The 72,089-nt window shown below is 42.6% G+C and overlaps 2 protein-coding genes across 3 annotated transcripts; both read right to left on the bottom strand.

The window, feature by feature from the left end:
• Nucleotides 1-24,817: 24,817 nt before the first annotated feature.
• On the bottom strand, nucleotides 24,818-38,778 carry ZNF354C (zinc finger protein 354C). Its single transcript, XM_054583345.1, has 5 exons — nucleotides 38,636-38,778; nucleotides 36,783-36,865; nucleotides 29,811-29,937; nucleotides 29,261-29,356; nucleotides 24,818-26,198 (listed from the first exon to the last, which is right to left on the bottom strand). Exons 2-5 carry the CDS (start codon nucleotides 36,813-36,815, stop codon nucleotides 24,877-24,879), a joined length of 1,578 nt encoding a protein of 525 aa, XP_054439320.1. The 5' UTR covers nucleotides 36,816-36,865; nucleotides 38,636-38,778; the 3' UTR covers nucleotides 24,818-24,876.
• A 13,721-nt stretch (nucleotides 38,779-52,499) lies between these two features.
• Nucleotides 52,500-60,900, bottom strand: ZNF879 (zinc finger protein 879). Of its 2 annotated transcripts, none has more exons than XM_054583370.1 (4): nucleotides 60,852-60,900; nucleotides 58,668-58,794; nucleotides 58,121-58,181; nucleotides 52,500-54,078 (listed from the first exon to the last, which is right to left on the bottom strand). In XM_054583370.1, exons 3-4 carry the CDS (start codon nucleotides 58,155-58,157, stop codon nucleotides 52,631-52,633), a joined length of 1,485 nt encoding a protein of 494 aa, XP_054439345.1. In that variant the 5' UTR covers nucleotides 58,158-58,181; nucleotides 58,668-58,794; nucleotides 60,852-60,900; the 3' UTR covers nucleotides 52,500-52,630. The 2 variants fall into 2 exon arrangements, with proteins under 2 accessions (XP_054439345.1, XP_054439347.1); XM_054583372.1 differs by having other exon boundaries at nucleotides 58,121-58,216; nucleotides 60,852-60,894.
• Between the last annotated feature and the right edge of the window lie 11,189 nt (nucleotides 60,901-72,089).

The following is a 72,089-nucleotide window of genomic DNA, read 5'->3' as shown; positions in this document are numbered from 1 at the left end:
GAAGGAGAAAAAAGAGAGCAAGGGACTGAAGACCTATAGAAGAAATAAAGACTGAAAACTTCCCTAACCTGGCAAAGGAAATAAAACATATAAGCCCCAAAAGTGCAGTCCCAAACAAGATGAACCCAAAGAGGCCCATACCAAGACACACCACAGTTAAAATGCCAAAGGTTAAAGACAAAGATACAATCTAAAAAGCAGCAAGACAAAAAGCAGTTCCCTACCTACAAGGCAGCTCCCATAAAACTGCCAGCTGATTTCTCAATAGAAACTTTGTAGACCAGAAGAGTTTTGCACAAAACATTTAAAGCAATGAAAAGCAAGAATTTATAACCAAGACTACTCTAGCCAGCAAGGCTATCATTTAGAATTGAAGGATAGATCAATAGTTTCTCAAGCAAGACAAAAGTAAAGGAGTTCATCATCACCAAATGGTATTACAAATGTTAAAGAGAAGAAGAAAGAGGAGGAAGAGGGGGAGAGGAAGGGGGTGGAGAGGGAACACGATTATTTATAATGACAAAGAAATCAATTCAACAGAGGATATAACCTTTGTAAACATTTACACACCCAACATAGGAGAACCTAAATATATAAAGTAAATATTGATGAACAAAAAAGAAGTGATTGACAGTAATAGTCATAGTAGGGGATTTTGACAACACATTGACCCCCTAAAATAGAATATTCAGACAGAAAACCAACAAGGAAACAGCAGCCTTAAATGAAACATTAGACCAAATGGATTTAATTGATATTTTTAGAATATTTCACCCCAAAGTGGTAGAATATACATTCTCTTCAAGTGCACGTGGAACGTTTTCCAGACCAGACCATATGTTAGGCCACAAAACAAGTTTCAATAAGTTTAAGAAGACTGAAATTGTACCAAGCATCTTCTCTGATCTCAATGGTAGAAACAAGAAATTAGCTACAAGAAAAAAATTGGAAAGTACACAAAACTGGAAGGCTAAATAACATGCTACTAAATAGTTAATGGGTTAACAATGAGATCACGAAAGAAATCAAACAGTACCATAAGACAAATGATAATTAAAACACAGTCACCCAATATCTATGGGACACAGTAAAGGCAATTCAAGGAGGTAAATTTATAGCAACACAGGCCTACCTCAAGAAGCAAGAAAAATCTCAATCTACCCTTATACCTAAAGGAACTAGAAAAAGAAGTATGAAGATTAAAGTGAGTAGAAGGAAGATAACAATAAAGATCAAAGAAGAAATAAATAAAATACAGTCTAAAAAACAATACCAAAGATCAATGAAAGCAAGGGCTGGGACTTTGAAAGGATGAACAAAATTGATAAACCTTTAACCAGCCTTTCCAAGAAAAAAAGAGAGATGATCCAAATAAATAAAATCAGAAATAAAAGTGGAGAAGTGACAGCTGACACCACAAAAATACAAAGGATTATTTTTTTAAAAAACCTACAAACAATTATATTCAAACAAATTGAACAACCTGGAAGAAATGGAAAAATTCCTAGAAACATAAAATCTTCTAAGACTAAATAGAGAAAAAACAGATAATTTGAACAGACCAATAATTACTAATAAAATTGAATGTGTAATTTTAAAAAAAAACTCCCAATAAACAAAAGTCCTGGACCAGTTGGCTTCAGAGATGAATTTTACCAAACATTCAAAGAACTAACACTTACCCTTCTCAAACTATTCCAGAAGTTCAAGAAGAGAGAAGATTCCAAAATTTATTTTATAAGGCCAGCATTACCCTGATTCCAAAACCAGGCAAAAACAGTACCAAAAAAATTATAGGTCAATATTGCTGATGAACATAGATGCAAAAATTCTCAAAAAAAAAAAACCATGAGCAAACAAAATACAGCAATACATTAAAACAATCATACACTATGATCAAGTGGGATTTATTCATAGGATGCAAGATTGGTTCAATAGCTGCAAATCAATTATATGATATACCACATAAACAAAATGAATGATAAAAATCATATGATCATATTTATAAATTCAGAAAAAGCATTTGACAACATCCAGTATCCATTTATGCTAAAAACTCAGCAAAATAGGGATAGAGGGAACATACCTCAACATAGTAAAGGCCTTATATGACAAACCCACAGCTAACACTAACATTTTCAATAATGAAAAGCTAAAAGCTCTCTCCTTAACATCAGGTACAAGACAAGGATGTCCATTTTCACCACTTTTATGCAACATTGTATTAGAAGTCCTAGCTACATCAATCAGACAAGAAATAGAAATAAAAGGTGTCCAGACTGGAAAGGGAAAAGTAAAACCGTCATCATTTGCAGATAACATGCTACTATATAGAGAAAACCCTAACGAGTTCACCAAAAACTATTAGAACTGATAAATAAATTTATCAAGTCAAGTAGCAGGATACAAAATAAATAGAAATGTTTCATTTTTTATACACCAATAACAAACTATCAGAAAAATTAAGAAAACAATCCCATTTACAATTTCATTTAAAAAATAATAAAATATCTAGGAATAAATTTAACAAAGGAGGTAAAAGATCTGTACTTAAGAAGTGATAGACATTGAAGAAAAAAATTGAAGAAGATATAAATAAATGGAAGCATATACCATGTTCATGAATAAGAAAAATTTACATCATTAAAATGTCCCTACTATCCAAAGAAATCTATAGATTCAATTCAATCCATATTAAAATGCCAATGGCATTTTCACAGCGTAGAACAAATAATTTTAAAATTTATATGGAACTCCAAAAAAGACACAAAGTAACCAAAGCAATATTGAGAAAGAATAATGTTGAAGGTATCGAGCTATCCTATATCAAACTATAGTACAAAGCTACAGTAACAAAAACAGCATGGTCCTTGCATAAAAACAGACACATAGTTCAATGGTACATAATAGAAAACCCAAAAATAAGTCCATGCTTATATGGTCAATTAATCTATGACAAAGGAGGCAAGAAAAGGGTAAAGACAATCTGTTTAATAAATGATGTTAAGACAACTGGGAAGATACAAGGAAAAAAGAAAAGAAAGGAAATTAGACCACTTTCTATACAAGAATACAAGAATAAACCCCCAAGTGGATTAAAGACTTAAATGTACGACCTGAAATCATAAAACTCTTAGAAGAAAACAGACAGTAAATTCTCTGACATTGCTCTTAGAAATTGTTTTGGGGTTTTTTTGTTTGTTTGTTTTTGTTTTTTGATATGTCTCCTCGGGAAAGGGAAACCAAAGAAAAAATAATTTATTTTCGGGGGTCTATTTTAACTAAAAACTTTTTGCATTAACCAAGGAAACTATAAACAAAAGGAAAGACAAGCTTGAATGAGTGAAAATATTCCCAATGGTACACTCAATAAGAGGTTAATCTCCAAAATATATAAGGAACTCATACAACTTCACATAAAAAGACAAAGAATCAAATTAAAAAATGCTCTGGCTGGTGTGGCTCAGTGGATTGAGTGCCCGCATGCAAACCAGAGGGTTGCGGTTTCTATTCCCAGTCAGGGCACATGCCTGGATTGTGGACCAGGTCCCCAGTTGGGGACACTCAAGAGGCAACCACACATTGATGTTTCTCTCTCTCTCTTTCTCCACTCCTTCCCCTCTCTAAAATTGAATAAATAAATATTTTTTTAAATAAAATAAAAAATGGGCAGAGGACCTGAAAAGAAATTTCTCCAAAGAGGACATGCAGATGACCAATAGACAGATAGATAGATAGATAGATAGATAGATAGATAGATAGATAGATAGATAGATAGATAGATGATAGATAGATGAAAAAATGCTCAAGTCACTAATCATTAGGGAAATGCAAATTAAAACCATGGCTATCATCAATAAATCCATGTTGGTGAGGATGTGGAGAAAAGTTAACCCCTGTGCACTGTTAGTGGGAGTGCAAATCAGTGTAGCTGCTATGGAAAACAGTGTGGAGATTCCTCAAAAGAATTAAAAATAGAACTACCTAATGACCCGGGAATTCTATTTTTGAATATTTATCCAAAGCTATCCAAAGCACTAATTTGAAAAGACATATGCACCCTACGTTCATTGCAGCATTATTTATAATAGCCAAAATATGGAAGCAACCCCAGTGCCCAACAACGGATTATTGGATAAAGAAGAATGGAATATTACATGCATATTACATATGATGGAATATTACTAGGCCACAAAGAATAATGAAATCTTACCACTTGTGACAACATGGATGGACCTAGAGGGTATTAGGCTAAGTGAAATAAGTCAGGCAGAGAAAGACAAATACCATATTTCACTTATACATGGAATCTAAAAAACAAAATAAAAGAACAAACAAAATAGGAAAAGACCCATAGATACAGAGAACAAAGTGAATGTTGCCAGGTGGGAGGGGGGTTGGGAGGCTGACTGAAAAAGGGGAAAGGATTTAGAAGTACAAGTTGCCAATTATAAAAGTAGTCACTGGGAGGTAAGGTACAGCACAGGAAATGCAGTCAATAACATTGCAATAACTGTGCATGGTGTCACACGGGCACCGGACTCGATGGATATCACTTCGTAAGTTACATAAAATGTCTAACCGCGATGTTGTACACTTGAAACTAATATAATACTGAATATCAACTGTAACTGAAAAACAAAAATTAACTTTATTTTCATAGAAAACATTTTCATATTCGAGATCCCACAGTGGGAAAATAATAATTTATTACTTAGTGTTTATATGTGTGGACAAATCATTTTAGGGCAAGTAAAAAAAACACATTTGAGGATTAAGTCTTAGTTCGGAATCTGCGACGTGACGTTTTGATACATCTGCAAGGGGGCCGTCCCCCCTCAAATGGGGCTTCTCGGTATTCAGCGATTCCTGCTCTTCCTCCTCGGACCTAGAAATGAACGTGAGACACCAGTACTTACTAATTTAGAGGCTCCCTAGCACACAGGACCGTCACTTGCTGGTATTAACTGAACAGAGGAGGGGGTTTCTTAAAAATTAAACATTTATTTTCTGAAGTCTCTACTTACAAACGAATAGTTTTTCCCTTTGTTCATCATTTCCAAGACACATACAGAACTTCCATCATGTGCCTATAGTAATAACGCTGAATGCTCTTTAAGAGACTGAGAAATTAAAAGGCAGTGCTGGCCCTGGCTGGTGGCTCAGCTCGTTGGAGCCTAGTCCGTGCACTCGAGGGTCGCGGTCGGTCCCCAGTGAGACGCATGCCCGCCTGGGGTGCCCTTCGATCCGATTGGTGCCGGTGCGTGGAGGCAACCGACGGGCGTTTCCCTCACACCCCCCTCCTCTCTCTCTGAAATCAATAAAAACATATCCTTGGGTGAGGATTTTTAAAAAGCAGCAGGTCCTACGTATGTTCAGTTATGGTGGCAGCAGGAAGACAGACGCAATAACGCGCCAGAGTCCGGACCTCGGTCTCACAACCCGCTGTGCACAGCTCCACTCAGGCCTCCTCCTCGGAGACCAAGCTCTGCAAACCACCTAGGGGCCGAGAGAAGTTTGCCTCACCAGCGCGCTCCTCTGCGCTTTCGTCCTCAGGGCCCGCTGGGTGGCGAGGCAGAGCAGAGGCAAGGACGCGTGCGATCAGCTCGGAAGGCGTGGAGTACAAAGCCGGCGCTCGGCCCGCATGCACAGTGACAGCCTCAAGCGTCTACATCCAAAGACCTGATGTCACCGCCTGGCGAAACCAGCGCTGAGAGGGCAGGCCCGCCTCGGCAGCCCCCGAGGTGCGGCCCCACGACGCGGTCAGCATCACCTCGTCCGAGGCCGAGAGGGACCACGAGCCCACTGAGAGCGGGGGCCAGGCCGCAGCGCACCTGTCGCGGAGCCAGGATTCTAACGAGCCGCGCGGCTTCTGAGCAACAAATGTCGTCCAGTAACTTCCAGGCAGTTACCTTCTTAACATGAGCACGTGGGCTGATTTGAGGTCCTTCTTCTTTGCCTTTACAGCTTAAATGCTCTATAATGTGCTGTTTTATCTTTCTTCCGTAAATACTGACACACTGAGTTTTCATTGCATTCACCTCAAGTATTTTCTCGTTCACTCATGATTTCTCCTTTGGCACATGCATTATTTGATAGTGATTTTTTAACTTTTCCAAATGCTTGGGTATCTCTCAATTTTTTTTTCTGTTGTTGATTTCTAATTTAATTTTATTGTGGTCAAAAACGTACTTTGTATTTGAAGTCTTTTAAGTGTATTGAGACTTCTTGTGGCCTTCTATATTCATAGTTCATGTGCTTGAAAATAATGTGCGTTGTACTGTTGTTCAGTAGAGTGTTCTATAGAAGTCAGTAAAGTTACACTTTTTGACAGTGTTTTTTTAAGTCTTCTAGTGTCTTTGGTTTGCCTCTCTAAATTCTAATCCTTTCCTCTATGTGACTGAGATTTTATAATATTCTTTTAGCTGTTTGATGCTTTTCCATTGTTTTCAGCAAGATGTTTGGCCTTAAAGACCTAATTTGGCAAATCTCATTTATCAATTTTCAATACAGGGCTGCCTATTTCTAACTGTAGGAATTTGGCTGGGTATCAGTTCTAGTAACATGTGGCAACAGTAGAGTGGATGAAGCCAAGAATAAAATCAGTGATTTGGATTATAAGGAAGCAAAAAACAACCAATAAGAACAACAGAAGAAAAAATAATCCAAACAATGGGGATAGTGTAGAGCCTTTGGGACAACTTGAAGCATACCAGCATTCACATCATGGTGGTGCTGGAAGGAGAAGACAGAGTGCAAGAAATTGAAAACGTATTTGAAAAAATAATGACAGAAAACTTCCCTAACTTTGTAAAGAAAATAGACATACAAGTCCAGGAAGTGCAGAGAGTCCCAAACAAGATGAATCCAAAGACACCCACACAAGACACATTGTGATTAAAATGCCAAAGGTTAAAGTCAAAGAGTGAACCTTAGAAGCAGCAAGAGAAGCAGTTAGTTACCTACAAAGGAATTCCCATAAGACTGTCAGCTGATTTCTCAAAAGAAATTTTGCAGGCTAGAAGGGATTGACAAGAAATATTCAATGTAATGAAAAGCTAGGACCTACAACCAAGGTTACTTCACCCAGCAAAGCTATCATATAGAATTGAAGGACAGATAAAGAGCTTACCAGATAAGAGAAAGTGAAAGGAGTTCATCACCACCAAACCAGTATTATATGAACTTTTAAAAGGTCTTTGTTAAGCCCTGGCTGGTGTGCCTCAGTGGATTGAGCACTGGCCTGTGAACCATAGGGTCATTGGTTGGATTCCCAGTCAGGGCACATGCCTGGGTTGCAGGCCAGGTCCCCAGTAAGGGGCATGTGAGATGCAACCACATATTGATGTTTCTCTCCCTCTCTTTCTCTCACCCTTGTCCTCTCTCTAAAAATAAATAAACACAAGTCTTTTTGTTTAAAGTTCTTCTTTAACAAGAAGAATATATAAAATGTGGCCAGTAATATGTCAATAAATACAAGGTTTGTAAAAAAAAAAAAAAAAAGTACAACCGGTGTTAATATAAGAGAACAGTTTGTGCAACATCAGTGTAACCTGACAGCCAAGGAGAGTGGACTAGAACGTGCATGCGTGAACAGTGAAGACTTCGCTGTACTAGTCAGTGGGGGCAATAGACGCCATTCAGTGAGCATGTGTATTGTGTGGCTATCACATTCAAATTGATTGAGTGAGTAGAGCAATAAATCTGCATGAAATTTTGCATTAAGCTTGGACATTCCTCCGCAGAAAACATTCGATGGTTCAGAAGGTTGCAGCTACAGGCAACTGGTTATTGGCAGCTTCATAGCAACAACACATCTGCTCATGCATCACGTCTCATGCAGAGTTTTTTGGCAAAACATCAAATCACCCAGGCAACTCAGCCCCCATACAGCCCAGATTTGGTGCTCTGCAACTTCTGGCTTTCCCCAAAACTAAAATCACCTTTGACAGGGAATTGATTTCTGACCATCAATGAAATTCAGGAAAATACAACAGAGCAGCTGATGGTGACTGGGAGAACTGTGTGAGGTTCCAAGGTGCCTACTTTGAAAGGGACTGAGGCATCCTTGTCTTATGTGCAATGTTTCTTGTATCTTGTATCTTCTTCAATAAATGTCTCTCTTTCTCACAGTGCATGGGTGGATACTTTCTGGACAGACCTTATACATACCTATCAACAATTGAACCAAAAAAACAAAATAAATAAACAAACAGAACAGAAATAGAATAATAGATACAGAGAACATTTTGATAGTTGCCACTGAAAGGCAGTCGGAGGAATAGGTGAAAAAAGTGAACGGATTAAAAAGTACAAGTTGGTAGTTACAGAATAGTCATAGGAGTGTAAAATACAGAATATGAGCAGAGTGGGTTAGAGATGCCTGGAGACTGGGAAAAGAGGTTTTGGGGAGAGAACTGAGAGAGTAGCCGGTGGGAATCCGGTGCTGACTCATCCCCCATATGGCAGCAGCCATCTTGTTCAGGTAGACCACTCCCCTGAGTGGCAACAGCATGAGAGGACACAATAGCCTGTCCTCTCAGGAGGGACTTGGCCCTGGCCTGGTGATGCTAAAGCCTGACTGCTGAGTACAGAGTGGCAGCCACAGATAGTAGATCCCTGGCTAAAGGGGGCACAGAGTGGTCTAGAGGCACTTGAAGAGAGACTGGAGATGGACGCTTTGGGGAGAGAATGGAGAGAGTAGCTGGTGCGATCCCGGTGCTGACTCCTCACCCATATGGCAGCAGCCATCTGGTTCAGTCAGACAACTCCCCTGAGCGGTAGCAGCGTGAGAGGACCCAATAACCATGCCCTCAGGAAGGACTCTGCCCCACCCTGTGATACCTAAGCCTGACTGCTGAGTTCAGAGTGACTAGATTAACAACTGAATGAGACAGCCACAGACAGTAGATTCCTGGAAGTCTTCAAGAACCTAAGGTCAAACGGGGTCAACATCTGACGTCATCAGAGGCAGATCCAGAAAGAAAAAACAGCGGTCTCCTGCTATAGAAGTTTACACCACAAAGTCAGGAAGTCAAGACAGATGGATTGAAGAAACAGGAGCAAAAAAAAAAAGAGTCTCACAAATAACGGGAAGACAAAGAAACACCCCCTAATCAAAGGGAAAGGAGGAATCCCCAGAAAGAGAACTAAATGAAATAGAGGCAAGTAAACTCAGATATCAAGTTCAAACAATGGCTATAAGGAAGCTCAATGAGCTCAGTGAGCTCTGAGAGAATTACCAAAAACTGCAGGGAAACTATAAGGAACTTACTGTAAACTATATCAGCATGAAAAAGGACATAGACACTATCAACAAGAAGCAAGAGGAAATGAAAAATACAATTTCTGAACTGAAGAACACAGTAGAAGGAATCAAAAACAGGCTAGATGAAGCAGAGGATTGAATCAGCGAGATGGAGGACAAAGTAGAAAAAAAAAAAAAGCTCCCAGAAAGAGAAATAAAATGAAAAAAGACTCAAAAAGAATGAAGAGGCATTTAGGGAAATGCAGGACAACCTGAAGTGTAATAATATCCATATAATAGGGATACCAGAAGGAGAAGAAGAGGAAAAAGGGATAGAGAACCTGTTTGAAAGAGTAACCATGGAAAACTTCCCTCATGTGAGGAGAGAAAAAGTCACACAAGTCCAGGAAGCACAGAGGGTCCCATTCAAGAGGAACTCAATGAGGCCCACTCCAAGACACATCATAATTAAAGTGGTAAATATCAAAGACAGAGAATCTTAAAGGCAGCAAAGGAGAAACAGGTAGTAACATATAGGGAGCCCTGATATGGCTAGCAGCGGACTTCTCAACAGAAACACTACAAGCCAGAAGGGAATGACAAGAAATATTCCAAGTAATGGAAAGCAAAGGCCTGCAATCAAGACTGTTCTACCCAACAAGGCTCTCAATTAAAAGGGAATGAAAAGTAAGGAGTTTCCCAGACAAAAGAAGGCTAAAAGAATACACTTCCACCAAACCAGCATTGTGAAATATACTAAAGGGACTGCTTTAAGAAGATAAGAAAAAGAGTGAGAAAGAGAGGAGCACGGGTACAAAGGAAAAAAATGAATAAGTACCTATCAATAATAACTTTAAATGTAAGTGAATTAAATGCCCTAATCAAAAGAGATAGGGAAGCTGAATGGATTAGAAAACATGACCTGCACATATGCTGCCTACAAGAGACCCACCTCAGAACAAAGAACCTATACAGACTGAAAGTAAAGGGATGGAAAAAAATATTCCAAGCAAATGGACAGGAAAAAAAGCTGGGGTAGGAATACTTATATCAGACAGAATAGAATTCAAAACAAAGGCCATAAAAAGAGACACAGAAGGACACTTCATAATATTCAAAGGAAGAATCCCATCAAGAAGGCATAAACATTGTAAACCTAGCTGCACCCAATATAGGAGCACCCAAATATATAAGGAAAATCTTGGAGGACTTCAAGAAAGATATAGACAGCAACACACTGATAATAGGGGATTTTAACAACCCACTGTCAACAATGGATAGATGTTCCAAACAAAACATCAACAAGGATATTGTGGGACTGAATGACACATTAGATCAAATGCACTTAACTGACATATATAGAACCTTTCATCCCAAAGAAGCAAACTTTTTTTCAAATTCAAATTTTTGCATTCTTTTCAAATGCACATGGAACATTTTCAAAGATAGATCACATGATAGGACACAAAACAAGCCTCAACAAATTCAAGAAAATTGAAATCGTAACAAGCATTTTCTCAGACCCCAAAGGCTTGAAACTAGAAACCAACCTCAAGGGAAAAACTCAAAAACATTCAAACTCATGGAGACTGAATATCATGCTATTAAACAATGAAAGGGTCAATAATGAGATCAAAGAAGAAATCAAAAAGCTTCTGGAAACAAATCAAAATGAACACACAACAGTCCAAAACCTATGGGACACAGAGAAGGCAGCCCTGAGTGGGAAGTTCATAGCAATACAGGCCTACGTAAAAAAGATGGAAACATTTCAAATAAACAACCTAACCCTGCATCTACAAGAACTGGAGAAACAACAACAAACAAAGCTCAGAGCGAGTAGAAGGAAAGAAATAATCAAGATCAGAGCAGAATTGAATGACTTAGAGAATAAAAGAACAATTCAAAGGACCAATAAATCCAGGAGCTGGTTCTTTGAAAAGATAAACAAAATTGACAAGCCTTTAAGTAGAATCATCAAGAAAAAAAGGGAGAGGACCCAAATTAATAATATCAGAAAGAGGAGAAATTACAACTGATACCACAGAAATACAAAGGATTGTAAGAAACTACTATGAACAATTACATGCTAAGAAATTTTAAAGCCTGGGTGAAATGGACAAATTTCTAAAAAAAATATAACCTTCCAACACTGAATAAGAAGAAGCAAAAAGCCTGAACAGACCAATAACAGCAGGTGAAATTGAAGCAGTAATCAAAAAAACTCCTGGCACACAAAAGCCCTGGATCAGATAGTTCACAGGAGAATTTTACAAAGCATTAAAGGAAGAGCTAACTCCTGTCCTTCTCCAGCTATTCCAAAAGCTCCAAGAGGAGGGAAGGCTCCCAAACTCTTTTTAAGAGGCCAGCATCATCCTAATCCCAAAACCAGATAAAGACACAACAAAGAAAGAAAACTATAGGCCATTATCGCTGATGAACCTAAATGGTAAAATCCTCAATAAAATATTGGCAAACCACATCCAGCAATACATTAAAAAGATCATTCACCATGATCAAGTGGGATTCATCCCAGGGATGCAAGGATAGTTCAATATTTGCAAATCAATAAATGTAATACATTGCATAAACAAAAGAAAGACAAAAATAATGTGATCATATCAATAGATACTGAAAAAGCATTTGATAAGGTCCATTTTATCATCCATTTATGAAAAAGAAAAACACTCAGCAAAGTGGGAGTACAGGGGGCATACCTCAACATAATAAAGGCCATATATGAAAAACCTACAGCCAACATCATACTCAACAGTCAAAAACTAAAAGCTTTCCCACTAAGATCGGGAACAAGACAAGGTTGTCCACTTTCACCACTTCTATTCAACATAATATTCGAAGTCTTAGCCACGACAATCAGACAAGAAAAAGAAATGAAAGGCATCCAATTTGGAAAGGAGGAAGTAAAACTCTCATTGTCTGCAGATGACATGATAGTGTACATAGAAAACCCTACAGATGCCACCAAAAAACTACTCGACCTAATAAGTGAATTCAGAAAAACAGTGGGATACAAAGTCAATATTCAGAAATTGAAGGCATTTTTGTACACTAACAATGAAATATCAGAATCAGAAATCCAGGAAAAAATCCCATTTGCTGTAGCAACAAGAAAAATAAGGTACATAGGAATAAACTTAACCAAGGAGGTAAAAAACCTGTACTCAGAAAACTACACTATACTGAGGAAAGAAATTAAGGAAGACACAAATAAATGGAAGCATGTACCATGTTCATGGATTGGAAGAATTAACATCATCAAAATGTCCATAATACCCAAGGCATTTTATAGCTTCAATGCAATCCCTATTAAGATACCAATGACATATTTCACAAGTATAGAACAAACATTTCAAAAATTTATATGGAACCACTAATGACCCTGAATAGCTGCAGATTTTTAAGAAAGAAGAACCAAGTAGGAGAGATCACAATACCTGACATCAAACTATATTACAAGGCCACTGTAATCAAACAATCTGGTACTGGCATAAGAACAGACACATAGAACAGAATAGAAAGTCCAGAAATAAACCCATGTTTCTATGGCCAATTAATATTCAACAAAGGGGGCAGAAACATAAAATGGGGTAAAAATAGAGTCTTCAACAGATGGTGTTGGTAGATCTGGACAGCGACATGCAAAAAAATGAAATTCAACCACCCAATTACACCATATACCATAATAAACTCAAGATGGATAAAAGACTTAAATATAAGTCATAACACCATAAAAATCCTGGAGGAGAACAAAGGCAGGAAACTCTCAGATATTCCATGCAGCAATATTTTCACTGATATGTCCCCTAAGAGCAAGGGGCTGGAATTAAGGTATTCAACCTGACTGGCTTGTACACCCCCCCGCCACCCACCCTGTGCTGCACCTACCAGGCTCAGCCTATGGCAAAGGAAGGACAGAGATTATTTTTTGTGTTTCTGTTAGGAGGTCTCATCCCTAACTTTACTGTCATTAGGCAGTTCCTCCAATAACTTGAGAAGGCAGACAGGAAAACCAAAGAACATTGGCAATGGCCCCACAAGGGGTTCCAGAGGCTAGGACACAGAGGAAACTGCCCTCCTGGGCTCTGACAGAAAAAGGACTACCTCGCCTGTTCAGGCACTTCCTGACTCGGAAGAATGAGAAATATATCTGCATTCAACAGATCATTTACATTGGATCAGAAATTATAGGCATTATTTAGGCCTACTTTCAGGACCCAGTAGGGTGCCCTTCTTACAGAAGTCAACTGAAGACAAATTTTAGAATTCCGAAGCTCACACAGGGCATGGCAATGGCAAAGACAGAATAATTGGTGGGGCGCTCATCTAAAGAAAATTGGCGCTCTGGCCAGTGTGGCTCAGTGGATTAAATGGCAGCTTGCAAAGTAAAAGGTCACCGGTTCGATTCCCAGTCAGGGCACAGGCCTGATTGCTAGCCAGGTCCCCAGTTGGGGGCTTGCAAGAGGCAACTGATCATTGTATCTCTCACACATCAATGTTTCTCTCCCTCTCTTTCTCCCTCCCTTCCCCTCTCTCTAAAAATAAATAGATAAAATCTCTTTAAAAAAGAAAGGAAAATCAGAGTGCATTCTTCCGGGAAGAATAGAGACGGCTCCTGGGCCAGAGGCAGGGCCCAGAGGCGGGCTGCGTGGTAAGGTCAGCTAATCCAAAGCCCAGGAAGCTAAGAAGGTGGGGACTCCCCACCCCTCAGCAGGAACAGGATGGAGAAGCACCAGGGATGCCCAGGGCCTTCTTCCACACTCTCCTCTATTTTTTACAGATGGGAAATACATCCTCCATTCCACCAGACACGCCCCTGGGATGCATCCCCCAGCCAACTGGAATAATTTCAATCCTCAAACTCTAAAGAAAAAGAGACTAATTTTCTCTTGCACTCCTTCATGGCCCCAGCATAACTTAGGAGATCAGGAAGTGCAGCCTGAGAATGGGAGCTTAAATCACAACACTATGTTGCGATCGGACTTACTGTGCCACTGACAAGGTGAATGGACAGGATGCCCAATGCACGGGCCTTGACGGCTCTTAGGCGTGGCCAGGAGCTGTGCAAGAGCTGAAAGCTAGACCCCGCAGTCTTGGCCGTGATGACAAAACCCAGCCCCCTTGGGAGGAGAGGCTGCCCCCGGAAAGCCCTAGACAAGAAGCGTTAGCCAGGTGGACGGCACTTGAACCAGCGCCACCTTATTCTAGTGTTGCGCCTCCTTTGTCGGTGGTGCGGCCCCGCCTCGCATTTGCCTTCTGCAGGAGTCAGCAGGGCTGAGGGGGTAACTAGGGAACCAGGCTAATTAACCAGGCGGGATTTAATTAACCTTAAGGAAGAGGCGGGGAGTTTCACCAATGAGCCTGATACATTTATAAATGAATGGAGCAAAGTCATGGTACTTTGATTTAACATGGAGGACGTAACTCTTCTCGTGAAGGAAGCTTTAGCCATCTCAGCAAGGAGCCTTATCAGCTTTGAAGGGAATATATCAATGAGCTGCATCCCCAGAATCGGAATTATCCTGTGGGTCGAACCAAGGCGGGGTTACTATTCGGAGGCAGGAAAATGGGGTAGGCACAGCATGATAGGCCGCCCGCCTCAGGGCGCGGGGAGAGCAAAGAAAAACCAGGTAAGACAACATACTGGCTGTGACGGCCCGGGGCCACGGGAGAGCCCCATGGCCTCCGTAGGTTGCGCTAAGCGATAGTCAAATTCACAGATCTAGACTGGGCAGGCCCGGCAGGGAAAATAATGTTAAGGGACAAATTTACAAAGCAGTCAGCCCCAGAGAGCAGAGCCAAGCGACAGAAACTGCCACCTCCTTGGATGATCTCTGTGGATAGGCCTCCTCTTTTTTTCTTTTGTAGTTATTACAAATGGAGTATCTTATTTAAATTCATTTTCTAAGTGTTCATTGCTAGTACATAGGCAAATTTTTTGCTTACCTAATACCTTATGACCTTACTAAACTCATTAGTTCTAAGAGCTTTTTGCTGATTCCTTGAAATTTTCTAAGTTGACAATCAAATAATCTTTGAATACAGACCACATTTCTTCCTTTATAATCTGAAGGCCTTTTATTTCTTTTTTTCCCCCCTGACTACATTATTAGCAAAAGCTTCCAGCACGAGGCTGAATAGGAGTGTTCGGAGTGAATGTCATGGCTTGTTCCTGATCTTAACACCATTCATTTCATCACCGCTAAGCATTATGTTACTTGTGAGTTTTTGGTAGGTGCCTTTATTAGGTTAACTTCTCTTTTATTTCTAATTATCTAAGTTTTTATCATGAATGAGTAACTTTGTCCAATTTTTTCCTGCATCAATTGATATAGTCATGCATTCTTTTTTTCTCTTTATTGCTCAGTTTGGATATATGTCAATCTATCTTCAAGTTTATTCTTTTCTCCATCATCTCTATTTGGCTACTGATTCCTGCCAGTGATGTTTTGGTAAATTTTGTTATTGTATTTTTCTATTCTAAAATGTCCATTTGGTTTCTTTTTATTCTTTACCCTGGTGAAAATTTTGAAGTTTCCATTCAAGAATGGTCACACTCTTTGAAACATTGTTCTAATACCTACTTCATAATTCCAACATCTATCCTATCTTGGCAGAGTGTCTGTTGTCTATGCCCTCTGTGAATTGTTGGTGTTTTCCTGATTGTTCTACTTTGTGCAATTCCGCGCTATACCCTGCCCATTCTGAGTATTTGTGTGACGCTGGGTCCAGATCAGGGGTGAGGCCAGGGTTACAGACACGGCTCCGGGATCACCTTCCTGGGCTTCCTTTTCTCTGTCCCGGTCTAGACACACCCCGCCTCCCCACAGCCAGTCTTTTCCTGGTCGTCCGGTTAAAAATCCAAGGCTCTAGACTGGATTAGGTTCTCCTCTCTGCTACACCCTCATGGATATTTCTACTCCAGGTCCAAGTAGCAGGAAGGCATCGCCAGAAGATAAGTGGGCACTCCCCGCCGTTTGGCCCGCGGTCCCTCTGACCAGAGGGGAGGGCCCCCTCTCGGGGCTTTGCTGCCACCGCTGTCCTCAGCCCAGGAAGGTCGGGGAGCATCATATCGGCCTGACTTCAAATTCTGGTTTTCTTCCCAAATCTGCCTGCTACCATTACTTTTCAGGGTCTTCAGACAACGGCTCCATGCATTCTCTTCAGAGTTTTTAATGGCAGGGTGAGGCAAAAGTGGGCTTCCAGTTGCTTGCATGGAAAATAATGCAATAATTAGTAAATAATACGAGAATAAACTGTGCTTCGTACTCACAACTATAAACCTACTTCTGCTCCACCCTGCATCCGTTCGATGGGAGAGAGGGCGGCACGCGCTAACTCCCTCTAGAGTGGAACCCGCACGGTGAGCGCTGCATGCGCCCCCTGACGACCGCCGCTCACCCGCCTGCCCCAGCGGTCGACCTCCCCTCTCCCGCATCCACCCTGGCTCAAGCCCCCCGACCCCCACCCCAGGGGGTGGCCGCGGCTCACTTCCTGCCCCCGGGCCTCCCCCCGGCGACCACCAAGCCTCCCGACGCTCAGCAGGCGGCCGGCAGCCCACGCGTGGCCCGGCGGGAGGCGCGTGTGCACTCGAACCAGCCCCGCCCCAGCGCGGGCGGCAGCGCCCCTCTGCCAGGCCGGCGGGACGCTGCGCCGCCGCCCCGAGCCCTGCCGTCTCCCTCCGGAGTTACCCGATCGAGGCCCTGGGGTGATGACTTGGCGAGGTCCCCGGACCGGCGAACGGCAAGCGTTTTCCGAGGCAACCAGAGGAGTCAGAGGTTAGGTGGTCAGTGCTGGGAAAGCTGCGGTCGGGAAAGCTCTCGGCCATCACGAACTCACGGAACCCGGTGCTCCGCAGGGCGCGCGGGCCTCCCACCTGGACCCCGCGCGCGGGCTCGGCAGCAGCGGTCGCCCGGCGAGCCTCGCGTCGCCTGTTGCCCTGGACAAGCATCCTCGGAGGCTAGGCTGTTCCTTGGTCAGCTCACTGGCCTTCGCATTTTTAGTCTCCTTCCCTTCCTCCCGCCCTCCCTCCCTCCCTCCCTCCCTCCCTCACCCCAGGACATTTTTTCATTGCTTTTGGAGAGAGGAACGGGGAGAGAAACATCTACGAGGAAAGAAGCATTGATTGTTCGCCTTCCATAGGCGCCCAGACTGGGGATCAAAAGCGCCAGAACCGGGTATCAAACTCGCAGCCTAGGTTTGTACCCTGACTGGAAATGGGACCCGTGAACTTTCCGTTACTGGAAGACGCTCCAACCGACTTAGCCACACCGGCCAGGGCTACAGTTTGTTTCCAGTGTTTGTTTTCATAGTGAAAACCTGGCAAATGTTTTTCAGTTAACAAAACTGGAGAGCTTGGGTATCTCCAGTACTCCGGTCCCTGACATCGCTGCACTCCCTACCTGGACAGGCTCGGATCTCACACAGTGCACTTTCTGAACCGCCTGACCATGCCCAAGCCACAAATTCTCGCCCTCCTTAGAGAATTAAAATGTCTGACTCACTTTGATGGGTTTTTTAAAAAGATTTTATTTATTTTATTTTTAGACGGAAGGGAGGGAGAAAGTGGGAGAGAACCATCAGTGTTGTGGTTGCCTGTCATGCGCCTTCTGCTGGGGACCTGGCCCGCAACCCTAACGACGGCCCCCCCACTCAACCACATGTAACTTGCTACCCACTTTAAAAGATTTTGTTTATTTTTAGACAGAGTGGAAGGGAAGGAGGAAGAGAGGGAGGGAAATATCAATGTGTGGTTGCCTCTCACATGCCCCCTGCTGGGGACCTGGCCCACAACCCTGGAATGTTCAATTCCCTGGCTGGGAATCGAACCCCCGACCCTCAGGCCGCCACTCCATCCACTGCGCTACACCGCCAGGGCAGCAGAAGGGATGTCCTACCTAAGGTCATGTCACTGGCTATTTCCGGGGGCGGCTGCAGCACTGATGGAGCTGTGAAACCGTTGAGACGGCAGCGGCCCGCCAGGCAGTTTGAGGGACTCTTGGGTACGGATGCTGGTTATTCTGACGGCTCTACTACAAAGCAAGGCTTGAGGGTTTGTCCTTACCTGAAGTAAGTTTGTTTCCTTTGTTCAGGACAGTATTAAGCTTTTGTTGTATATCAAAATCTAGGTATTAGGGTTACAGAGATAGATTAAAAAATCCTTATGGAGCTTAACCATTAATTGTGTAGCTACTATGTGGTGGGTTGCAGAAACATAATCTTACACAAGGTACATTCGTGGCCTCCGTGTCTTCTAGTCTAGCTTCATAATGATAAGTGCAGTCACCTATACGTCACTGCCTAGGTGCCGAACGTCATGTAGTGCTCATTGTTTTCTGCTTTGTTCCTCCCATTTTACAGCTGAGGGGATGGAAGCTCGGGGACGTTAAGCTACTTATCAACAATCATACAACTATTAAATGGTATCGCTAGGATTTGCATGCAAGTCTTTGTAACTCTAAAATGTGTGTACTTCACCTTTATTAGCAGCTAAATAAGATAGGCGATCAACATATAGTGAACTATGAAAAAGAAAGACACCTACTTGCCAGGCTCCTGCTGGCTAACTGGGTTCAAATATTTAAAAAAAAACCCAGAGTCTAGCAGCCATTTCTACACAGGGGCCTCTCACACAAACTGCACTGCGGAGAGAAGCCTGCGCTGCGCTGCCTGCCTGCACCAACCGGGGCTGAGGCAGCCCTAGTAAGGGAGCTCCTGGAATCCTATTGCAACCAATAGGACTGCGGCTTTCCCCATCCCACTGGATCCGGCAGCACCCATCATTCAGGGTAGCTCCATTCTGACCGATTAGGACAGTGCCTTTTGGACCAACCAAAATGTGAGGATTTGGAGTGCACATTTGCATAGGGACAGACCAATCAGAGACCAGGGGTGGGAACTTCTGTCTACATAAACCAGGTCCCCTGTGGCTCTGAGAGGGTAGTTTCCTTTTTCACCAAAGAAAGAAGTGTATGTTTCCTTCGCTGAGCTGAGCTGAGCTGAGCTGAACCACCGAAACACCAAAGATGTCTGCTGGAGTGCACTGGCGCAATGCAAAGCGTTCACGGAGCAGAGCAGTCTAGCTGGAGAGGGGTCAGGCCCCAGGGCTGCCTCGGAGCTGTGCTGGCCTCACAGCCTGGCGGTGCCACAGTTGAGCTGTTTGCAGTGAATAAGGTTTCCTTCTCCACCGCACCCCAAACTGGCACCGATAACCATCGGGTGACAAGGGGTAACACCATTTTTGGTGAAGGTATGACACAAAGCAATTTTAAAATCCTTAAGAAAACAATTTTGAACATTGCTGGAATAAGTTTGCGGCCTCTCATGGTGCTGTTTTTAAAGCAGAATAGGTATGCATATTTATGTTCTAGAATATTTTTTTTTAAAGCAGTGGTTCTCTTCCTCAATTGCACACTTTTGGAAGCTTTGATATACACGGATTCCTGTGCCCCATCCCCAGGGACTGTGACTTAATTAGTTTGGAATCTGGCCTGGGCACCAGGACTTCGAAAGAATCCGGTGATTCTGAAGTGCAGCCAGGCTCAGACCCACTCCTTAAAAAGAAGCCTTTCTTTATAACTATACCCTGTATGAGTCTTCCTAGAGGGAGAGAGTTAGTGATTTGCAGTCATTAGTTCTTTTCGCATTTATTGCTTTTGACTTGAAAACAGCAATTACCGTATTTTAAAGTCCTTTTAATTTTCTGGCATTTCTAATGAAGGCAGAAGCCTTCATTACATAATTTGAACTTTCATATTAAATATACATAGTAGAAAATTCTTCATTGGGAATATATAGCTAGGCCTATTTAAGATTAGAAGCATTTAATGTCAGCAATTAAAAGATCAGTGATAAAAAAGATTTTAGCACAACTCTTGGTATATACAATAATATGAGACAAGTGCTGGAATATTCTATAGAGGGATTATGCATGTGATTAAGATGCTACCAAAGTGGGTATAACAAAAGAAAATGGGAAGTTTTGTTTCAATATACTTATTTGATATACACATAAGTTTAGTTTATTTTGAAAATATTAAATTATGCATTATATAGTGTTCGATATTGGGGGATGGAGAGGAGACACCATAATCTTCCCATTACTAAGGAACTATAAAAATCCCAATTCAGCCTTATGTGGAATGTAAGGTATGGTAAGTTTAAAAGGTGTGTTGCAAAAAACCTTTTACTTACTATAAATATGATTCTTTCAAATTAGATGCAAAATATACTAAGTGTTTTTATTGTTTAGGTTGATCAAAAATTTGCTTACATTAAAGTGTGTAAAATTCAATGTTAGTGAAAACCTTCAAACACAAGTAATTTTTGCACCTAACATTGGAATGGAAAACGTGTACTTAATTCCTTTAAAATAGGTGGAAAAAGAGGTACAAATTTCCAGTTATAAAATAAATAAGTCACAGGGATGTAATGTACAGCACAGAGAATATACTGAATAGTATGGTGATAAATTTGTATGCTCTAAGATAGTTCATTAGACTTATTGTGGTGATCACATCATTGAGTATATAAATGTTGAATAACTATTGTACACCTGAAACATATAACATTGTATAGTAACTATATTTTTATTTTAAAAATTTTTTAAAATACAGTGGAACCAGAACCAACCAAAAGTCATTTCCAAGATCACATCCTTAGAGGATACACTCTCAGACAGGAAACTGAGTGTAAGGGAAGAATTCTTACTAGAAACTCATATTCATCACTTCATCCAATCACAGTTTGCCTCAATATTCTATTGTTCAAATTTTAAACATACTAAAGAAGGTTAAAAGACAACCAATGAACACCTTTATATCTTCCACAAAGAGCAGTTGATTAATTTTTTTACATACTTATATGAAAATATGGTACAAATATCATGACTTATTAAACTTGAGGACTTTTGCATGCATCGCCTAAGAACACAGGCATTGTCTTATATACCTCAAAAACATTATCACTTCTAGAAGTGATACCCACTCCATACTCATATTTCAACTGTCCATTATAGTTGTTTTTAATTTTTCTGAATCAAAAGCCAATTAAGGGTCACACCTTGCATTTGTTTATATCTTTTAAGCATCTTAATCTACAAGAGTCCACCTTTTGTTTCATTACATTGGCTTTTCGCCAATGTAATGCAGACCAGTTGTTCTTGTACAATGTCTCAAACTACTTGCTGTGTAATTCAACCTTTTTCCTCTATTCCTTGTATTTCTCACAAATGATAGGCCTAGATAACAAATTAGACTTTTGTTCAGCATTTTTGGCAGGAATGCATCCCAGATGGCCACATGTGCATCAGAAGTCACACAGTGACAGGTTGTCCCCTCAGCAGTGAAACAAGTTTGACAGCCGGACCTCTCCATTATAAAGACGTGTCTTCCCTTTGCACTTGGTATCTGTGATCTTTTGACACCATGTACAATTTTTTTCATCTAACAGTTTTTACCACCTATTGAATGTACCTAATTTAATTAATCACATTAACAGTTGGAAAATGGTGGTATTTCTAAGTCACTCATTCAATGTACAAAGACAGAAGTCTTCAAATAAGTTTATAAAATTTTCCTTTATCTTTATAGGCTTATTTTTATTTAGCATGTTATAACTGATTACACTGATTATTCTTTTTCATGTTTAAATTGTCCTAAATTTGACCCGTGGAATGTGCATTGAAGTCAGCTCCAGTGTCCTTCTGGCATTATCCCATTAGTTTTGAGTGCTCTGTTTTTGTTTTGTTTCATGAAAAGTATTCCAAGAACACCTTACACTTCTGCTCCAAATATGGAATCAGTCACTACTCCGAGGAGCCCTGGTTCTTTTTAGTGGAAATGGCATTTAGAAACCAAAATCTGAGTACTGAGCATGGTCGCTGCTACTGGGTAACCAAATATGTTTTATCTAGAATATCTTGCAAATGTGTTTTTAAAAGCTTCCTTTTCCTTGTAAATATACTTAAATATATAAAAGGGTTCTAATGAACTAAGACAAGTGATAAAATGTTCATATATCACTTTAGACAAAAGAATTTCTGAAAGCCATGGTTGCTGTGGCTTGGTTGGTTGGAGCATTGTTTCATAAACCAAAAGGTTGTGGTTTCGATTTCTGGTAGGGGCACATGCCTGGGTTGCAGATTCAGTCCCTGGCCAGTACAAGAAGCAATCAGTCAATGTTTCTCTCCCCTTCTCCCTCCTGTCCCCTCTCTAAAACCAATAAGCATGTCTTCAAGATGAGGATAAAAAAAAGAATTTCTGAAAGATATGGAACAAAAACAAAATCTGGAATGTGAAACCCCCCGAAAGCAATTTCACTATCTGGATCTCAGTTGGGTTTCAGGATTTATGTACAGTTATTATAAAGGCATGTATAATTAAAGGCACATAAGAAGGATCAACATGATTTTAAGTCAATTATTAAGATTAAAGTGAGAGGAAACACATCAAATATAAAAATAAAACTGTTTAAATTACAATTATGCCTGACCAGTTTACAAAACAAAGTAGTCTTGGGACGTGAGGTAGGAAATGAACCTATAATTACCACAGAAAACCAGAGTGGAAGACCTAGATTAGTCTTGGCTCTGCCCAATAGCTCAATGTTTCATTAGTAAAATGAAAGGGTACAAATAAACTAAATTAAAATCTCTCCTCCCTCTAGTGATCTACCAGATGAATCCTCAGATTCTGCAAATATAAACCTTTGTAACTGATGAGAGGATTCACATGAGTCTCTGCCCCTTCCTCATTTTACTCTGCCTTTTATGGGGCTGTAAAGGGTTCTATAAAGTAATGCAGAACCCCATCAAATTTAGAAACAATGTAAAAAAGGAAATGGAGAGAGTCCATTTGCACAAAATTTTAACTTTCAAAACTAAATTCTAATAAAACATTTTTAAAACCATCAGACTTTTGGAAAAATATATATTCCAAAACTCTGTGTGTGTGTGTGCGTGCGCGCACACATGCAGTCTGAGCAAAGTCCAGCCACTGTTAATGTAACGAGAATGGTTTGTGCAATATCAGTGTAGCCTGGCAGCCAAGGAGAGGGGCCTGGAATACATGTGCATGAACAATGATGACTTCACTGTACTAGTCAGTCGGAGTGGTAGACACCATTGAGTGAGCATGTATGCTGTGTGGCTGTCACATTCAAACTGATTGAACGAGTACAGCAACAAATGTGCATCAAATGTTGCATTAGGCTCAAACATTCTTTCACAGAAACTATTCAGATGATTCAGAAGGCCGCAGCAATGGGCAACTGGTGTGCCTTCACCTTCTGAATCATCTGCATGATTGGCAGCTTCATCACAACATGCCTGCCCATGCATCACAGCTCATGCAAAATTCTTTGGCAAAACATCAAATCACCCAGGTGACTCAGCTCCCCTACAGGCCCGATTTGCTACCCTGCAACTTCTGGCTTTTCCCAAAACTAAAATCACCTTTGAAAGGGAAGAGATTTCCAATCATCGATGAGATTCAGGAAAATACAACGGGGCAGCTGATGGTGACGGAGAACTGTGAGGCCCCAAGGTGCCTACTTTAAAGGGGACTGAGGTATCATTGTCCCATGTACAATCTTTCTTGCATCTTCTTCAATAAGCCTCTATTTTTCATAATACATGGCTGGCTGGTTACTTTAACAGTGTGTGTGTGTGTGTGTGTGTGTGTGTGTGTGTGTGTATGAAGACCCCACCAAAAAAATGAGATTATCTTCTAGAGGCTTGGCCCCTTGTAGTACAGGCTTCCCCTGCTAGGTGAGTGTACTAGGAATCCATCTGTATCATGTACCACTGGTGGTGTTGTGAGAGGTTGTTTGACTTCTCTGTGTGTGTGTAAAACTTGCTGGTAAAGCAATTTATTAATTTCCATAGGAAAATTTTATTATAAAGAGTTTCTTTTTAGCTTTACTTCTCTTCATGATAAAGAACATACCCTATGTCTCCCTGCCATTTTAAAAAATAAGGTCCCACACTTACATTAATAACCAATTGACTTTTTTTTAAGAATTTTTTATTTTTAGACAGAGGGGAAGGGAGAGAGGGAGAGAAACATCAGTGTGTGTCTGCCTCGCATGTGCCCCCTACTGGGGACATGACCTGAAACCCAGGCATGTGCCCTGACTGGGAATCAAACCTGTGACCCTTTGGTTTGCAGGCCAACACTCAATCCACTGAGCCACACCAGCCAGGGCCAAATGACTGTTTTTAAAAGACAGTTCATGTTGAAGCTTACTCTTAAAAAGGGAGTAAAGTCTAAAGAAACAAAATTTGCATTCCATTATTTTCATTTTTTTTGTTTGGCTTTTACATTTTTCTATGAATTTAAAAACTTGTTTTTGCAAACAGAGTTTAGTGCTTATAAAATTTGACAGGTCAGTGCTTTTCATAGTTTCATTGATAAATTTTATCATTACTTAGTAGTAACTGGTATTTTTTTCTCCTGGAGAAGTAAAAAGCCTTACTCTATCAGGAGGCTGTGCCTTATTTATTATTCTCCTTATTATTTTCCAGTGAGAAGTCTTAAAGTATTTGAAAGGCAAATTAAAACTCCACAGGGCTTACCTCCTCTAATAAATCTCTGACCCCATATTCCTTCCATTTAGACTTTTTCTTTAGTGTGAACTTTTTTGTGTCTACATAGGTTTGATCTATAACTGTAGGCTTTCCCACATTCCACACATTTATAGAGTTTCTCTCTGGTATGAATTCTCTCATGTTCAGTTAGGATTGAATATTGGCTGAAAGATTTCCCACACTGTCCACACTGATAGGGCTTCTCTCCAGTGTGAGTTCTCTGGTGCCTATAAAGGTTGGATATGCACCCAAAGGCTTTCCCACATTCTCCACATGTATAAAGTTTCTCCCCAGTATGAATTTTACGATGTTCATTAAAGGATGAATACTGGTTGAAGGTTTTCCCACATTCATTACACTGATAGGGCTTCTGTCCAGTATGAATTTGCTGATGTTCAACAAGAGTTGAGATGCAGGTGAAAGTTCTCCCACATTCCAAACATTTACACAGTTGTTCCCCAGTATGAAGCCTCTGATGTTTCGCCAGATAAGTAAGCTTGCTGTAGCCTTTCCCACATTCATGACATTTATAGGGTTTCTCACCTGTATGGATTCTTTGATGTCTATAAAGTTTTCCTCTACAGCTGAAGGCCTTCTCGCAGTCACCACATTTATAGAGTTTCTCTCCAGTATGGATTCTCTGATGTACAGTAAGGGTTGAGCGCTGGCTAAAGGCTTTACTGCACTCCTTACACTGATAGGGTTTCTCTCCAGTGTGCACTCTCAGATGTTTGATAAGAGTTGAACTGCTGCTAAATGCTTTCTCACATTCATTACATTTGTATGGTTTCTCTCCAGTATGAATTCTCTGGTGGACAAGAAGGGATGATCTATGGCTGAAATTTTTCCCACACTCATTACATTTGTTGTATTGCTCACTGGTATGAATTCTCTGGTGTTCAGTAAGATGAAGACTCTGACTGAAGCTTTTCCCACAAGCGTTACAAATATGAGGTTTTTCTCCAGAATAAATTTGGGAGCATTTCACTGTATCAAAATCCTGTTTAAAATCTTTCCCAAAAGTATAATATATATTAGGTGTCCTTTCTATAGGAGCACTTTGTTGTGTAACGAGAACTGTATTTATAAATAAGCCTTTCTCTAATTCAAGACTAATGTGGTTTCTATCACTACAGATGGTTTTCTTGTGTGAGGCTACCATTTGCCTAAAAGGTTTCTTCTGTTGTTCTTGTCCTGCTCTGCTCTCAAATTCCAAAACTTCTTCAAACTTGATGCCCCAATAACCAAACTTAGTGGATTTTTTCTTTATTATTCCCTGAGATGTTTCTTTTACAAAAATGTCCTGTCGGGGAGGCAATGCTTCTATTTCAGGCCAAGTCTTGAAATCTGGAATGAATTAGAAGAATTAATGCCGCCTCTGTTGGAAGAGGTTAACATGCATTGGTGGGACACTAACATCAGCAATAATACATTCAGAGAGGTTTCATACCATCTGATCTCAAATATGGACTTGAATCTGGAGAAAAACAGGATGGAATGGAAAGAGAGGTTAATAGGTTAAGGAGAGGTGTGGGAGAATACACTAGACAGATTAACACTGAAGATGAAGAGATCACAACTTGAGAGAAGTAAAGATAGACACAGAACTGGTTGAGCAGAAAAGTATGAGGACACAGGAAGTGACCAGCTCACACTGAATTCTATGGGATACTTCAGTGTATCTTTACTTCCTACTCTGAGCATGCTAGGCATGAGGCACATAACCTGTCTTTAATATTTTCTCCTTTCTACTCACATGTTGCTTTTATTACATTTCCCCCCACGCTTTCACTGAAATTCTATACACAAGAATTTTAAAAGTATGTGCAATATTTTTCTTAAATTTTGTGATTTTGTATGTGAATGATTTCATACCAGTCTGTGAAAAGAAAAAAAGTCTGTTAAAAGAGGAAGTTCAGGTTTTAAAACTTACAACAGCCCTGAAGCATGACTGCGTTGATGCTATCTGACCTAAGTTCAAGATGCTAATTATAAAGAAGAGAAAAAATAGAGAGTACATCAGCCATGTGCAACAATCTATCCCTTGTGAATGGAAAAATAAGTTTTTTCATACTCTCCTTCCCTGTTTCTGTTTGAGCAGGAGAAGAAATAGACATATTCATTTATTCTAATAAGCTGCAACCAGATGGTTGAACTCTCTGTAGGAATCTTTTGGTTGTGGGTTAGAGGAAATAAACCTATTTAGGGAAGACTTATTGACTGAAGAAGAAATCCAAGTCAGAATGAGTTTAAAATGTTGTTAAGCAGGACGAGGGCACACCCAGAGTTCTGGAACAAATGACCAAGGAATCGAGAACAGTAATACAGATAATAGAAGGTGTTGTAGGTTTTCAGGCAGGGTCATTTTAGTAAGGGAAAAAAGGGGTCATTTTAGTAGGCAGCTTGAGTCCAAGGAAGAATAGCTTGAGGGGTTTGGCTGGTCAGAGAACTGGATTTTAGGCCTCATCGGCACTGAGCTGATCATGCAGGGAATGCAATTACATTTAAAAAAATTTTAATAACTGCATTACATTAGAGGCTAGAGGCACAGCATTCCTTCAATATGTGTAACATAACTAGGAAAATAAATTATAATGATAATTCATTACCATAAATACTGTAATGGGTATGTCCAAGGTACATAGAAAGTGCTACGTCGATGCAAACGAATGAAAATGAAAGCTGAATGGGAAGTAGAAAAGATAAAGCAAACCTACATATAAAGGGTGGCATTTTAGGCAGTCGCGTGGATCTTGAAGGATAAGCAGTTTTGCGGTGGGCAAGATGGAAGGAAGAGGCAATTCAAGCCGAAGGAATAACCCACAAATGTTAGTGCACGTGCGGGCTTGCCCAGAACATGGCGGTGGCGGTGACGTTAAAGCGGCCACTGATGAGACTGAGAAGGAAAGCGGGACAGATTCTGAAGTAGGTTTTCATGTCACACTAAGGATTTACTTTACTCCATGGATAATGGGGAAACAATGAAGTCTCTTAAGATCTGGGATTAACACCTATGTTTCAAAAACACCACTCTGCTGGTGGCATGGACGGTGGCTAAAAAAACACGGCTCAGCCAGAGTGAACACTGTTCCCACAGTTCATAAGGCCTGTGGCGGCGGGTGGGGTAAGCTGAAATTAGAAATGTCTAAATTAAAACCACGATCTGTATGCTACCCTGCACTATCTACTAAGTCGTTGCTGGGAGAAAACTGTATTTTAATAAAGATGAAAAGTATCTGTTGAGAAAGTGAGCAAAAAAAAGGAAAAAACACCTGATGTCAATGAAGGCAAGAGTCATAGATTTCAGACACAAAGATAGAAGCAAATTATTGCAAACCTATGTCACATGGTGAATAGAATGGCACTGGTGACACAGATTTATGTCACTGCATCCAGCTTTTTAGCTCGGTAATTGAAGTATGTTAAAATTTCTAGACCTGACTGGTGTGGCTCAGGGTTTGGGGCATTGTCCCGCAAAGCAAAAAGGTCACTGGTTCGATTCCCTGTCAGGGCACATGCCTGGGTTGTGGGTTTGGCCCCAGTCGGGAAGTGTGTGAGAGGTGACCGATCGATGTTTCTGTCACACGATGTTTCTCTCCCTCTCTTTCTCTCTCCCTTCCCTCTCTCTAAAATAAATAAATAAAATCTTTTTTAAAATAAATAAATAATGAAATCTCTAATGCTGTTGCTTCAGACATAAGAAGTAGTATCTAAATTTGATCACCTGTAAGTGACCCTTCTACTCTAGCAACATACAGTGTTATGATAAAGACCACAAGGTCCACCTGGGCTGGCCCAGCAGGTGGCAGACGCCATGTCCCTGGAGCGCCTGCCTCCGGCTGCCCCTGCAGTGTGACCACAGGGTTAAACGGCCACACCAGAGACCACCGGGCCCCCAAAACCAAAACGCGTGCTACCTGGCTGCTTACAGCAAAACTGTGCCGACCCCTGGCCTGGAGGGCTGCAGCAGCTGCGCCCGTGACAGCTGGGTGAGCCTAACAGTGAGAGATGATCGCTGGTCTCCAAACAACAACAGGAAAATGTTGAGAAGCCGGTGACAGAGGGCATTTGACATATGTGGTTGTTGAAAGAAGTGAAAGAAGATGATAAAGAACTGAAAACATGGATGGCAACAGGTGAAATGTATTTAAAATCTGTCGAATCCATGCAAATGTAGATGGAAAAGAAACTATGAAGAAAGAGCAAGAGGCCAAAAATGGAGAAGTGAGGGAGGCAAGCAATGGACAGGGGCCAAGAGCGGAGGAGATGTCAAGACAAGGCCTCCGTGACGGCCCTGACCAGCTCAGCCAGGCTCACTGTTCCCAGGCGTTGCCAGAGCCCTGCCCCTCCTCCCCCGACCTGCTCATGTAGGAAGACCCCCTGAGCCCACTTGCCAAGCACCCACTCACCTCGCCAAGGGTCTGGAGGAACTACTCCGTCCACTGGGCAGGGATCTTTTCCTTGCTGCAACAGGCAGATCACCTCTGGCATGGGAGACGCAGTCCCTGCTCATGAGGAAGGAGACGGAGTTTGAACAAAGGGCACGACGAGTAAGCCCAGACCTCGCACAGGGGCAGAGGCCGGGGCAGAGCCCGGGGCACAGCTGCTGGGGGCCGGGGCCGTGCGGCTGGGGCAGGAGGTGGGTCTCAGCTCAGAAACAGCACAGGGCCTGGCCGGTTGCCTCTGAGACGGGATCCAGTGTTTTCCAGAATCTGTCACGGAGTAGGAGGGAACCTGGGTTGGGGGGTGGAGCAGAAGGAAGGCACAGGAAGGAGACAAGAACAGCATGAAGGGCATCACGGCAAAAGGGCACGGTCAACGCTGAGAGACGCACCTTCCCAGGGGTGCGATGCGGTGGAAACTGCAGACTGAAACAGATCAGGGCCCTAAGGTCTCCCCAGCAGATTTTCCTGAGAAAATCTCCTTCCCCAGAGAGCCCAGGACATGGCAGGGCCTTACCCAGGGACGCCAGGCTGTGGTAGTTCTCCAGCATCACCTCCCGGTACAAGGTTCTCTGCGCAGGGCCCAGGCACAGCCACTCGTCCTGGCTGAAGAGCACGGCCACGTCCCCGAACGTCACGGACTCCTGTAATGGCAAAGCCCTTTCTGCTCGCCCAGGACCAGCTTCTCCACTGGAAGACTCGGTAAGAAGGTGACACTGGGCTGAGCAGCAATTCCGAAAACTCTCAGGATTCCAAGTCTTCATACCACCCACATGGGTTCCTGTGGGAGCCACGCACCATCTATTAAACAAATATTTACTTGAGTTCCCAGTGGGAGCAAAGGCACACGAGAGTGGGGCGGGGGTGGGGCTGGCGGGAGGCCAAGGCTGGAATCCATCCTGGATCTCTCAGAGTAATTAAGCACACGTATTGACTTCCTCCCTCCCACTCAAATCCAAGTTAAATTAAAGAAAAATCAATATCTTTAGAGCAATGCTGGGAAACGGGAAAGTGTGGCCAGGAGAACAGAAACAAAGGAACCTGAGACATAAGGAATACCACCCAATACTTGTTAAACACTTATATTTTGGGGACTGTGATAGGAGCTTTGTAAGAGTATCTAGTTTCACAGCAATCCTCTGAGAAAGACACATGATTAAAGTATTTTCCAGGTGAAGAAATAGTTCAGAAAGGTTCAGGCACCTTCCCAAAGCACTGTTAGAGAGTGGGGAGCTCAGACCGCAATCCAGGGAGACAGGTCTCTGTTGTCAGATGGGTTTCCATTGACTACAAAAATTTTTTAAAATACAAAAAATGAAAACAAAGGCCTGTGCCAGACACTGTAGGTGCAAGAGGGAACTGCTGAAAAAGTAAGTCCCGAGAGAGCTCCAGTCTGAACCCCCAAGTGTGGAAAGCAGAGAGGCGGGGCGGCAGCAGCCCTCGCAGGGAAGAGCTGGAGGGAGTGGGAACCCGTGAGACGCTTTGGCGGGTATTTCATTGAGAATCTATCAAAATGTGATAGGTACATAATTTTGACCTTGCAATCTACTTCTAGAATTTTACTACAAGAAATAATCACAACTACGCAGAGAGATTTGTTCAAGGTGTTCACTGAAACATCACTTCTAAGTTCATGGCGGTGACCAGCTGAGTAATGAAACTGCAAACGTTACATTCGTGACAGAGAGCCTAGGAAGAGCTGTTTAAATTACAGATTTTGAGATGCGGAGACTGTAATCACCACGGTCCCTGTTAGAAGGACCCAAGAAAGCCAGAGTGAGCAGAGGAGGAGGACATGAGGACAGAGGCAGAGACAGGAGCCATGCCCTTCGCAGACGCGCTGAGGGCCTCAAGCCAAGGCGCACAGACGGCCACGGGAGGGCGGCGACAAGGCCGGGACGCGGGCGCCCCGAGCCTCCAGAGGGGACCAGTCCTGCGAAGAGCCTGATCCGGCCCGGAGAAGCTGATTTCAGACCCCTGGCTTCCAGGATAGCACAGGTAATCAATTTAGGTTGTTTTAAGCCACTGAGTTTGTGTTCATTTGCTCCAGTAGCCATAGGAAGCTAATACAATGGTGAAAAATTACAGAAAATGGTGAACACTGAAGACAGGCATCAATAAGGGGATGGATAAGTAAATTATGGTACAAATGTTATACAGCCATTTTATAGAATAAATTAGTTTTGTATGCCTGAGGTCAGAATTTGCCCTAGACCTATTGCTGGAGTCATATGAAAAAGCAAGCTGCGCAACAATCAACTGCTGTTACCAATTCTTCATCTGTGTACGCATGGGGGCAGACAAAAACGCCTGAGGAATTCAGCAAACCATCACCCTGAGGAATTGCTGACGCTTGCAAAGAGGACAGAAAAGCAATCTTTCACTCATTACTTCACACCCTTCCATTTTTTTATAGCGCATGTGTGCTTGTTTTGAATATTTTTAGATTCCATTTTAATTTATGTGTTGACTTTTCAATTATACTCTTTGCGTTTTTTAGTGGTTTCTCTGAGAATTATAATACACATTCGTAATTCTTTATAGTCTATTTAGCGCTAATATACGGGTTCACCTAGAATGCAAGTGCCCCCTTCATGTCCTCGTCGCGCCTTCCCAGTCAAGACCGCCGGCAGGGCTCACCGAGCACATTCTGGGGAGGCCAAGGGCACGGCGCAGCAGGCGGGGGGCGCGCAGGGGAGCCGCGGAGAGAAGAGACACCCCGCGCACCGTCCCTTAACTGCACACGCAGGCTGTGCTGTGTCTGGGCCTGCATGAGAAATCACGGTCTGAGAGGCCTCCACGGAAAAACCCCAGCGGGGGCTGGGGGCGGATCGAGCAAGGCTTGTCAAACCATGGAGGTCAGCGGCGAGCCATCAGTGAAGCCAATGGCCCTGGGTATGGCCAGGGGCAGCTGTACCTTAAACAGTATTGTCACTGCTCTTACCTTGACCAGGAGTCAAAAAAGTCATCCAGGAGCGCAGAGACAGAGCAGAGCTTTCCCAGTCCAGATATAAATGAACCTGCCATGTCCACTAGAGCCCATACACTGCAAACTCCATGATGCGACACCATATTTTTGCTTTAAAAAATCACATGCTTTTCAAAGAAATTGAGAGGACAAAGTATTTTCTATGTATCCAAATAGCCACCATTTTAAATGATCTTCATTCCCTTCCTAAGCCTAGAGTTCCCATTTGCATTATCTCCCCTCAGCTTGAAGAACGTCCTTTGGTGCATCCTGTAGTACAGGCAGGCTGAGGATAATCGGCTTCATTTTCGTTTATCTGAAAATGGTCTTGTTTCACGTTCATCCTTGAAGAGTATTTTCTGTGGCTATAGAATTCTGGCCACTGTCTTCTGGTGACTGCTGTTCTGATGAGGAGCCAATGGGCATTCAAATATAGACTCACTGTATGGGATGTGACTTTCTTTCTTCTGTCTGCTTTCAGTCTGGAGTTTTCAGTGCGTGTCTAAGACTGTTCTGCCCAGTATGGCGGGCACTAGCCACAAATGGTCACTGAGTACTTGAAATGTGGCCAGTCTGAATTCTGATGTGTAAAATACATACCAGATAATTTACTAGAAAAAGTATACACACATATATCTCAATAATAATTTTATATTAATTACATGTTAAAAATAACATTTTAGATATACTGGGTTTAATAAAACATACTATTAAAGTAAATGTGTCTGCTTCTGTTTATTTTTTAATGTGACACCTAGTAAGCTTTAAACTACGCAGATGACTTGCATTCATGGTTCACATTATATTTCTGTTGCACAGCGTCGGTCAATAATGTGCTGACCTGTGGTTTTCTTTGTATTTATTCTGCTTGAGGTTCAGTGAGTATCATAAATCTGTAAATATGGGTTTGCTTCGATTTTTTTTTTACCAAATTTGAGAAAATTCTGGCCATTATTTCCTTTCCGTGTTTTGCCCCATTCTCTTGCTACTCTCCTTGAACTCCAATTACATGCATATTAGACCTTTAACATTGTTTTACTTATAACTGAAGCTCTTTTTCATCGCTATTCTTCAGCCAGGACAATTACTATTGATCTACCTGTAAGGTTCACGGACATTTCCTCATGTTCAGTTCCAAAAGTTTAGCAAATTCGGTGATTTTTTTTAAGTTTCAGGTACTTTTTAAAATCTTCACCCAAGGATATGATTATTGATTTTAGGAAAAGAAAAGGGGAGAGAGAGAAAAACATCGATGTGAAAAAGAACTATCATATCAATCAGTTGCCTCCCATCCGCACCCCAACCAAGTACCAAACCTGCAATCTAGGTATGTGCCCTGACCAGGGATTGAACCCACAACCTTTTGGTGTATGGGATGACACTCCAACCAACTGAACCACCCAGCCAGAGCAATAACAGGGGAAACCAGGTGCAGAGTAAATGGTGACTATGGTTTATCTTTGCAATTTTTCTCTAAGTCTAAAACTGTTCTTAAATAAAAATTTTTAAAAAGTTACAATACCAAAAACAAGTACCAATTTACTGCCAAAAAAACATGTAGTTAACACAGTATGATTATTAAGCAATCAACATCAACTTCCATGTGTCTTTTCCCCACAGGGTAGATCCGGCCAAGATGGAGCCGTAGGCAGAGACACTTCACTTCCTCGCATTACCAAAAGAAGGATAACAACCAATTTAAACACAAAAGATAACCGAAATTCCAGAAAATCAAACTGCATGGAAGTCCAAGGAGTGAAAGAAACTCATCCAGACTGCTGGGAGGGGCGGAGATAGGGGAGAGAGGACAAGCAGCAAGGCGGCGGCTGGCGGACCTGGACAGCTGATCCCACATTCGCCCGCATAAGCCAGGAGGAACAACAGGGGAGCGAGACAGACCACGAAACCCAGGGCTCCAGTGCCAGAAACTAAAGCTTCAAAACCCCTGGCTGTAAACCTCTGGGGGCTGCAGCGGTGGGAGAAACTCTCAGCCCCACAGGAGAGTCCATTGGAGAGGCCCACCAGGTCCCAAAACATACACAAGCCCACCCTCCCAGGAATCAGCACCTGAAAGGGCACAACCCACTTGCGGAAAGTGGGGCAAGAGCCGAGCAAGCAGCATTGTTCTCTCTGACCCGTCCCCCGCGCACACAGCGCCACAATGCAGCGGCCTGAGTTGCCCCCGCCCTGGCGAATGCCTGAGGCTCTGCCCCTTACAACATCACAGGTGCGCCTGAGACAGACAAACATGGCCCAAATGAAAGAAGAGATCAAAAGTGCAGAAAAAGAACTAAGCGACCAGGAGATAGACATCCTATCTGATGCAGCGTTTAAAACACTGGTAATCAGGATGCTCACGGAATTGATTGAGCTCAGTCACAAAATGAAGGAAGAAATGAAGGCTACACAAAGTGAAATAAAAAATAATATACAGGGAACCAATAGTGAAGGGAAGGAAACCAGGACTCACATCAACGATGTGGAACAAAAGGAAGAAATAAACATCCACCTGGAACATAATGAAGAAATGAGAATTCAAAAAATGAGGAGAAGGTTAGAAACCTCTGGGACAACTTTAAACGCTCCAACGTCTGAATCATAGGGGCGCCAGAAGGAGAAGAGGAAGAGCAAGAAATTGAAAACTTATGTGAACAAATAATGAAGGAAAACTTCCCCAATCTGGTGAAGGAAATAGGCTTCCTGGAGATCCAGGAAGCTCAGAGAGTCCCAAAGAAGTTGGACCCAAAGAGGAACACACCGAGACACATCATAATTAAGTTACCCAAGATTAAAGATATTGAGAGAATCTTAAAAGCAACAAGAGGAAAGGAGAGAATTACCTACAAAGGAGTTCCCATTAGACTATCAGCTGATTTCCCAAAAGGAACCTTACAGGCAAGAAGGGGCTGGAAAGAAGTATTCAAAGTCATGAAAGGTAAGGGCCTACATCCAAGATTAATCTATCCAGCAAAGCCCTCATTTAGAAGGGAAGGGCAGACAAAGTGCTTCCCAGATAAGGTCAAGTTAAAGGAGTTCATCATCACCAAGCCCTTATTATATGAAATGTTAAAGGGCCTTATCTAAGAAAAAGAAGATAAAAAACTATGAACAGTAAAATGACAACAAACTCACAACTATCAACAACTGAACCTAAAAGACATAAACAAAAACTGAGCAAACTAGAACAGGAACAGAATCACAGAAATTGAGATCACATGGAAGGTTATCAACAGGGAGGAGGTGGGGGGAGAATGGAGAAAAAGGTGCAGGGAATAAGAAGCATGACTGCTAGACACAAAATAGGCAGGGGGAGGTTTAGAATAGTGTAGGAAACTGAGAAGCCAAAGAACTTACAGGTACAACCCAAGGACATGAACTAAAGTGGGGGTGGGGGGGAAATGCTAGGGGCGGGGGAACTGAGGCACAAAGAGAGAAAACACTTGCCCAAGGTCACATCTGTAGCTTGGATGTGAACTCGTGAAAAAAGTCCCACAGTCCACGTTTTTAAGCTATGAGCTACCACCACCTTTTGCAAAAGCACCAGTGACTCCCAGGGCCTTTGGGTGCGGCAGAGCAGAAAACACACTGAAGGAAAGTGGGCTGTTGCTGGCAGACAGGCGGGACTTGCGAGTGGAAATGTTCACCAAGAGCCTGCAAATGACAGACAGGTTCTCTAGGGAAAAGTTCAGGCCTGAAGACAGAGATTTGGCAAAGACCTTCAGAAAGGTGAGGGCTAAAGTCATGAAACTCGATCTCAAAGTGGAAGCAGCAAGAAAGGGACCCAAGAAGGGAATCTAAAGTAAAAAGGGAAAAAGGATCAGAGAAGGAGATGGAGGCTCCACTCAGGTGCTGAGAGGGCATGTGGACCATTTAACATCACAGCTGCACAAGGAACTCCTAAGAAAGAGGGAGAGCCTTTGGGAAAGGCCCAGCCCTCGGCCCCCCACCCCAGAGCCAGCCTCTAAGCCCAAGCCAAGCGGAAGCCCTTCAGGATGCCCACCAACCAGTCCGGACCTTCGGGATCCACTCAGGGATCTTGTCTCTGCCTCATCTGGGATGTTTAATCACTTCCTAAAGTCATCCCCATGAACTCCTTAGAAACAGAAACAACATCTTTCCTTTCTGTATCCCCAGTGCCCTGCATAGCACCCTGTACATAGCCGGTGCTCAATAAATGTTGAAGGCAGCTTTGGCCCTTCCCAGTCTCTGCCCCCAGTGAGACCACACCGTCCATGAGGACAAGCCTGCCGACTGCTCATACTCCTCACCGAGCGCTTCCTGTTCGGCGCTGCCAGGGTCCTTGGCCATGAAGTGATGGGTGAGTTAAAAGTGGCCCTGGGACAGAGGACATACACTTCTCAGCAGTCCCCGCGATAAGTCCAGGACACTGGCAGAAAGTTACAAGGCTCTGGATTCTCCACAGTTCTCGCTGGAAATAAAACTACCTAGACGGAGAACGGAAGCATGCCCACCATTTCCGAACCCAGAAGGCAGTTCAGGAAAAAGACAACCTTCACTTACTGTCCCCTGCGCAGGCAGCAAATCCATGGCCATTCTTTCCTTAGTTTCCTGCCGAAGGGGAGCAGAGTGTTTTCAGGGTCGATCTGGAGAGGGAAAGGGTGTCATGAGGAACTCTGGTGCCAAGGGGTGGCTTACAGCCAAGCATAATGCCCCTCGGGTCCCAACAAAGCCGTTCCACAGAAATGGTGCGAAGCAAGGAAAAAGGTGTGCTTACCAAGCCAAGGAGCACCAAGACAATTTGTCAACCCCTCCGCCTCTCTATGTGAACCATACTTTTAATTTCTGTAAAGTGATGCTTTAACATCCACCGAGGGTCTATCAGTAGACTGTGCCTTACCCACAGACATCGGGAGTCCTCAGATCGCTTTCAACTATGCGTGCACTAACAGCCACAGAGGACGTGCACTTTCCAGCTGCCCCTTTCAAACACGGCCAGCCGGTCCTACCCTGGGTGTTCTGCCGAGCCCTTTCCTTCCAGAAGAAACCACAATGAAGGTGCCCGCCCACATTTCCCTCCCTCTCGGCTGCAGGAGGGAGCCAGGGGCTTCCCGAGTGGCCTGCTTGGAGTGCTGTGTGCTACCTCAGGACAGGGAGAACATAACCTGCGCACTGTCCGTGTGTGCGTGTCTGTCTGTCTCTCTGCGACTACCCTAAAATACTCCACCCAAGGGAAAATGGTTAAAACATCACTCTCACGGGAGATGCAGGCCAGATTGCTGCTCTGGGGCCCTCCGAAACACGGATCCCACAGGTGTCTCCTCTTGTAGCATCCGCAGTCAAACAGCCCTCAGCCTCCCATACCCAAGCCCGGCTTGGAAGACCAAGGCCAGGGGGTACCTGGAGCAGCCAGACAAGTATCAGGGAAGGGCCTTGGCCCCAGCTGCCTGCACTGGCTGCCTGAGTTTGCAGGGGGCTTTTGGGGCACAGCACCCAACACGAGAGCTCAACAGGCTGGGCAAAGGGTGTAGCCTCGGCTGGCGCACCTCAGCGGGAGGGCAGCTGCTGTACACGTAATCCCAGGTGCCAGAGGCACACCTGCTCCACGCCGGTAGTCTCGAGTGCTTCTCATGTATTATTTTTAGTCCTCCAAACAACTCTAAAATCTAAGTATTGCTACTCCATTTTACAGGTGTCAAAGACTGAGAAGTAGGGAGCTTGCTGGCCTGCCCAAAGAAGCGAGCGTGGTTAAGTGTTAGAGGCTGGAAGAGAATCCTGGTCCGAGCCCAAGGCTCCATTCAATGTGTTAAATAGCCTGGCCACCCTGCCTCGGTTTCCTTATCTGTAAAATGCAGGCAGTGTACAGCCAACCTATGTGTAATTGGAGGATGAAATGAGTCACTTCATCTAAGGCAGCTATTTTTCATCTCATAGCACAAATAAACTAGTTACTAAAATTCTGCAGCACACAATAATATATATTTTTTGCCAATCTGACAAAAAAGTAGGTATAATTTTGATTCATTCACACCAGAAGGCTATTGTGTTGGCTGCTGTCCTTTTTTTAATCTGACCTTCTAAGGGAAGCGCAGTCAGTGCCTCTGACTAAATAGTCAGGTGTTGCATGTTTTAAAAATTCTCGCGGCGCACCAGGTGAAAATCGCTGATCTAAGGTGCTTGAACAGTGCCTGGCAAAGCTAAGTTCTCCATAGGCATTAGCCACACTGTGTTTGTTTCACTTAGGAGTCCCACAAAAGGCAGCCACAAAAGACCCACACCCGCAGCCAACTCGGGCGCCCCAACTCCCTGCCCGCAGAGCACCGAGCTCAGGTGGCGGACAGGCTTCTGACCGCAGGCGCCCGGCGTGTCCCCGCTGCCCCGGCCCAGCCCTCTCCCCCTGCACGCACCCCACTCACACGGAGGCGGGCGCTGACACCGCCGCAGCCCAGGGGAGGCAGGGGAGCTTTACAGCCCAAAGCTGGGCGCCCCAGCGGAGCCTGCACCACGAGCCCGAAAAGGCCTTAGCGCTCCAGCAACGCCACAGACCCCAGGGGAACTACGACTCCCATCATGCCCAAGACTACGCTTCCCAGAGGGCACCGCGAAGCAGCCACTTCCGGGAGGCGACCTCTTTGGTTCCGGTCCCTGCGGAGCGAATGGGGACTGCCGTGGGAGTCGGAGCCACGTACGAGGGAGTGTGTGGCACAGGAGCCCCTACGCCAAACTGGGGAGCTGCATAAGTGTTCATGATATTCCAGAGAAAAGCCACCCGGAGGACTAGCAGATGTGGATATGCCATTTATTGCTCACGGTACAGGGGAGTGCGCCCAAGCGTCGGTGCAACGGAGACCGCACCTCCTCCAGGCTGAGGCTCATCATGAGGGGTCCCTGACAAAGGCAGCAGGGGCCCAGGTTGCACAAACCCACGTGCGGCCCGCAGCTCCATTACCGCAGCGTGGACCTGCAGATGGAAAAGGTCAAGAAGCCGCTCCCAAAAGAAGATGATGAAGGAGTTACAATCCACTCCCAAACAATGCACATTCCTTCTGGCCAGACACCCTCTGACCAGCCCTCAGTCATGGGAGGGGAAGGGCCATGTATTGACCCCACAGAGGGTGCGGGGGCTCGTCCCCTCCGCGTGCTGGCTGCCAAAATCAACCTACAGTCTTGTTTCGTTGGGCAGGGGAAATGAATCAAAAGAATAGAATCTGAATTTAGACACCGTTGATAGGGTCAGCACCTAACTAGCTCCCACCAGTTTATGATTGTTTGTAATGATTCTAATGTGGATCATTGTAACACAGAAGCTCCAAACTGGGAGCTGCCCTACACTTGTGTTTGTAATGTTCTGAAAAAAAAAAAAAAATTCCTGGAGGAGCAGCAGCTGTGGACGTGCGGTGGACGTGCCTTTTATCACGCACATTACAGGGGAGCACAATGGGCGGTGGGTGGGCAAGAGAGGCCTGCTGCCTCCTGCCTAGGTGCCCCATCAGGTTAGGGAGGGAGGCGCGGGAAGGGAGGGGGCGCGTGAAGATGCTGCAGGGTTGTGATAAAATGTGTTGAGAAGGCTGGGGCTCCAGACACAGCCTGTTTTCCTCTCTCCTTATGGCTGCTGGCCAGGCAGCCACCAGTTCTCTGGGGTCCTGGAGGGGCCATGTCCTGAGCCACCCCACAACTATACGGATAATATATGAAGAGGCGCAGTTAAGAGTAATAAAACAAATGCCCACTTACCAAACACTGCTTTTGAAAAGGAACGGACCAGTTTTAGGAGCCCTGTCCACAAATGCTCCCTATTCATTTTTCTAAATTATGTTAAGCATCCCCTTGCTTAGCTTGATGGGTTCTTCAAATGTACATAAAATAAGTGTTCACTTCTGCAAGGTTTTGATCTTTATATAAACAGAATCTGCTGTATGTTCTATGATTAATATGTTCTACACAAACCTCTAGATTCATGTATCTTGATACATGCGAAGTTCATTCATTTTTCACTGCTGTTTAAGATTCCATTGCTCATTCTGTCCACAAAAGGATGTCCAAACCTATAGAAAAATTGTATGAGTTTATTTGAGTCAAAAAACTGAGGACATACATAGAAGCAAGATCTCAACAGATTGAGGAAATGCTCCAGAGAACAGTAGTTTTGTAGTTCATTATACATGTTTAGAATCAAAGAAGAAAACTCAAGGAAGGTACAAAAAACCTATTGGTGGTAGATTGAGAAGGCAGGAGAAAACAAAGCAGGGAAATCTCTAGGACTGGATAAAAAAGCAAAATGGAGAGATACTTCTGTTACATTAGTGAGCACGGGATAGCTAACATTTAACATATACAGTAAATAGAAATGGTATGTGAGAAGTTTCTTGGTCTCATAATGGGGTGTCAGCAGCTGTGCCTTAAAGGGGTCTGGAAAAGAAAATTACTGTGATGTTTATCCTACATGCATGAGAACAATGGGCAGGGCTCGCTCAAGGTGAAAATGAACCTTTGCTAAGGAAGCTGTAGGTCTGGGGCATGACTGCCCACCATGACCTGCCCACTTAGGAATTCATCATCAGACCACCCTGTGTGGTTGTTGTGGTCCCTGAGCCTGTCGGGCCTGCCGTGTGGCCCCCTTAGTTTGTCAGGCCTGCTGCGTAGCCCCCTTTTCATTCACAATCATTCAACAAAACTTAATATTCCACACCTACTCTGCACCTGGCATTGTTCTAGATGCTAGAACTACATCAGTGAACACAACTGTCAAAAGCTCTGCCTTCTTGAAGATTAATTTCCCCTAGGGGAAGAGAGAAGGTGATAGACAAGAACAATAAATGGTATGTTTTTAAATAGTGATGAGTGCTAACAAGAACAAGAAAGGACAACAGGAACTCAGGCAGGGATCGGGGAGGACTGCCTCAGTGAAGAAACATTTGACTAAGAAGGTGGCATTTGAAGAAAGACCTGCAGAAGAGGAGTAAGCCAAGTTAAATACCCAGGGGAAGGCTTTCTGGGTGACTGAAAATCAGATGCCCTGCCTGAGCCAGGAGCACACCTGGTCTGCTCAAGGAACCACAAGAAGGCTTCTGCTAATGAAATGGGGTGCAGAGCAAGAGCCCCCACAAAAAAATTCTCCACAGCCCATGGTTGGAGTAAAAGGTGTTCGCAACTTTCAGAATGTATCCTGACTCCTGGCATAGCCAGGGAGGTGGTTCCCCCTGCGTCACTCTTGCCCTGACTGAAAGTGGCAGCGGAGAGAATGTAAACAATATGGGAAGCTGGCAAATGCAGCTCATTGTGGGAGGACCCACATAAGGAGTCATGTAGGAAGCTCCAGGTCAGGATTTAAATGAAGGGTGGGCAGGGAGAGGAGAGCTGGTCTGCAATGAGGGCTGAGAGAGTAGGTAGCAGCTGTGCCGATCTGCAGTGAAGAGGGCAGCCAAGCGAGAGAGATTCAGCCGTGCTGCCGGTAGTGAGATAGGAACCATGTAGGCGGAGTATAGTGGAGAGAGAGCCATGATGTAGCAACTAGGCAGTTTGTAGGAGACCTGGTCTGTCATGGGGGAGAGCCATGTGGGTGGAGTGAGAGAGGCAAGGGAAGGAGGAGGAGTAGCCACAAGGAAGGAACCATGAGCCAAAAGGGAATTCAGCCATGTGTCTAGTAGTGAAGTAGCAACTATGTAGTTTGTAGTGGAGGAGTCAGCATGCTGCCTATAATGATGTAGCAGCTATGCATTTTGTACTCAGGATTTTGCCATGAAGCCTGGAGTAGCAAGGAAAGAGGCATGCTGCTGCTCTGATCGTGCCTGCTGTGGCTGACTTCAGAGTCACCAAGGTCTCTGTCTTGCAAGACGTCGACCTGCTGCCTTGCAGACCCGGACTTTATCTGGGCTCTTGGAACTTGGGACATAGAGAGGCCACTTTCTTGGGACTTGTGCCTTCCTGGACTCCACCATGATCCAGTGTAAGATGGTACATGTTTTCCTGGACTATTACATGGAGGCTGGTGATAACATACCCCGGATCCTGAAGGAGAGCTGCTGTGAGAGGATGGCAATTTTGAAATCCACAAGTGTGCTTTCCAGAGGAAGTGGAAAACTGTTTACACAGCCAGTTTAAGCAAAGATAAGAATATGGGCAACTATTGGGCTTAGTTTTGTTTTATAGTTTGGTGGAGAGCAAGGGAAGTGCTGGGTCTTGTGGAAGAACAGGGCTCTGGGCAGAAGTCCTCTCAGCTCCCCTAAGGTTTCACCCTTGTAAATAAAAACTTGTTTCCTCCAACACTAATTATGGGGTCATGGGTCCTGCTTTGCTCAGTTACACTAAGGCAGGAAGGAGAGCAAGAGGGAAGTTCAGCGGCAAGAGGGAAGATCAGCAGCAAGAGAACTAGAAGAACGTGCAGCCTCTTGTCAGTCATTTCCACTGGATTTTACTCGGACAAGAACGATTCCCTGGGCATTGGAGAGACCTGCTCTGAATTCCATTTTCAAATGGTTATACTCAGCTCTGACTGCTGTGCTGAGTATAAACTAAAGGGTCAGGGCAGATGCGGAAAGACCAAGTCTAGTTGGAAAGCAATTGCAGTAATCTGAGAAAAAGACAGCAGTTGGAACTAAGTTATAAGTGGTTGAAAAAGCCAAAAATTCAAACCATGGAAAAAAATGAAGACGTTCAGAATATTTGAAATATAATGCTTTTCAGCTATGAAGTATATCTATTCTTTTTAAATAGCCCTGGTAATTATATTACATTTTTAAAAATATATTTTATGTTCTGTTTTTCAAAATATAAAAAATTAAGAATGAACTTATCTTCTGACTTCCTTTATACATTAAACAAAATGCAAATTTATTTTACTTTCTGTCCCACTTAGTATTTTAATAACAGGCCAGGACCACTATTTTCCAATACTTTTATATTTCATTTTATCTCTCAACTATGAATTTTAGCAATTTCCTTGAGTTTTATCATTTAAATTTTAATTGAATTTACATTTAACTTGTTTCTTAATTGGTCATGTGTATACCACTGCTTCCCTGAAGGCCTTTGGTGGTCTTGCCGTCTCTCGCCTCTTCACATTACTTACTACTGCCTAGTTTTCAATCCGTGCCCTCTCAGCCACGCCACAGCCTCTTGCCCTTGGCTTTCAGGAGAAATCTGACTGTCCTTCTCCTATAGACTACCTTTCTTTGTTCATTTATTTCTCTATTTTGGTTTTTATAAATCTTCCCCCCCCCCCCGCCTTGTCCTGTATCTTTGAGTATTTCTATATATACTTCCTGTATCTAGCAATTGGTTTTTTCCATTATTTTTGTCTGGGACACACACAAAAGTAGTAAGGCTTTGACCCGTTTTTCCGCTTTCTTCGTTCGCAGCGTGCCGAGCTGGTATTCTGGGTGCCTCACTCTGTATCTCTGATCATCTCATTTTAATTCTTTGTCCTTTCCTCTGTTTTCTGATAAAGCTCTTCAAATTTATCTTCCAGGCTTACAAAATCAAATTTCTCTTTCTAATGTAGTTTACTGTTTTTTAAAAAAATGACCCTCTACTTTACTTGAAAAAATGTCCACACTGGATACAGCATCCATGCAGTAAAACTGGCAGCTTTTACACCTATGGCCACAGGCATGACAAGGGGTTGCTCTGTTTTAGGCACAGCCAATTTCTTGGAGATGGCACAGAGTAAGTATTAAAGAATATTATTGGAATAAAAAGAAGTAAAAACAGGGTACAAGTAATATGTTTGTTGTTCAAGTAGATAACAAAAATGTTTCTTCAGGTAATTCTTGTAGGTAAGGTAATGGTGATGGTATCCGTCTAAAACTCCCGCTATATCCTTTAAAACAACGATAAGAGGTGTGGAAGAGAAAAGAGAAGAGGCGGTGGTATTCCTAAAGTTGACATGAAACCATCACCAGAAATAAAAAGTGTAAAAACATGCAAAAGTGTATGGGATATAAGAGAACTAAATATAAGTAAGTGCTGAAAAGTATATGCAGGATATATGAACAATTCCTACAACTCAACAATAAAATAATCCAATTAAAAATGGGCAAAGAATTTCAATAGACATTTCTCCCAATATTACATACAAATGGCCGATAAGCACATAAAAAGATGCTCAACATCATTAGTCACTAGGGAAATGAAAATCAACCACAATGAGACACTTCGTCACACCCACTTGAATGGCTATTATGAAAAAAGTGGAAGAAAACAAGTGTTGGCGAGGACGTGGAGGAACCCACAGTGAAACTGTAACCCTTGTGCAGATGCTGTGGGAGAAGTTTGGCAGTGTCTCATAAAATTAAATACCCACTTCTCATACTACTATGCAATCCCATGATTAGGTATTTACGCAAGAGAAATGAAAGCTAATGTTCACATGAAAACCTGTATGCAAATGTTTGTAGCAGGTTTATTGATAACCACTGAAAACTGGAAATAACCCAAATGTTCCTCAAATGGAGAATGGATAAACAAACCATTGTACAGTCATATAATGGAATACCACTCAACAATAAAAAGGAAAAAATATTTATACACAAAATGTGGGTGAATCTAAATGCACTGCGCTAAGATAAAGTAGCTGAAATCACACTACATACTGCATGCTTGCATTTATATGACATTCTGTAAAAGGAAAAATTATAAGGGCAGTCATTGATAAGCAGGGAGTCCACCAGTGTTCATAACAGTGTTATTTACAATAGCCAAAGATGGAGTCAACCCAAATGTCCATTGATGGAAAAATGGATAAACAAAATGTAGTCTATATATACAATGGAATATTATTCACTCTTTAAAAAGGAAGGAAATCCTGACACATGCTACAACATGGGTGAAATTGGAGAGCATTATGTTCAGTGAAATGAGCCAGACACGAAAGGACAAATGCTGTAGGATTCCATTTATGTTAACTACCTAGAGTAGTCAAATTCATGGAGACAGAAAGTAGAAAAGAGGTTACCAGGGTCTGGAGGAGGGGGAAGTAGAGACATCCTGCTGAATGGACACAGAATTCCTTCCTGCTGGAGATGATGAAAACGGTCTGCAAACAGATTGTGGTGAGTGGTACACAACATCGTGAATGTACTCTAGGTTATACACTTAAAATAGTTAAAATGGTAAATCTTAAGTTATGAATATTTTACCACAGTGGATTTTTTAAATATATGCAGGATGAGAGTGGGCCTCAGTGGGAAGCTAATGCTTCAGGGGAGGAGACTGTTGACAAAAAGATAGAGGTGTGGAAAACATGCACCAAGGGGACAATCAGCAAAAGAAGAAAATACAAGATCCTGCAGAAAAAAAAAATCCCCCTAATTTTTTCTTTTATTTTTTTTTTTTACCTTACAAATACCAATAGGAGTGGGATTCAAAATTGTAAATAAATATGCAAAGGGAAAAAGAAATGGTGTGAAATGCTGTTAGAGGATCCAAGAGGTACACATGAGTGTGAGAATCAAATTGTGTTAAAAATATGAGCACTTGAAACATTTGGGATTAGTCAGATATCAAAGTATAACATTTGTAAGAATTTGAAGTGCAAGAAAGTCAAGATCTATTTTATTTGAAGTCAAAAAATATTCCCCTTAACCCCTTAATGGAGATTGAAACAAAAATCCAATGTCCATTTCCTAATAACAGTTTTGAAGTTTTCCCATTTGGCTACACTTAAGTATCAGCCATATGCCAGTTTGGAACTTAAAACAGACTCATCTCTCCAATATCTGCTCCCACCACAAAACTAAGGTGGAAATTATATACTTGTGTCAGTAGATTAGAACCATACCTCCATTCCACCAGATGTAGTACTCATGTAAGACCTACAAGCTAGACAGACCACATGCAATTTACACTCAGCTCTTCCCCAGCCCTATCTCATCCACTGAGATTTTTCATCACTGGTGCATGTCTGCATGGATGTTTTCTCCACTAAATTATTCTTTGAGAGCAAGGAGGACCTCATTCACTCATCATTACATCTGGCACATTTCTTCCCAATGCTATTTTTAAAAATTTTTTTATTGTTCAAATACATTTGTCTCCATTTTCCCACCACCACTTTCCCCTGCCCCACCCAGCCCCACCTCCCACCCCCAATCCTTCCCCACTTTGGCTTTGTCCGTGGGTCCTTTATACATGTTCCTTGACTTGACCCTTCCCCTTCTTTTCCCTGTTACCTGCCTCCCTCCTCCCCTCTCATTACTGTTGGTTTGTTTCTTCTTTCAGTGTTGCTGGTTATATTTTTCTTGCTTGTTTGTTGATTAGGTTCCACTCAAAGGTGAGATCATATGGTATTTGTCCTTCACCCCCTGGCTTATTTCGCTTAGCATAATAATCTCCAGTTCCATCCATGCTGTCATGAAGAGTAGTAGCTCTTCCTTTCTGCTGCATAGTGTTCCATTGTGTAAATGTGCCACAGCTTTTTGATCCACTCACTTACTGATGGGCGCTTAGGTCACTTCTAGCACTTGGCTATTGTAAATTGTGCTGCTATGAACACTGGGGTGCATAGGTTTTTTCAAATTGGTGTTTTGGGGTCCTTACCCCCGCTAACTTTTTCAACCACGCAATTCTTTCCCACAGCCAAGAAGCCCTCTAGTCAAGAAACACTACTTTGTGAGACAGGCAGAAGTAGCTAAACTTGTATTACAAACCCTGGACACAATCCCACGCTTGTTGTGACAGAAACCAGCTGCAGGGGCTCTCAGAGGCCTAGTCTGGGGCAATTTCAGCATCAAAATAAATAATGATATTAGATTACAGTCCATTGAATAAAATAAGAAACCATGCTTCCAGAATCAGAGACAAATAAAGAAAAAATCTTCTCTAAAGTAGAAAATCAATTAATAGTGTAAAGGAAATGATAACATTATAAAATCTCCATTTGGAAACCATTATAACGATAACTGATTAAAGCAAGCGTAATCAACAAGTGTTGTAACTAGCAGAGAAGAGCTTGACAAGTGTGGGCGTTCATGAGTCGCCCTGAGATGCGCCTCCGTGGTGCATGCGTTATTCTGAGCCAAATGCAACCGAGGCCTTGTGGGCTCACAAGAGGCATCTGCCCCTCCCCCCTTAACTCAGTAGAAGAATTTAAATTAGGGTCCTTGTCAATGATAAAAATGATGAGATATAACAATTTTTGACCTATCTATGTGGCAGAGAACTACTAATCACCGAACATACACTCTTCTTATTCTCCTGCAATGACCTTCCTTCCCCTCTGAAGCCCCCAAACATCATCCTTAGGTCAGAATGTCATATATACCTTGTTTTCCCTTTGTGTCTCTGAGTCCCTCAAGTATTCAGGGTCTTGGATTTTCATGTATGTGGGGTTCCCTGCACATGAAACTGAATCTGCCTCATGTTGATGTGACTATTCAACCAGCCAAAAGAACGAGAGGAGGGAAGGGGGAGCTGTTGCCTTTCTCCACGCTGTGAAAACTACGAGCATACATTCGGAGGGTTTCCTCTCAAGATACTAATGATTACAAAGAGAAAAGAGTAACTGTACAGTGGAAATCCAGGCAGATACACCTTAACCAAGAGAGCAAAGTTAAAATTAGCAACGGGACATGTTAACATCACAGACCTCCTAATGTGTTAATATAATGAACTGAGAATACAATATTATTCCATGGTTTTCTTTAAAAAAAAAAAAGAGAGAGAGCATAGACCTAATCATGAGGAAACATCTGACAAATCCAATGGAGGGAGGGTCTAGGAAAAAAAGTCCATTCACTTCACAAATCTCTTTGTGAGAAAACATCTATTTCATAAGGCAACAACCAATGACATAACAGCCCAAGCTATCTGAAAAGATAAATGGACATTTCAAATAACTTACTTTAAAATACTGTAAATACAATATTATCAGGCATATTATAATAATAAAGTTAAAGCATATTTTCCTTTTCCAGGTTGCTTTGAAAATGGCTGTTAAACTATGAAAATGTACATCTTCCTCTTTTGCCTAACTTCTGAACAAGCCTCCTTGCAAATAAGAGAAATTAGATGAAGAAAATTTATTCACAATTTACTGATTGTTACTTGTCTAGTTCTCTGATGATACATGTATTTTAGATTCCCATTTCCTCACTTGGGACAGGAGCCACTAGTCCCTTCCTCTGGTGACCTAGGGAGATGAATGGGAAAGACAGGTGTAGACAGAAGAGAGGGGTGTTAACTGCTTTATTAATGCAACATTGAAATTCAAAGATGGCCTGTACTGTATTGACCTTGGGGTGGCCTTTGGGCACAACCTCTGAGGTCATTCCCTCTTAAACGTGATGTTCAGTTCATCCGGGGTACTCAGGAATTAAAATGTTTTATTCTTCCTCAAACTGCCCAGTATAGTTAGGCCAAAAACACCTATGTAATTAGCTTTACTTATATACATATTGGCCTTCACACTGACCACCCTGGCTGGCCTGGGCAGCACCTTCCTGGCAAGGGAGCCTCCTTCAGGCACAAGCAAGACGAGGAGCTCTGTGCCCCTCCCCACGTCACTCCCTTGCCTCACAGAGGTCATCACCACCCCACCTTACTTGTTTATGTGGGAACTGGTCCCAAAGGTGGTCGCCCAGTGAACCATGCCTGCAGGGCATCAGTCGCACCCTTTCATTGTCTCCCCTTGAATCTGGGCCAAGTCTGTGGATCATTTTTGACCAATAGAAGAATTAATGCTGCATGACCTCCAAAGCTGAGTTACAAAATTTGCAACTTGTCCATAGTTCCCTCAGGATGTTCAGTCTTGAGTCACTATCAGCCACCTTTCTGTGAAAATCCTAAACCACATGGAGAAGCCCAAATGAGCCCTCAGCCAGCCATCATCAACTGCCCAGGGCCTTGGACACCAAACCTAGCCAAACCCTCAGCCCCAACTGCCATCTGACTATAAATACATTGGAGAGACCAAGTAGGAATTGCTCAGGTGAACCCAACATGGAACCAAGACAGATGGTCATCAATTGTTTCAAGCCACCAAATTTTGAAGTGAGTCATTACTAGACAGGATAGCTAGAATAGATACTAGAATAGCTAAAACAGTTCCTCATTCATCTAGTATAAATTTTGCAAAAATGGTATCATACTATATGTAGCTCCCTATGCCTTCTTAAAACTCATGTTTTAAAATTCATGTTTTGCATATACCTTGGCTCATTCATTTTCATTGCTCTTCTACTGTGTTAATATTCCAAAATTTATCCATTCTCTCACTGATGGACTGCCTTCAAATATTTGCTATTATGGCCAGTACTAACAATATCTGTATACATTGTTTTTCATATGCAAACATTTATCTAGCATGTACACATAGGGGTGGGACATGTTTTATGACATGCACATGGACAACCTTTCAAGATGCCAATGATCTGAAATCAATTTATACTCCCACTAGCAGAGTATGAATGCCAGAAAATCTGCACACATCCCAAAACTCATTGTTGTCACCCATCTTAATTTTTGGTCATCTGTGCTTGTAAAATCATACATGTAGTGTTAAGTTGCATTTTTAAATACTAGTGAAGTTAAGCATCTTTTTGTTTTTGAAAATATGTATTTCTTCTTGGAAAGAAGAGCCATATATTCAGACCACTTCTTTCTACTGGTTGTTTTTTTTTTAATTGATTGATTTGTACAAATTTTCCAGATGATTTGGTGGGCATGTTGTGGAAAGATGTCTTTTTTGTGTCTTAATTTTTCACTTTCTTTTTGGTATATTTTGATAAGCAGTTGTTCTTTACCATGAGCAAACATGTAAAACATTTATATAGCTGACTTGTAATCCTGTTTAAAGAAAATCCTTTTCTATCTTGAGGTCATAAAATTTCTTACATGTCCTTCCAAAGTCATAGTTATGTCTTTTGGGTGTTCTTATGGGAGGGTAGGCATCCGCTTTTCTGTGAATGAACTGTTTATAATTTTTAGAGCTGTCATTGGGTAGTTCATTCTTTTTCCATACTTATTGTCATGAATACTAAAATGTTACCATTTTCTTCAGCAGGCTTTTGGCAAATACTCTTACCAAGTAAAGAAGTCCTTCCTACTGCTGCTTAAGTTTTAACGTGGGTGGACGCTGACAGTTTTGGTTGGTTCTGAATTTGATGAGATGAGCAGATCTCTCTCCTTCAACCTCTTAAGGTAACGCACAGCATCTTGTAAGTTTTCAAATGCTAGATAAACCATGCATTCCCATAAAAAAAACAAAAACAAAAACAAAAACAAACCTTCATTTACCATGATGTATTACACTGTGTTTAGGTGTTTTTTAGCTTTGGGATTTTTACATTTCTGTCCATAGATATTGGCCTATAATTTTCCTTTCTTGTGCTTCCCTGATTTGGGTACTGGGTTATACTTGAAGCATTGTGCTGATATACTTTCTCCTCTGGAAGACTTTGTATAAGACTTAAATGATCTGTTATTGCAAGTTTGATAGACCTCACCCTAAAAATAACTGGGCCAAATGTGTGTGTGTATAACTTCTGATTTGGGGTCTGCTGATACTTGAGGAATATTGAGGTCTCAAAGTTTGTGTCTTTGAGACCTCAGTATTTTGCACTCACCTGCCCTGACCAGTGTGACTCACTTGATCATCATCCTGCAAGGTGAAAGATCATCAGTTCGATTCCTTGTCAAGGCACATGCCTGGGTTGTGGGCCCAGTCCTTGGGGGTGCGTGCGAAGCAACTGACTGCACATGTCAGTGATTCTCTCCCTTTTTCCCTCCCATCCCCTATGTCTAAAGACAGTCTTTTTTTAAAAAAAGCTTGTGTCCCTCAAAACTTATCTTAAAGTGCTAACCCCACAGGCAATCGCATTAGAAAATGGAGCCTCTGTGATTATCGTGAGGGTGGAGCCCTCATGAATGCAGCTGATGTCCTTCTAAGAGGCCCCACCTGACCCCTTCATCACCTGACAACACAAGGCAGCACTGGCTGTAGAGCTGGTAGGGGGCCTCCACCAGAATGCTACCATGCTAGTGCCTTGATTTTGGACTTCACAGCCTTCAACAGTGAGAAATGAATGTGTTTATAAGCCACCCAGTCTGTGGAATTTTACTATTGCAGCTCAAACATACTAAGGCAGGGAAGTTTTATTTCCCTAGAAATTTCCTCAGAAATTAGAGAATTTAAAAGAATGGTGGTGGGAAGAAGGGTCTTGCAGACAGAGCATTAATAACCCAAAAAGGTTTGTTCCACACAAGTCTAAAACAGTACGACTCAGTAATCCCAGGAGGCAGAAAATGAATTCAATTTTTTCTGCTTATACTTCACCCCCAATAGCGCCTTTTCTGAGTTCTTAAAAAAGGAAAATGGGTATTTCAGTCCTTAAGTGCTTCCTACTCCTGATAAACTAGACAAAACGAGATGATGTTGCCTCTGTAAAGGTCAACAACCTTAGTCTGACCTGTGAGAAAACTGTTTTTAGCCGGTTCAAATTACATTTCAGAAATGCTGAGGTAGGCTTACTTGTTGAAGGGTGTACTAGTCCATTTTTGTCAAAAGAAGCATCGGAACTTAGAGCCTTATTTTTTCTAGTGGCCTGCAGAGAGCAGGAAGTGAGCACCATGCAATAGCAGAGGAAGGAGCCTGGCTCACTTTACCGCCAGGGAGGACACTCAGGTCCCATGTTGTTCCCGTGTGGGAAACAGGCACAGCCTGGCGGCACAAGAGTTGTAGATTACCTTGCGAAGGCTGCAGATGTCTGAATAACTTTTTTCAACTTAACACAGCAAAGATAATCATTGTATCAGAAAACAAGTGAAATACCATGCACTTTGTGACAAAGTGAATTTAGATCTGATTTAGAGTTTGAAACAAGTAGTCAAGAAGAAAACTAACAAGACTATATATCTGCACAATTTTCTTTTCAAGTACATGGCTTAGAAAACAGAGAAGAAACAACCCAAAAGTTTTAACAACCACAAAGTACAGAATTTGCTTTTAAATTAAAAAAAAAAACAAACAAGTTTTAGTGACAGTGAGGTAGCTAGAGGTCACCTGCTTACATTTCTTTTCCAAAACATTCTTAGTACAACTGGCTTGCATACACCTAAATATCCTTTCAAAAAGTAGGTTTCCAGATTAACCTGATATTTAAACTTTATGACTGCATTCTTATGTCAGCATGCTCCCCAGTGATGCTTGTGAAAGCTGGTGGCTGTTACCACACATTACCAGAAAGAAAAAAAAATAGTCAATAATAACTTAAGAACACATGGAAAAAAAACGTTTTGTAAACACTTTCCTAATATTCCTAAGGTTAGCCTGCATCATGTTGTCTCTGATGTCTGATCAGGTCCATATTCTGAAGTCTGACCCATAATTAAGTACTTTTTATCAATCTTCCCCCAAGATTCTTTGATATTCAGTATGGAATGAACTTCAGTTGTAAGATTTTCCATGGGCATTTTACTTATAATTTTCCTCCAGTATGAGTCCTCTGATGATTAGTAAGGGAAGAGCTCTGACTAAAAGCTTTTCCACATTCTTTACATTTATAAGGCTTTTCTCCTGTATGAATTCTCATATGTGTCATAAGGGATGAGCTTTGTCTGAAGGCTTTCCCACACACTTTACAGTTAAATGGTTTCTCCCCAGTATGAATTCTCTGGTGCTGAATTAGAGCTGAGCTTTGGTTGAAGGCCTTTTCACAGTCATTACATTTATAAGGTTTCTCTCCAGTGTGAATTTTTCGATGAGTATTAACTGCTGAGTGGGAACTGAAAGCTTTTCCACATTCTTTACAATTATAAGGTTTCTCTCCAGTATGAATTCTATTGTGTATATTAAGCCGTGAAATCCAGGAGAAAGCCTTTCCACACTCATTACATTTGTAGGGTTTCTCCCCAGTATGGATTCTTTGATGTTGTATAAGAGCCGAGCTTTGGCTGAAGGCTTTCCCACATTCTTTACATGCATATGGTTTCTCACCTGTGTGAATTCTCTGATGTATTATAAGAGCTGAGTGGTAACTGAATACTTTCCCACACTCATTACAATGAAAGGGTTTCTCTCCAGTATGGATCCTATGGTGTCTACTTAGCCGTGATATTGAGGTAAAGGCTTTCCCACACTGACTACATTCATATGGTTTTTCTCCAGTATGAATTCTATGATGTTGAATAAGAGATGAGCACTGACTAAAGGCTCTCCCGCATTCATTACACTTATAGGGCTTTTCTCCAGTATGAATTCGTTGGTGATTATTAAGGGATGAACTACCTTTAAATGTTTTTCCACATTCATTACATTTATAGGGTCTCTCTCCAGTATGCATTCTCTGATGTCCAATGAGAGATGTAGTGAAACTGAACGCTTTTCCACAGTCACTGCATATGTAAGGTTTCTCTCCAGTATGAACTCTCAGGTGCTGAGTCAGGGATGAGCTTTGGCTGAAAGCTTTCCTACATTCCTTACATTTATAGAGCTTCTCTCCAGTGTGGATTCTCTGATGTTTACTCAGGGAAGAACTGTGGAGGAAGATTTTCCCACATATGTTACATTTGTAACATTTTCGCACTGTATTGACTCCCAGTTGTTTAAATAGAATTGAATACTGCTGAGAGTGGGGTTTCCTTCCTCTGGAAACACTTCTGGGTTTCTTAATAAGTGATGATTTTAGACCAAGATTTTTCTCAAGTTCAATACCTACAAAGTTCCTCTCCTTTGTGTAGGATTTCTTTATGGTAATTGAGACTTTCCTGAAAGGTTTGTTATTTTGGCCCTGCAGCTTCTCCAGCTTGTCCTCACTTATGTAGGTTTTCTCCAGCTTGAAGTCAAAAGTACCATCTCCTATGAGTTTATTCATTACTTCCTGGTATTCTTCTTTGGAAACTGTGGTTTCAAACAAGCTCTCCCATCCTAAAATAAATAAAACATGTAAGTCTCCCTTGCACTGAGAATAAAGAAAAGTGACATAAAAATATACAAGGATCACTAACGAATATATCCTTGGACTCTAAACAAGGATAATCATCACTAGGAAGTGATGAGAACTGGACAAAAACAAAAACAAAGTGATGTATAATAAGGGTGAACAAGCCGGTATTTTAAACTGTGTGATGAGAAAATAAATTTAAACATGAGATCTAACTAGCAAGAGCTGGCCATGCAAAAATGTGGGTATAAAAATAACTCCAGTGAGAAAAAAAGCTTTGTGTGTTCGAGGAACATAAAGAAGTCCAGCGTGGTTTAAGCAAGAGGGAACAAGGGGAGAGTGCAGTAAGGTGAAGAGGTGGGGATGGGCTGTCATGTGGGGCCTTATAAGATCTGGAAAGGCATTTGGAATTTCTTGTAAGGATCGCTGGGGGTTAAGAGGGACATGACAGTTTGGTTGACAAAGAATAACTATGGTATTGTGACAAATGGACTGTCAATGGGGGCGAGGGAAAAGAAAACAAGGACCAATGCAGAGCAGCCAGTTAGGAGGCTGCCAAAATCTTCCTGGATAGAGATGGCAGTTTGCAGTGGCATGGTGGTGGAGATGGGCACATCTGGGCCGTTCTGGAGGTAGAGATGAGCGGCATCTTCATCTATGAACAGTGTGTGCAGAGTAAGTGGAACAGAGGGTGCAAGAGTAACACCCAGCTTCTGGATTGGACAGTTCAATGGAAACAGGTGCCATGTAATGATATGGTAAAACTGAGAGAAGAGTACTTTCTGAGGATTATTTTGTCCACTTTTTTGATTACTTAGGATATAGTGCAAGAAATGGAAGCATTGATTCAAGAGGAATAAATGTATTCTATGAAAGAGCTTTTATTTCCTTAAGAAAATATACAATCATAAGAAAAATTCAGAAACTACAGAAAAATATAGTTCACCCACAAACACATCATGCAATGTAATCACTATTATATGTGAAATTTAGCTCACCAGATTTTTTTGTATATTTAAAAAAAACTTTTACTTAAGAAATAAAAACAGATTGAAAATAAGCTTTTCCCTTCCCCCTCATCACTTAAAAATAACTGTGGGCTTCTCTCCACATAGATAAATGTAGGATAACACAATCCTTTTAATGGCTATGTGATATTCCAGTGCACAAACATATCATAATTTACTAAATTCCCTCTGAAAGTCATTTAGATTTCTTTTTCCCCAGTAATCCCTTATGTTGTAACAAACGTTCTTTTATACCTTCTCTGCAACTTTGCACAATTATAGAATTATTTTCTTAAGATAAATTTCCAAACCTGGAATTGATTTTAATGACTGTACCTATCAAAATCCCACTAAAGATGCTGCATGTCACTCAGAGCCATAGCATAACACTGGCTATGTATTTCTTAATTTCTGGTAATTTAATAAGAAAAAAATGGTATATCATTGTTTTAGTTTGAATTTCATTTATTATAATAAGGTTGAATAGTTTTTTAAAAAACTCTATGTGAATTGTCAATATACATTCCTTAACTTTTTGTTTTAAAGATTTTATTTATTTATTTTTTAGAGAGGGGAAGAAAGGGAAAAGGAGAGGAAGAGAAACATCCGTGTGTGGTTGTCTCTCACGTGCCCCTTACTGGGGACCTGGCCCGTAACCCAGGCATGTGCCCTGACTGGGAATCAAAACAGCAACCCTTTGCTTAGCAGGCCAGCACTCAATCCACTGAGCCACACCAGCCAGGGTTCACATTCCTTGCCTTTTTAATCATAACACTCATGACTTTGCGCTGTGATCACTCTCTGGACTTTTTCTCTTTCTATCTTTATATCATACCATTGTATTCTATAGCCATAGCAATAGTATTAACAGGGAAAAACTAAAAACTAAAATTTCTAAAAGACCGTTCAATAAAATACGGCTTAATACAACAGAGTCCTTTCAAAGAGGTAGGCCTCTTTTCAAGAGGGCTGAATAATTGAAGGACATCCCCAAGTAAAAATAGGCTTGAGAACAACATGTATGACAACCTCTCTGTTTCTCCCCTTTTGTGTGTGTCTGTCTCTCTCACACACAAAAACACTCAACCAATACTCACACAGCCTGAAAGGATTAACCGTGAAATATCAGCAAAGGTTGCTATCAGCATGGTTGGAAAAATTTCAGGGGAATCTCCTTTTTTAGCTCCTTTTTCTTTTTTTTACAATACTATGTATGCCTCGTACAAATAACAATAATTTTAAATACATATTAAAGAATTAGAGCACACTTGATACTAATGATTTTTTTGACAACCAGAAAGCTCACAGCCAAATCAGGAATTCATCCTGGCTACCCACTCTGGTCCTTTCAATAAATATATTTACTTTGTACATTTATGAATCAATTTCTATTTTATTATATCATTATTCTTGCAGTCAGATTCCTTGAACTGTTAGTGGGATGTGGCAGACTATATGCTATGTAGTAGGAAAAAAGATCCCTGCAATGAAAAAGACTTGACTCTTCAAAGCAAAGGGCCCAGTGAGTGCCAAACAATATTTAAAAATATAAATAAATAAACTCCCTGATACAACCTAATGAATTCTGAATTCTAAAGACCAAAGATAAAGAGGACATCCTGTAATTTCAAACAGAAGTCCAGACTGAAAAAAAGGGGCTTCCTATTCCTATATAGGAAATAGAGGAAACAGGATCACACTAACAGATTTTTTAGCAACAACAGGTTCTTTAGCACTCACAAGTCCAAAGACAGTGGAGCACAATTTGAACAATTCTGAGGGAAAAAATCTGATGCCAGAATTCTACATCCAAACATAATTCCCAGAGGAGAGGTAAAAGAACTGACTTTAGACATGCACAAATACAGTACACGTGAACCTTCCAGAAAACACTGTTCAAGAACATATGCTAGCCAAACCAAAGGCAAAGATCTGAAGAAAGAGTTCATGAAAGGAAACACAAGACTAAGAGGACAGAGAAAGCCCGTTTCCTGCCATCAAGAGAAATAAATGCTGGCCTTGGCTGGTGTGGCTCAGTGGCCTGAGGGCAAGTCTGCAAACCAAAAATTCGCTGGTTCGATTCCCAGTCAGGGCACATGCCTGGGTTGCGGGCCAGGTCCCCGGTTGCAGGCGTGTGAGAGGCAGCCAATCCCTGTTTCTCTCCCTCCCTTTCTTCTTCCCTTCCCCCCTTCCTAAAAATAAATAAATAAAATATTTTGGGTTTTTTTTTAAAAAAGATAAATGCTGGATAAGCAGCAAAACTCAAAGGAGAGAGCCATCCTCTGGTGTCAGAAACTTAAAAGACAAAATTCAAAGTAGCACAGAGAGTGAAAGCTCATGATCCAGCAACCCAAGGAGTTCTGGCAATTGAGACCTATGTCCTGGCAGCCAGGGTCTGGAACATACTACCTTGAAAATTTTCACACGGAAGATTTAGGAGAATGGCATGAGGAATATCTTTGAACCTTCTGTCTGCATTTCATAACTGTTACCATTTTGCTACCCCTGCTTTCTCTCTCCCATGTTGTACACATAAATATAAGTACATCTGCTTTTATTTTCAACTGAATCATGTGTAATGTTACAAACAAAAAAGTCAAAGCAAAAACCCAATATGAAAAATGATGATGTATTTAGCATTACAAGGTATGTGAAAACCACAAAAGGAGAATCATTTAAGAAAATAACCCAGTAAAAGCATGAAAAAAAGGGAGGAAGATATGATTCACTAACATTCACACACTATATATTGCATTATATATTCTGCACTCAGCTTACCAGGGGCATATTTTTTAAAAAGTGCAACCCAAACTGGGAGAATCCACCTCTCCCTCTGAACCTCTTGAATTAAGTACTGAAAAGGTAAGAGTGTGAAGCTACATCCTTCCCAGCATTTCCCACCTGACCGGGTCCATCAGCAAGGGCCCTGGTCAACATCAGCTGGGAGCAGCCTCCCCACTGACCAGCAGCATCCCACAGTTAGACAAGCTAGGTCTGCCCCCCAGTGGCCGTCACTCACCTAGACATGCACCATGGGAAAGTCCGTTTCCCACCATCCAGGGGTCTTCCCCTTGCTGTAACTGGAAGATAACCTTCGGTTTAAAAAACAGAATCCCTGTGTGTGAGCAAGAAAAAGAGGATGAGTCTGTGGCACAGGACGAGTAGCCATCCTGGCCTGCAGACCCAGCCCCAGGGTCTCAGGCCAAAAGGAAAGTCCAAGGAAAGAGAGAGGTTTGTCCTGAGAGGGGCTTAAATCTGGGCTCCCAGGGTTTCAGGAAAAAGGTGAGAACTCTGGCTGTGCACTTCTCTACGCTGGAACCTCCCCGTGAGATGCAGGGGAACAGAGGCTGGGGACAGGAGACAGGAAAAGCACAGAAAGGAGGAACACCACCAACTCTATCAAGCTGAAACCTTCACGGCAGCAGCCGCCACTGCTGCAGTGGTGGACTGAATCTGGCCACACCCGCAACATCCTCCTTGGAGAGGACACCAAGATACCCCCCAGGAGACCGGGCATCACAAGGCAGGGCCCCGCCCAGTGAGCCCAGGACATGGCAGGGCCTTACCCAGGGACACCAGGCTGTGGTAGTTCTCCAGCATCACCTCCCGGTACAAGGTTCTCTGCGCAGGGTCCAGGCACAGCCACTCATCCTGGCTGAAGATCACGGCCACGTCCCCAAACGTCACGGACTCCTGTAATGGCAAAGCCCTTTCTGCTTGCCCAGGTCCATCCCCACAAGGGGATGACCAAGCAGCAACCCTGCCACCACTCAGGGGATCTGCATTTCAAGCCAAACCCTTCCTGACCCCCTCAGTTCCTGAGCACGCATCCCTCACGCACCTGCTGTGTGTGAAGCCCTGTGCCCTCAGAGGCTGAACAGCAGCCAAACAAGACAAGCCCTCGAAGTCATTAGACAAACCAGAATGAGGGAAACACGGGACTTCAGACACAGACATGATCAACCATTGAGACCAAGCTCCCCCTCTGCAGGTGAGGTGTCACATCAGGTTCTGGAAGGAGGCCTCCACACACTCACTCAGGGAGGATCAGGTATGCTGGGCTGTCCCCACCTTGGGCCATCCCTGTGTCCTGGGCGAGAGGAGGCTCTGAAACTGCCCCAAGCATGGCTTTGTTAGGAGAGGACCCGGGCAGTGGGCTGCACAAAACCTTCAACAGAGTCCAGTGCAAGGCTGCGGAAGGAGCCCTTCGTCCGCCCGGAGGTGCCTACCCACCTCTCCCCGGCTTCCCTGGACCATTCACATCTTTTAAACTAGTGGCCCCTTCCTTAAGAATCTTTTTCTTTAAAAGCAACTTAGCAAAGATCAATAGGTGAAAGAAAAAAATGTTCATCTAACTTTCTATCACAGAAACATCTTAACTTCTTCCTGTATATTCTTTCAGACTTTTTACATGCTAATATGGCTTTATATTAAACAAAAAGAGAAGATTATACAGGTAGCTATTCCACTGCATGTTCTATTTGCTGGCCCTGATTTCACTGTATACATCAATCGGTTCACATAACTAATCTACTGGTGGGCATTCAGGTTATTTCCACTTTAGTTACCCTAAAAATGCTGGCTTGATCATCCCTGTACATCACCAGGAAAAAGTGTACTTCCTTAGGACACATTTCTACAGGTGTCAGTGTTAAGTCACAGCTTGCTTTCTCTTTACCATCCCCCATAACCCAGGAAGGAGGTTGCAAGGCCAGGAATATTCTCTGACCCCTGAGGGCAAACACAAAAATAAGGGGCTCTCAGTCCTTTTCAAATGTGTGTAAACTTTTTCAATAATGGCTAAATAAGCCTGACCACTCAGGAAAGGGTCCTCAAGGACCTGGTAACCATCTCTTGGAATGTGCCAAGCTCCAGTGTCCTGCGGGACATACATGGGCCCAACCTGCCACCTGACACACTTGCCAAACCACAAACCTGGGTTGGATAATCTGCTCATCTACATATGCGGAGCTTCCCATCTTTCTATCTCTTTAGTGGATCGCCTGGGACCCATGTCACACTCTGGCTTAAAGCTCACTCAGTAAGAGTGTTTTCTTTGTCTTCTACTTTTGTAGAGAGGTTTTTGGGACTGGGAATAGATTATGTTTTCAATCATATTTCCCACAGACGATGCAAGGACAGAGAAGAAAAGACATCGCGAGGGACCGGATGCTTCCCTCTTCAAGGAAGGCTCGCTCTCTTCCTCCAACCTGCCACCTCTTCTCCTTTCACCATCTACGTGAGCCCTGTACTGCTGGTCAGTCCAGAACTGCCCAACGCTGAGGCGTGCCCCTGACCACACCTACTGACTCAGAGGACTTCTTTCCTGGATCCTCCTAGAAAATCACCTGGACCCTTACCAGGTACTGCACTGCCTGCCTAGGAAGGCAAAAACCCGGCCTCTTCTCCGTGAATCCCTCGTGTGGGGAAGGTATCATTTGACTCTTCCATGTCTCTGCCCTCCACAGAGCACAGACACCCTGGATTCCTCACAGGGCTTTGGGTGTGACCATGGATAGGCCCTGGGGCCCATTCAATTCCTAGTAACCAAGGACTTAACTATTAAGCACAGAATGGACCATAAATGAGTGTGGCAGCGAGGGGAGGAAAACACCTCCCTTCTCGAGTCCCTCGGCTGCAGCCCTCTGACCAGAATGGGGCTTCCTGCCCACACAAGCCCAACAAGGAGCGAAGCTTGTTCATGAACCTCTGGACCCAGAAGGCAGTTCGAGGAAGGAAGCCTCACTCACCTGAGCCTGGGCTGGAAGCAACTCTGTGGCCATTTCCCCCTGCCCGATGCACCGGCTGGAGGAGGCACCTGGAAGTAAGAAGGAAGCTGTGATGCTGTCCATGCGGTGGGCACTGCCACCCCTCCGGCCAGGCCAGGCCACCACCACTACACGGGCAGCCCCTGCACAGGAGACCCCCTGAGAGAGGGGCCGTCGCCCGACCCCCAACCCAGAGCAGGCGTTCTTTCCCTCCCCACCCCCGGCCTGCTCCCCTCCAGCCAGTGGTTTGTGAACAAAGGCGAATCAAACTCGGGCATCAGAACCATCTGAAAGTGCATTAACAGAGTGCAGAGCAGTCACTCCGGGCTCAAAGGGTTAAAGCAATGAAAAATGACATAAATATTCCACACATCTGTGCTTTGATATTTTGAGCTCTAATAACCATAATTATGAGAATAAGAAGAGGCTAGACAATCCTGACAAGCCGAGGGACCAAAAGTAACCAGAGGACGGCCCGCACCGAAACTCCTAACCGGGCGGCCAACCTTTGCCGTAGGCGAGCCCTGCCTACCGTTGTCCCGCAGCTACGACTCCCCTCCGCCAAGGCCGAGGAACTGGCGCTTCCAGAGGAGCCCCGAGCGCAGAGTTCCACTCGGACCTCCCTGCCGTCGCCCTGCTGCCCCACCGTCTGTCCTCCTGACTGTCCAACGTCACCAGCCTGCGTCCACCAGTGTGAGCGCACCAGGCGTCTGTCTGTCTTGCCCTCCATCCAGTCCCCGCAATTTCCCCCGTTTTCTCTCCCGTGTCCTTAACCTACTAGCCTGCCGTGCATTTTCTCCTCTGATTGCGGAAATAGACAAAGAACGGTCAGCCACTCTCGGCACATTTCTCAGTCCACTGAGGTCTTGCTTCCAGGCACGTCCTCAAATAAATCCTTACGGCTTTGAAGGCTTCTTTCATTGATAATTCTTAAAGTGTCATCTGGGGAGCGTGGTGTCCTGTTCAGATACAGCTAACCAAACACTCCTCTACTCTCTTCCTCTGGGAAGCTGCGCTTCCCTTGTGAAGTAGAGTTATCACAGCTCCCTGTGTGAAAGGGACCGTTAGGGACCCACCTTCCCTTCTCCACCCCCTGAGATACAAAACTCAGAAGGAACAGCGTCGCTGGCTGGAAACGAACTTAAAAGACAGAGAAAAAGGACGTAACAAAAAAAAAAAAAAAAAAGTTTAGTTAAATCACTCTAGGAAAACGATGCCAAACAAGCAAGGTTTGCAAAAACAGTTAAATCTAAAGTATCATGTACGTCTGGGGGAAGAGGAGAGAACCAACAAACACTACAAGCCGAAGACCACCACAGGGCTCACGAACCCCGAAACGAGACACCGCTTGCAGCAATCCCCTCCTGAACACATTCCTCCGGGAGCCCGGCGGAGGCGGACGCCCGGCGCAGGCGGGGGCAGCTCCCACTTCCGGCCCCCGCGGGGGCGGGGTGGAGGGCCCCTCCGGGCAACGCCCCCTCCCCAGGCCGCGTTCACCTGAGGAGGCCACTGCGGCTCCAGCGCCCCGAGCTGGCACTCGCTGACCTGGCCCCGCCGCAGGAGGTGCACACCCCGGGCCCTCTCTCGCCGGCAATCTCCACCCGGCCCCACCACGACGGGTCGCGAAACGGCGGACCTCACTGGAGGAGAGCGGAACACCTAGCGCAGGAACATTTCCCACCACCGCTGCTAGGCCGCCGGGAGTCATTGCGCCTGCGCACTGGGAGCGTCAGGGTCCCGGGCTCTAGCACAGCGCTTTTCCTTTCAAACTCTACTTCCCAGACGCAGTCGCGGCAAGCACCTCGACGGTGGCCGAGGAGGGCCATAAGCGGCAAGAACGCTCCCTGCCAAGAGCCGGGGAAGGTTGGCCCACATCTTGCAGCATCAGCCCTAACTGCTTCTCCTCTTGTGCACCCTTTTGATTCGTAATTATAGTGACAATGATGATAAAAGGGAAAAGTGATAATGTATTTTAAAATATGAAACATTACGCACTCCCTGATGCTTATTCTTGGTTGGTCAGAGAAGTGTTCAAATCTGTTACAAATTTTTGTCTAAATTTTGTGTCTAAATTATATTTTCAAAAATATAAAAGATATATTTTTAACTGACATTCACACTAGGTAAAATCAAAAATATAAATCCATTATGTTCCTTTTCATGACACACATTCTTTTAAAACGGTTCGTTGTAATCAGGAAGCTCATCTTCAGCTTCGACCACAAACCCCTTCTTCAAACCATCCCGATGACTGGTACCGCACATAACAAATAACATGAGCTCAATAGTGTTGAAAAATGATTTTTTAAGTATTCAACATTACAGTTTACAAAGGCTAACCTAATACTAAAAGGCACTTGGAGGAAGAAAATAGATTAACAAATATGCCAGAAAAATATGAAAAAGAAATCTGGGATCACAGTGTTGCAATGAGATCATCTCAAAGTAAAAAATAATTAAATTGGACACATGAATTGTTTCATGTGGATAAAAGATATACAAGACTAACCATTAAGGAAATGCAAATCAAAACCATAATGAAAGCCCTGGGTGGTGTGGCTCAGTGGGTTGGGCATCATCCTGCAGTATCCGAGGTGGCCTATTTCATTCCATTTAGGGCACAAGCCTGAGTAGCCCACCAGGTCCTTGGTTGGGGGCATGCCAGAGGCAACTAATGGATGTTTCTCTTGCACAGCTATGTTTCTTTCCCTCTCTTTCTCCAGTCCTTCCCCCCTCTCTAAAAATAAATAAAAATAAAAATTTCTTCTTAAAGTCTGAATGGGAGCCCTCACTGGGTGGCTCAGTTGGTTGGAGCTTCCTCCTGTGCATCAGAAAAAAGGTTGCAAGTTCCATCCTGGTCCGGGCATCTGTGGGAAGCAACCAATCTCTCTCTCCCCCACCTTCCCACCCCTCTCCTCAGGTGAGGATTTTTTAAAATAACAATAAAAATAAAAATCATCATGAGATATCAGTTCACACCTCTTAGTGTGGCTGCTGTGAAAATAAAACACCATACAGAAAACCAGTGCTGTTGAAGACCTGGAGATGCTGGAATCCTTGTGCATTGCTGGTGGGAATATAAGACAATGCAACCACAGTGGAAAATAGTGCGGTGGTTTCTCAGAAAATTAAAAATAGAATTACTGTATGATCCAGCAATTCCACTGCCAGGTATATTCCCAAAAGAATTAAAAGTAGGGTCTTAAACAGGTATTTGTATACCAGTGTACATAGTGGCATTATTCACAATAGCCAAAACGTAGAAATAACCCAAGTGTCAATGAAAGGATGGGTGGATAAACAAAATGTGGTCTAGACATACAATGAGTTATTATTCAGCCATGTAAAGAAGGAAGTTCTGACACGTGCTACAATATGGATGAATCTGGAGTGCATGCTAAGTAAAATAAGCAGACTCCAAAGTGACAAATATTGTATAATTTCACTTACATGAGTTATCTAGAATAGTCAGATTCATATACAAATAGCAGAATAATGGTTACCCGGGGCTTGGGGAGGAGGGAGATGAGGATTTATTGTATAATGCGTACAGAGTTTCAGTTTGAAATAATGAAAAATTTCTGGAGATAGATAGTGATGGTTGCACAATGTGAATGTAGTTAATGCAACTAACAATATACTTAAAATGGTAAGTTTTATGTTATATGAATTTTACCAAAATAATAATACAAAATAAACATATGAAAATCATGAACCCTTACTGGCAAAACAACATAGCACTGACATTTATGAAGTAAAAACAACATGACAGACTAAGTACACAATTACCTCCCTTCATCTCTTAATATTCCTTAAAATAACAATATACATAATTTCCAAAGGAATACAAAATATCTAGAAAAAGTCATCAAAACACCAGAAATTGAGTGAAAATCTTGAAAGGCATGCAGTAACATGTCCTAAGATCTAAAATCCATCTAATGTAAAGGTTCAGAAGAAAGAGAAAATGAAGACGGAGAAAGAATTACAAATGGATTATATCGAGATATGGATAGACATACAGCAGAAAACATATGCAGCTGAAAAAGATCTGGGTCTCCAGGTGAAGGAGAATATAAGGTGTTGAGCATACTAACTGGTGCGGGCAGGGAGTAGTGAAGGGGGTGTCTGCAAAAAATACATCCTGGATGAAACTTCAGAACTTTAAGGAGAAACAGAAGATCCTAAAAACTACTGGGATATAAGAAAGAAATAAAGATTACCTATGTATTACTTGCTACAAATAATAGAAGATGCTACAGCAGAATGAGTGGTTCACTGAAGTCGTCAAAAATACAAGATTCTTCCTTCTCCCCACTCTGCTCCTCGGGAGTGGAATAAGATGTAGATATGGCCACAAAGTCACATTTCTGCTGGGAAACAGGTGAGGTAATTGGTGCTGAGTAATAAAAAATGTCCACTCGTCCAGGCAAAACAAAGAGGGTGAGGTTAGCCTCAGACACTAATCAACAGTTCTGAATCCTAGAAGACTGTGTGGAGGAATATCCTCAGATTTCTAAAGTAAAATGATTTAGAATTTGGAATTCTATAACCTTTTAATCTAGCACTTACCTGTGAGCGGAGCAAAGGCACTTGGAAAATGAAAATACACAGATTATAATCTCTGGACTATCTCTGATGGAAATAGTCATGAATGCAATTTATTTTTAAAAACCAAAGAAAGTTAAGCTTGTTCAGATTACAAAAAGTGTAGTAAGTAAATGAATCTGAGTAGAAATGATTCCTGAAGCAGATTGTGAGGGTAATTTAACAATAGGACTAACAACCCAGATGATGGCAAAACAGAGTGACGAAGAAGGTATGAGAGCCAGCTGAGGTTCTTGTCTTATTCAGGGTGGTAGCACAGATACAGCTTCAAATATAAATTTTTTAAAATGTTTAAGTATCTATGTTAAATATTTAATAGAAACCTCCACCCAATAGAAATGCAATATATGGGAAAGAATCAAGATGGTTGAGGAGTGAGTGGAAGTCACACTGACCTCCTCCCAGGACCATCCTGGAATTACAATTAAATTGTGGAGAAATCACCTGGAACACACAACTGAACAACAGCGAGAGAGGAGCCTCATAACCTCAGAGACAGAAGAATCGGCTTTAGCACAATCTAACTGGTAAGGAGTGCAGTACAGACTCCAGAAGGCGGACGGGGCACCCACAGGCGGCAGCACCAGAAGGATATTGAAACAGCCAGTCAGATCCCCCTGAGAAGAGCGGGGTCTAAACCATAAGCAAGTATCTCCAGCCTACAGCACCGGAACCCAAAAAGTACACAGAAAACAGCCAGCTGCAAAAAGCGGCAGGGTTGCTCTCTGCCAGAGACAGGCAGCTAGGGACACAAAGAAATGTTTAAAGGGCCAATGTATAAATTTTTATTTGCAGCCACTTACCCTGGTCTCCAGCAAAAGTGGGGGCAGAGTGGGCTAGAGACGCCTGAGGAGAGACTGGGAAGGAGGCTTTGGGGATAGAACTCAGAGAGTGGGGTGGGGGGAGGATCTCAGTGCTGACTCATCCCCCATGTGGAAGCAGCCATCATGCTCAGGCAGAGAGCACTCCCCCAAGCTGCAGCAGTGGCAGAGGACCCAATAGCCCCGCCCCCAGGTGGGATGCCACCCTGTCCTGTGCTGTCTAAGCCACCTGCTGAGAGCAGAATGGCAGCCACAGATAGTAGATCCCTGGATAAAGGGAGTGCAGAGAGGTCTGGAGACACTTGAGAGACTGAGGACAGAGGCTTTGGGGAGAGAACTGAGAGAGTAGCCGGCAGGATCTCAGTGCTGACTCCTCCCCTATACAGCAGCAGCATGAGAGGACCCATTAACCCTGCCCCCAGGAGGGATTCTACCCCATTCCAAGCTGTCTAAGGTAGGCTGCTGAGTGCAGTGACTAGATTAATAGCTGAAGGAGACAGGCACAAACAGTAGATTCCTGGAAGTCTCTAATAGATTGCCAGACAGGGACGACATCTGACATCATCAGAGGCAGATCCATAAAGTAAAAACAGCGGTCTCCAACCATAGAAGTTCACACCACAAAGTCAGGAATTCAAGACAAATCAACTTAAGAAGCAGAAGCAAAAAAGAAGAGTCTCACAAATAATGGGAAGATAAAGAAACACCCCCCCGCCACTGTTGAAGGGAAAGGAGGAGTCCCCACAAAGAGAACTAAATGAAATAGAGGCAAGTAAACTATCAGATACTGAGTTCAAAACAATGGTTCTAAGGAAGTTCCAGGAGTTCAGTGATCTCAGAGAGAATTACAAAAAACTACAGGGAAACTACAAGGAACACACTGCAAACTATATCAGCATGAAAAAGGACATAGAAACGATCAAGAGACAAGAGGAAATGAAGAATACAATTTCTGAATTGAAGAACACAGCAGAAGGAATCCAAAGCAGGCTAGATGAAGCCAAGGATTGAATCAGCAAGTTGGAGGACAAAGTAGAAAAAAGCTCCCGGAAAGAGCAAGAAAATGAGAAAAAGAATCAAAAAGAATGAAGAGGCATTTAGGGAAATGCAGGACAACCTGAAGTGTAATAATATCCATATAATAGGGATACCAGAAGGAGAAGAGGAGGAGAAAGGGATAGAGAACCTGTTTGAAAAACTCATGATGGAAAACTTCCCTCATGTGAGGAGAGAAAAAGTCACGCAAATCCAGGAAGCACAGAGGGTCCCATTCAAGAGGAACTCAATGAGGCCCACTCCAAGACACATCATAATTAAAATGGCAAATATCAAAGACAAACAGAAAATCCTAAAGGAAGCAAGGGAGAAAGAGGTAGTAACATATAAGGGTGGCCCGATACGGCTAGCAGCTGACTTCTCAATGGAAACACTGCAAGCCAGAAGGGAGTGGCAAGAAATATTCAAGTCATGAAAAACAAAGGTCTGCAACCAAGACTGCTCTACCCAGCAAGGCTCTCAATTAAAAGGGAAAGTGAAATAAGGAGTTTCCCGGACAAAAGAAGGCTAAAAGACTACACCTCCACCAAACCAGCACTGCAAAATATGCTAAAGGGACTGCTTTAAGATCAAGAAAAAGAGTCTATGAATATCCAGTTCCTTTCACAGTTGCCAATACTTAATATTACCAATATTTTTTAATATGTATTAATCTGATTGTGGCAATGATGTGTTATTTTAATTGTTCCTTTATTATTTGTTGAAACTAAACCTGTTTTGTATATTTCTTGCCTATTTCTATTATTTTTAAAAAGCTTTAAATGACTTTTTTATATTCTTTATCCATTTATCGATTAAAGGTTTGTAGAATTTTTTCCCTAAAAAAAAATAAATAAACAAATCAGTAACCTTTTTTTAGATGTGTGACAAATACTTTCCTATTCTATTACCTGTCCGTTATCCTTTTTATATGTATATTACTGTACAGTCTTAAATGTTTAATATAGTCATATTGTCAATATTTTACTTTATAGCTTCTGAGTTTGAATATTTTACTTCAATGTAAGGAAAATATTAGTATTTTGTCCTAAAACTCCTTAGATTCTACATGTTGATTTTTAACTCACCTGAATATTTCTTGTATAATGTGTGAAATAGGGCTCTGTATTTGTTTTATTTCAAGTGATAGTGGTCAATGCACCTTATTTGTTGAATAAGCCTATTTTACCCATTGATTTGAAATATCAACTTAATCATATATTACATTGTTAAGACAGATATATATGTTTGTCTCTAGAATGCTCATTATATTTCATTGGTCTACTTGATTATTTTTGTGCTGGTGTCAAGTTGTTTTAATTGCTGAGACTTTATAATGGTTTTAAATTTTTTAATATTTTATAATTAACTTTGACATTTAAAAAATAAATAAAATCAATCTGCATTTAAGAAAGAAGGGAAGGAATGGAAGGAAGGAAGGAAGGAAGGAAGGAAGGAAGGAAGGAAGGAAGGAAGGAAGGAAAGAAAGAAAAAGATGGATGGAATTCCTACCTATTGCAAAAACACGGATGGAACTGGAGAATATTAAGCTAAGTGAAATAAGCCAGTTGATGAAAGACAAATACCATATGATCTCACCTATAAGTGGACTCTATTCAAAAAATAAACTAATGAACAAAATAAACCACAGGCACAGAAACATGGAGCAGACTGAAAGTGACCAGAGGGGAGGAGGAAAGAAGACAATGGTGGAAAGAAAGGGAAGGGACTGGACAAAAGACATGTATGAATGACCCATGGACACGGACAACACAGTGGGACAACAGACTGTGGGAGTGGGGGGTGGGGGTGGGATGGGTGGAGGGGAGAAAGGGGGAAAATTGAGACAACTGTAGTAGAATATCATTTATAAATTAAAAAATAATACAATATATGACTTTCTAATCAGCCAAAGAGTAATCTTAAATTACATTAAGCATCTTTTTTAATTAAGTACTTGATTTATTATTGTAATTAGATTTTCATAAAGTCTTTTCACTGTTTTGTTAATGTGAAATTAAATTGTAGTTATAAGCAAAAGTTGGTTGCCTAGGGAACATAATTGTATATTCAGTTTAACAGAACTAAAAGAATATTTGTCTTAAAATATTCTTAAAAGTGCAAGATTTTGTTTCTTGCCCTAGCCTTTTGCCATGCAATTACATTATACATTTTTTTAAATTTCTAAATGAAAATAACTTGTGCTTTTTGAGTTCTAAGGGTTGGTGTGTGAAAGTGTAACATCAGCTCCTTAAAGAAAAGGCAGCCATGGCTGGTGTGGCTCAGTGGATTGAGTGCCAGCCTGCAAATCAAGGGGTTGCTGGTTTGATTCCCAGTCAGGGCACATGCCTAGGTTGCAGGCCAGGCCCCCAGTAGGGGGTGCATGAGAGGCAACCACACATTCATGTTTCTCTTGCTCTCTTTCTCCTTCCCTTCCTCCTTCTCTAAAAATAAATAAATATTTTTTAAAAAGAGACTTGCTAAAGCATTCAATAAATTTAAAAAAAAAGAAAAGAAAGAAAAAGCAAAGTGATCAATGATATGTCTCCCCTTCCCTGCAAGAGGGAGTTTAAAAGTACAACTAGCACGCACATTTGTATCAGACTTCTGCAGGAGTCTTCAGCATACTTCCCCTGCAGCATTGCACAGCCCTGTATGTATAGCTTTGAAGAGACATGGCAAGTATTTCTCCTTGGCAACCCCATTTTCCCCACATCATGGAAGTACAGGTCCCCACACACAGACAATGATGTTAGAAAATAAAATATGGTAAATTATATTTCTAAATTTCAGATCTAAGTCTTCTCGTTGAAACCAGTAGATAAGTATGCAGGCAGGGCTACTACTACAAGAGATGAAGACAGCAAAAAATTATATTCAACAATTATGGCGGTAGTTGAGAGGAAACAAAAGCATTAGGAGCTAGAATCAGTAAGAATGTTAAGCTGTGTTAAAGGGGAATCACAGGCCCAAAATGGAGTCCCTTGTGCTAATGCCTATGACCAAACCTAAATATATTGTTACCGAACAAATGGACCCATCGTGGGGGTGCCCAGATGCTGTTACTGAAACAATGACACCCCCCTTCCCCGGGGTCCCTCGGTTGTAGGTCCTTTGCCCGCCACCCTTGGAACTATGGCTCTGAATGGCAGAGTTTGGTGAAAAAGAAAGGAACTATTTATTCAGAAATTATACTGGTTTGATTGATGGCTAAATGTCACCCTTAAACCTCAAAATCCTTTCAAAACAACCACCAGCACACACACCGTCCTGCCTTCCCCCCTTTGCCCAGTCAGGCCGGCCAATCAGGCCAGTCAGGGGTACCGTCCTTCAGAAGAAAAAGAACAGAAGTCCGGGCTCGGCCAGGCAGGCCTCTCGCGGGTCTCAGCACCATCCGCTGCGTCGCCAGGATCTCCAGCTCTTAATCCGTAACCATGTGGCACCTTCTCCTGGCCCGCTAGCGAGGGTCCTTTCTCCCCTCTTTCTTCCCTCCGGGTCTTCACACTGTTCCCCAGAGTCTGTGTCTCTTTGTCTCTCCTGCAGGCCCCTGTCTCTCCTCCTCCTCTCTCCCAGTTACATTCTGTATTGTCTTTTTTAACCTTCCTGATTAGCCTTTGTGATAGGCAAAATAACCCTTTTTGCAAATGAGAAATGAAGCTATCCTGTTACTGACATGCAAAATGACTCGCGATGGCCCTGCTCAAGGCTTCCATCTCCCACGGTGACCCGCCCTGGGGTGGGGAGAATATATTTTTCTTGGACACCCCCATCTCTGGACCACGTTACAAATACCCTTTGCGGGGGGCCCCTGGCTGTGCCCCGTTACAATACGATATTTGGCCTACGCGGTCTCAGCCTTCTCCAGCAATGCAATCTGCAATCCTGTCACTTGGGCACTCTCTCTACCCCCCAAAAGAAGCTGAGGCAATCTGCCTGATAACATCCTCACCTTTCCCTAAAGGATGGTAACTTTGCCTGAAACAAGCCTTTGTTTTGCTAGTGACTTTGTTTTCCTGCCTATAAAGCCTTCCATACTGTCCGCATTAGACAGTTTCTTGGGGCTCCTCTCTGCTCACTAGATGGGATGCTGCCTGATTCATGAATTGTTCAATAAAACCAATTAGATCTCCAAATTTACTTGATTGAATTTTTACTCTTTAACAATTGTGTTGCTTGTTTCTTTCTTACTAACTCATATCTGTATCTGTTCTGTATATTGATTCTTTGTCCATTGCTTACAGTGTATTGATAAATAGCTTTTCACAGTTTGTGACAATCTTCACTTACTTCATGGTGTATTTTGATGAACAAAGGTTTGTAACTTTTAATAGGCAATTTAATAATTCTTTTCCTTTTGGATTAGAGCTTATGATATTGTAATTCATATTAAGAAATATATACTTGGCTTTACTTCCTGTTCCTGGCACAGAGCTCCTAAAACTCTTGAAATTTCCCAAGCGACTATAGTCATAAAGGTGTCCTTTGTTATGTTAAGGAAAGACCCCAGGTGTCCTAAGGATTGAGGGCAAGAACTTTCAGCCCCACCTTCCAACCTCTGGGGAGCAAAAGAAAGATGACCTTGAGACTGAGTTTAATAGCCAATGGCCAATGATTTGATCAATCATACCAATGTAATGAAGCCTCCATGAAATCCCAAAAGGATGGGGTTCCATCTTTTAAGCTGGTGATCAAGTGGAGATTTGGGGAGAATGGCACACAGAGAGAGTAAGGAAGCTCCGTGCCTTTTCCCCAAAAC

Source organism: Pteronotus mesoamericanus, unplaced genomic scaffold, assembly GCF_021234165.1.
Source record: "Pteronotus mesoamericanus isolate MK-2021 breed Mesoamerican mustached bat unplaced genomic scaffold, CSHL_Meso_final contig_730, whole genome shotgun sequence".
NCBI classification, from domain to species: Eukaryota; Metazoa; Chordata; class Mammalia; order Chiroptera; family Mormoopidae; genus Pteronotus; species Pteronotus mesoamericanus.
Note: the sequence above shows the minus strand (reverse complement) of the source record. Positions and strands in the feature narration are given on the sequence as shown.

Coding starts and splice junctions, on each gene's coding strand:
- ZNF354C (XM_054583345.1), bottom strand. CDS start 36,815: ATGGCCATGGATTTGCTGCCTGCGCAGGGGACA. Junction 29,357..29,810: donor CCACAGCCTGGCGTCCCTGG/GTAAGGCCCTGC, acceptor CCTCATGAGCAG/GGACTGCGTCTCCCATGCCA. Junction 26,199..29,260: donor TCCTCCAGACCCTTGGCGAG/GTGAGTGGGTGC, acceptor AATTCATTCCAG/ATTTCAAGACTTGGCCTGAA.
- ZNF879 (XM_054583372.1), bottom strand. CDS start 60,884: ATGGCCACAGAGTTGCTTCCAGCCCAGGCTCAG. Junction 58,217..58,667: donor CCACAGCCTGGTGTCCCTGG/GTAAGGCCCTGC, acceptor GCTCACACACAG/GGATTCTGTTTTTTAAACCG. Junction 54,079..58,120: donor TTCCCATGGTGCATGTCTAG/GTGAGTGACGGC, acceptor TATTTATTTTAG/GATGGGAGAGCTTGTTTGAA.